The sequence below is a fragment of the Elephas maximus genome, chromosome 1 (genome assembly GCF_024166365.1).
Source record: "Elephas maximus indicus isolate mEleMax1 chromosome 1, mEleMax1 primary haplotype, whole genome shotgun sequence".
In the NCBI taxonomy this organism is placed as follows: Eukaryota; Metazoa; Chordata; class Mammalia; order Proboscidea; family Elephantidae; genus Elephas; species Elephas maximus.
This window is the reverse complement of record NC_064819.1, coordinates 84,317,382-84,389,470: the sequence shown is the minus strand read 5'-3', so window position 1 is coordinate 84,389,470 and position 72,089 is coordinate 84,317,382. Positions and strand designations below refer to the sequence as shown.

The 72,089-nt window shown below is 39.8% G+C and overlaps 3 non-coding genes across 3 annotated transcripts; 1 reads left to right on the top strand and 2 right to left on the bottom strand.

The window, feature by feature from the left end:
• Window positions 1-25,106: 25,106 nt before the first annotated feature.
• Window positions 25,107-25,178, bottom strand: TRNAA-UGC (transfer RNA alanine (anticodon UGC)). Its single transcript has one exon. It is a non-coding gene; the product is annotated as a tRNA-Ala (tRNA).
• A 16,489-nt stretch (window positions 25,179-41,667) lies between these two features.
• TRNAP-AGG (transfer RNA proline (anticodon AGG)) lies at window positions 41,668-41,739 on the top strand. Its single transcript has one exon. It is a non-coding gene; the product is annotated as a tRNA-Pro (tRNA).
• A 28,164-nt stretch (window positions 41,740-69,903) lies between these two features.
• Window positions 69,904-69,976, bottom strand: TRNAP-UGG (transfer RNA proline (anticodon UGG)). The gene has a single exon. It is a non-coding gene; the product is annotated as a tRNA-Pro (tRNA).
• Window positions 69,977-72,089: the final 2,113 nt, after the last annotated feature.

The following is a 72,089-nucleotide window of genomic DNA, read 5'->3' as shown; positions in this document are numbered from 1 at the left end:
GTTGACTAGCTAAAGAGAATGGAGGAAATGATGAAGTAAAAGAACTCAAGTGAAATCTAAACAGAAGTTTTCAAGGGGCAGCTCAGGAAGATAAAGCAAAGTATTACAATGAAATGTTCAAAGTCCTGGTGTTAGAAAACCAAAAGGGAAGAACACACTTGGCTTTTCTCAAGCTGAAAGAACTGAGGAAAAAATTCAAGTCTCAAGTTGTAATATTGAAGGGTTGTATGGGCAAAATATTGACTGATGCAGGAAGCATCAGAAGAAGATGGAAGGAATACATAGAGTAAGTATAGCAAAGAAAATTGTACAAATTTCAACCATTTCAGGAGGTAGCATGTGATCAAGAGCCAAGGAGATTGTAAGAACAAGTCTAAGCTGCTCTGAATATATTGAAAAAAAAAAAACACAGGGCGGAGCCAAGATGGCGGACTAGGCAGACGCTACCTTGGATCCCTCTTACAACAAAGACACGGAAAAACAAGTGAATCGATCACATACATAACAATCTACGAACCCTGAACAACGAACACAGATTTAGAGACGGAGAACGAACTAATACGGGGAAGCAGCGATTGTTTCCAGAGCCTGGAGCCAGCCTACCAGTCAGGTACGACACAAGCACAGAGAGCTGCTCCACCCCCCTGAACTAACCCTGGGAGGGGGACCAGCCGGTTCCACGGGCGGTGTGGGACGCAGCCGGTAGGAGAAGTCCCCGGGAGGCAGTGACTGGTCTTGGAGCAGAAAGAGCAGCGTCCCAGCCGGGGAACCATCCTGCAGGGATTTGGACTGGACGCAGGTACGCCATAAACACGGAGAGTTGCTCTACCCCCCTGAACTAACCCCGGGAAGGGGACTAGCCGGGTCGCGCGGGCGGTGTGGGACGCAGCCTGTAGGAGAAGTCCCTGGGAGGCAGCGACTGGCATTGGAGCGGGGAGAACAGCGTCCCAGCCGGGACACTCGGTCACGGCACAAGCACAGGGACCTGCTCCACCCATCTGAACTAACCCCGGGAGGAGGTCCAACTGGTTCTCGGGGACAGCACGGCCACGCGGCTGGAGGGACAAGAAGTCCCCGGGAGGCAGCGACTGATTTTGGAGTCGAGAGGGCATCGTCCCAGTAGGGGAGCCTTGACGCTGGGCGTGGGGCTGGAAGCGGAGGATCTGACCATGACTCCAGCGGGCCAGAGCCCCCGGGGGCAATCTCCACACAGCCAGCACACATAGGCGACGCGCCCCGCGGGAGTCTCAGATATAATAGTTATTCCAAGCAAGACAAGCAACTCTGGCTATATTCTGAGGTGCTACTCTCCTATCTCTCTGTTCCCTCCCCCACCCCCCCCCAGGCAGCTTCATTAACATCTGAATAGCCTGAGCCAGAGGGAGAACTCTGATAGGGATCTGACTGCATTTTTTCTTTAGCGGATGTTCTGGAAAAACTAGTTTCCCAGTGATGGCTCAGAGACAACAATCCATATCAAACCACTTAAAGAAGCAGACCATGACAGCTTCTCCAACCCCCCAAACAAATGAATCAAAATCTTTCCCAAATGAAGATACAATCTTGGAATTATCAGATACAGAATATAAAAAACTAATTTACAGAATGCTTAATGATATCACAAATGAAATTAGGATAACTGCAGAAAAAGCCAAGGAACACACTGATAAAACTGTTGAAGAACTCAAAAAGATTATTCAAGAACATAGTGGAAAAATTAATAAGTTGCAAGAATCCATAGAGAGACAACATGTAGAAATCCAAAAGATTAACAATAAAATTACAGAATTAGACAACGCACTAGGAAGTCAGAGGAGCAGACTCGAGCAATTAGAATGCAGACTGGGACATCTGGAGGACCAGGGAATCAACACCAACATAGCTGAAAAAAAATCAGATAAAAGAATTAAAAAAAATGAAGAAACCCTAAGAATTATGTGGGACTCTATCAAGAAGGATAACCTGCGGGTGATTGGAGTCCCAGAACAGGGAGGGGGGACAGAAAACACAGAGAAAATAGTTGAAGAACTCCTGACACAAAACTTCCCTGACATCAAGAAAGACGAAAGGATATCTATCCAAGATGCTCATCGAACCCCATTTAAGATTGATCCAAAAGAAAAACACCAAGACATATTATCATCAAACTCACCAAAACCAAAGATAAACAGAAAATTTTAAAAGCAGCCAGGGAGAAAAGAAAGGTTTCCTTCAAGGGAGAATCAATAAGAATATGTTCTGACTACTCAGCAGAAACCATGCAGGCAAGAAGGGAATGGGACGACATATACAGAACACTGAAGGAGAAAAACTGCCAGCCAAGGATCATATATCCAGCAAAACTCTCTCTCAAATATGAAGGCGAAATTAAGATATTCACAGACAAACACAAGTTTAGAGAATTTACAAAAACCAAACCAAAGCTACAAGAAATACTAAAGGATATTGTTTGGTCAGAGAACCAATAATATCAGATATCAGCACAACTCAAGGTCACAAAACAGAACGTCCTGATATCAACTCAAATAGGGAAATCACAAAAACAAACAAATTAAGATTAATTAAAAAAAATACACATAACAGGGAATCATGGAAGTCAATAGGTAAAAGATCACAATAATCAAAAAGAGGGACTAAATACAGGAGGCATTGAACTGCCATATGGAGAGTGATACAAGGCGATATAGAACGATACAAGTTAGGTATTTACTTAGAAAAATAGGGGTAAATAATAAGGTAACCACAAAAAGGTATAACAACTCTATAACTCAAGATAAAAACCAAGAAAAACGTAACGACTCAACTAACATAAAGTCAAGCACTATGAAAATGAGGATCTCACAATTTACTAAGAAAAACGCCTCAGCACAAAAAAGTATGTGGAAAAATGAAATTGTCAACAACACACATAGAAAGGCATCAAAATGACAGCACTAAAAACTTATTTATCTATAATTACCCTGAATGTAAATGGACTAAATGCACCAATAAAGAGACAGAGAGTCACGGACTGGATAAAGAAACACGATCCATCTATATGCTGCCTACAAGAGACACACCTTAGACTTAGAGACACAAACAAACTAAAACTCAAAGGATGGAAAAAAGTATATCAAGCAAACAATAAGCAAAAAAGAAGAGGAGTAGCAATATTAATTTCTGACAAAATAGACTTTAGACTTAAATCCACCACAAAGGATAAAGAAGGACACTATATAATGATAAAAGGGACAATTGATCAGGAAGACATAACCATATTAAATATTTATGCACCCAATGACAGGGCTGCAAGATACATAAATCAAATTTTAACAGAATTGAAAAGCGAGATAGATACCTCCACAATTATAGTAGGAGACTTCAACACACCACTTTCGGAGAAGGACAGGACATCCAGTAAGAAGCTCAACAGAGACACGGAAGATCTAATTACAACAATCAACCAACTTGACCTCATTGACTTATACAGAACTCTCCACCCAACTGCTGCAAAATATACTTTTTTTTCTAGCGCACATGGAACATTCTCTAGAATAGACCACATATTAGGTCATAAAACAAACCTTTGCAGAGTCCAAAACATCGAAATATTACAAAGCATCTTCTCAGACCACAAGGCAATAAAACTAGAGATCAATAACAGAAAAACTAGGGAAAAGAAATCAAATACTTGGAAAATGAACAATACCCTCCTGAAAAAAGACTGGGTTATAGAAGACATCAAGGAGGGAATAAGGAAATTCATAGAAAGCAACGAGAATGAAAATACTTCCTATCAAAACCTCTGGGACACAGCAAAAGCAGTGCCCAGAGGCCAATTTATATCAATAAATGCACACATACAAAAAGAAGAAAGAGCCAAAATCAGAGAACTGTCCCTACAACTTGAACAAATAGAAAGTGAGCAACAAAAGAATCCATAAGGCACCAGAAGAAAACAAATAATAAAAATGAGAGCTGAACTAAATGAATTAGAGAACAGAAAAACAATTGAAAGAATTAACAAAGCCAAAAGCTGGTTCTTTGAAAAAATTAACAAAATTGATAAACCATTGGCTAGACTGACTAAAGAAATACAGGAAAGGAAACAAATAACCCGAATAAGAAACGAGAAGGACCACATCACAACAGAACCAAATGAAATTAAAAGAATCATTTCAGATTACTACGAAAAATTGTACTCTAACAAATTTGAAAACCTAGAAGAAATGGATGAATTCCTGGAAAAACACTACCTACCTAAACTAACACATTCAGAAGTAGAACAACTAAATAGACCCATAACAAAAAAAGAGATTGAAACGGTAATCAAAAAACTCCCAACAAAAAAAAGCCCTGGCCGGGACGGCTTCACTGCAGAGTTCTACCAAACTTTCAGAGAAGAGTTAACACCACTACTTCTGAAGGTATTCCAAAGCATAGAAAATGATGGAATACTACCCAACTCATTCTATGAAGCCACCATCTCCCTGATACCAAAACCAGGTAAAGACATTACAAAAAAAGAAAATTATAGACCTATATCCCTCATGAACATTGATGCAAAAATCCTCAACAAAATTCTAGCCAATAGAATCCAACAACACATCAAAAAAATAATTCACCCTGATCAAGTGGGATTTATACCAGGTATGCAAGGCTGGTTTAATATCAGAAAAACCATTAATGTAATCCATCACATAAATAAAGCAAAAGACAAAAACCACATGATCTTATCAATTGATGCAGAAAAGGCATTTGACAAAGTCCAACACCCATTCATGATAAAAACTCTTACCAAAATAGGAATTGAAGGAAAATTCCTCAACATAATAAAGGGCATCTATGCAAAGCCAACAGCCAATATCACTCTAAATGGAGAGAACCTGAAAGCATTTCCCTTGAGAACGGGAACCAGACAAGGATGCCCTTTATCACCGCTCTTATTCAACATTGTGCTGGAAGTCCTAGCCAGGGCAATTAGGCTAGACAAAGAAATAAAAGGTATCCAGATTGGCAAGGAAGAAGTAAAGTTATCACTATTTGCAGATGACATGATTATATACACAGAAAACCCTAAGGAATCCTCCGGAAAACTACTGAAACTAATAGAAGAGTTTGGCAGAGTCTCAGGTTATAAAATAAACATACAAAAATCACTTGGATTCCTCTACATGAACAAAAAGAACACCAAAGAGGAAATAACCAAATCAATACCATTCACAGTAGCCCCCAAGAAGATAAGATACTTAGGAATAAATCTTACCAAGGATGTAAAAGACCTATACAAAGAAAACTACAAAGCTCTACTACAAGAAATTCAAAAGGACATACTTAAGTGGAAAAACATACCCTGCTCATGGATAGGAAGACTTAACATAGTAAAAATGTCTATTCTACCAAAAGCCATCTATACATTTAACGCACTTCCGATACAAATTCCAATGTCATATTTTAAGGGGATAGAGAAACAAATCACCAATTTCATATGGAAGGGAAAGAAGACCCGGATAAGCAAAGCACTACTGAAAAAGAAGAAGAAAGTGGGAGGCCTCACCTTACCTGACTTCAGAACCTATTATACAGCCACAGTAGTCAAAACAGCCTGGTATTGGTACAACAACAGACACATAGACCAATGGAACAGAATTGAGAACCCAGACATAGATCCATCCACGTATGAGCAGCTGATATTTGACAAAGGGCCAGTTTCAATTAACTGGGGAAAAGATAGCCTTTTTAACAAATGGTGCTGGCATAACTGGATATCCATTTGCAAAAAAATGAAACAGGACGCACACCTCACACCATGCACAAAAACTAACTCCAAGTGGATCAAAGACCTAAACATAAAGACTAAAACGATAAAGATCATGGAAGAAAAAATTGGGACAACCATAGGAGCCCTAATACAAGGCATAAACAGAATACAAAACATTACCAAAAATGATGAAGAGAAACCCGATAACTGGGAGCTCCTAAAAATCAAACACCTATGCTCATCTAAAGACTTCTCCAAAAGAGTAAAAAGACCACCTACAGATTGGGAAAGAATTTTCAGCTACGACATCTCCGACCAGCGCCTGATCTCTAAAATCTACATGATTCTGTCAAAACTCAACCACAAAAAGACAAACAACCCAATCAAGAAGTGGGCAAAGGATATGAACACACATTTCACTAAAGAAGATATTCAGGCAGCCAAGAGATACATGAGAAAATGCTCTCGATCATTAGCCATTAGAGAAATGCAAATTAAAACTACCACGAGATTCCATCTCACACCAGCAAGGCTGGCATTAATCCAAAAAACACAAAACAATAAATGTTGGAGAGGCTGCGGAGAGATTGGAACTCTCATACACTGCTTGTGGGAATGTCAAATGGTACAACCACTTTGGAAATCTATCTGGCTTTATCTTAAACAGTTAGAAATAGAACTACCATACAACCCAGAAATCCCACTCCTGGGAATATACCCTAGAGATACAAGAGCCTTCATACAAACAGATATATGCACACCCATGTTTATTGCAGCTCTGTTTACAATAGCAAAAAGTTGGAAGCAACCAAGGTGTCCGTCAACGGATGAATGGGTAAATAAATTGTGGTATATTCACACAATGGAATACTACGCATCGATAAAGAACAGTGACGAATCTCTGAAACATTTCATAACATGGAGGAACCTGGAAGGCATTATGCTGAGCGAAATTAGTCAGAGGCAAAAGGACAAATATTGTATAAGACCACTATTATAAGATCTTGAGAAATAGTAAACCTGAGAAGAACACATACTTTTGTGGTTACAGGGGGGGAGGGAGGGAGGGTGGGAGAGGGATTTTATTGATTAATCAGTAGATAAGAACTGCTTTAGGTGAAGGGAAAGACAACACTCAATACATGGAAGGTCAGCTCAATTGGACTGGACCAAAAGCAGTTTCCGGGATAAAATGAATGCTTCAAAGGTCAGCGGAGCAAGCGCGGGGGTCTGGGGAACATGGTTTGCGGGGACTTCTAAGTCAATTGGCAAAATAATTCTATTATGAAATCATTCTGCATCCCACTTTGAAATGTGGCTTCTGGGGTCTTAAATGCTAACAAGCGGCCATCTAAGATGCAGCAATTGGTCTCAACCCACCTGGAGCAAAGGAAAATGAAGAACACCAAGACCACACGACAACTAAGAGCCCAAGAGACAGAAAGGGCCACATGAACCAGAGACCTACATCATCCTGAGACCAGAAGAACTAGTTGGTGCCCGGCCACAATCGATGACTGCCCTGACAGGGAGCACAGCAGAGGACCCCTGAGGGAGCAGGAGATCAGTGGGATACAGACCCCAAATTCTCATAAAAAGACCAAACTTAATGGTCTGACTGAGACTGGAGGAATCCCGGCGGCCATGCTCCCCAGACCTTCTGTTGACACAGGACAGGAACCATCCCCGAAGGCAACTCATCAGACATGAAAGGGACTGGTCAGCGGGTGGGAGAGAGACGCTGATGAAGAATGAGCTAATTATATCAGGTGGACACTTGAGATTGTGTTGGCAACTCTTGTCTGGAGGGGGGATGGGAGGATAGAGAGAGAGGGAAGCTGGCAAAATTGTCAAGAAAGGAGAGACTGAAAGGGCTGACTCAAGAGGGGGAGAGCAAGTGGGAGTAGGGAGTGAGATGTATGTAAACTTATATGTGACAGACTGATTGGATTTGTAAACGTTCACTTGAAGCTTAATAAAAGTTATAAAAAAAAAAAATTGTTGGGGAAAAAAAAAAAAAAAAAAAACACGTCTCCAGAACTGACAGAATACCAATTGAGATATTTCAAAAAAAAAAAAAAAAGAAAAGCAGATGCAACCCTGAAAGCACTCACTCATCTCTGCCTGAAAATTTGGAAGACAGTTACCTGGTCCACCTCCTAGAAGTGATCCATATTTGTTCCCATTCCAAAGAAAGGTGATCCAATAGAATGCAGAAATTATTGAGCAATATCATTAATAGCACTCAAAAGTAAAATTTTGCTGAAGGTATTTCTAAAATGGTGGCAGCAGTACATCGACAGGGAACCACCAGAAATTTAAGTCAGATTCAAAATAGGACATGGAACAAAGGACATCATTGGTGATGTTAGATGGATCTCAGCTGAAAGCAGAGAATACCAGAAAAATGTTCCCCTGTGTTTTATTAACTATGCAAAGATATTTAACTGTGTGGATCATAACAAATTATGGATGGCATTGTGAAAAATGGGAATTCCAGAACATTCAACTGTGTTCATGGAGAACCTGTGCATAGACCAACAGACAGTTGTTTGAACAGAAGAAGGGGATACTGAGTGTTTTAAAATCAGAAGAAGTGTGTATGAAGGTTGTATTCTTTCACCATACTTATTCAATCTCTATGCTGAGCAAATAATACCAGAAACTGTACTATATGAAGAAACACTGAGCATAAGGATTGAAGAAAGACTCATTAACGACTTTCCATATGCAGATGACACAACTTTGCTTGCTGAAAGGGGAGGGGGGATCTGAAGCACTTCCTGATGAAAATCAAAGACCACAGCCTTCAGTATGGATTAAACCTCAATATAAGGAAATGACAAATCCTCACAGCTGGACCAATAAGAGAAGTCATGAAAAAGTGAGAAAATAATGAAGTTGTTAAGGATTTCATTTCACTTGGATCCACAATCAACGCCCATGGTAACAACAGTCAAGAAATCAAAAGACGCACTGTGTTGGGCAAATCTGCTGCAAAAGGCCTCTTTAAACTGTTAAAAAGCAATGATGTCACTTTGAGGAGGACTGAGGTGCACCTGACCCAAGCCATAGTATTTTCAATTACCTCATAAGTATGTGAAAGCTGGACAATGAGTAAGGAAGGCGGAGAAGAACTGATACCTTTGAAGTATGATGTTGGTGAAGAATTTTGAATATACTATAGACTGCCAGAAGAAAGAAGAAATCTGTCTTGGAAGAAATACAGGCAGAATGTTCCTTAGAAGCAAGGATGGCAAGATTTCATCTCACATATTTTGGGCATGTTTTCAGGAGGGACTTATCCCTGGAGCAGGATATCTAGCTTGGTAAAGCAGGTAGGCAAAAAAAGAAGGCCCCCAATGACATAGATTGCCACAGTGGCTGCAACAATGGGCTTAAACATTGTGAAGATAGTGTAAGTCTGGGAAGTGTTTCTTTCTGTTATAACTAGGGTTGCTATGAGTTGGAACTGATTGGACAGCACCTAACAAGAATAACAGCAAAGCATGTGTTTCCTTCCGAGTAGTTTTATCGGCCTATTTCCTGTCTATAGAATATTAGGAGTCTGCTACAGGAATTCAGGGGTACATGATTTATTAAGGGACTGCTCTTCAGGATGGGAGAAGGAAAGAAGCCAAACAATAATGTTCTCTTGGGTGAAGCCTAGAGTTAGCATGACCCATGTGACAGGGGTGCTGGGATGTAAATCCCATAGCACAGTTGTCCTTGAGTCAAGGGGTTTGAAATTTTGCACCTCCTATTCCCTCCAGTCAGTCATTGGCTGCTGCTGGAAATGGAGTGGTGGCATAATCTACCAGATGACTCCAAACCAAGGGCAATTTACTGGAGAAGGTAATACAGATAAACCATGGGGTGGTTGGGTCCAGTGGTTGTAAAAAGAAAATGGGAAAATAGTTTTTTGAAGTACCAAGATCATGTCCTGTTGTTATTTGGTGCTGTCAAATTGATTTTGACTCATAGTGACCCTATACAAAACAAAATGAAACGCTGCCCGGTCCTGTGCCATCCTCAGAATCGGTGTTATGCTTGAACCTGATATTGTAGCCACTGTGTCAATCCATCCTATTGAGGGTCTTCCTCTTTTTTAATGACCCTCTATTTTACCAAGACTGATGTCCTTCTCCAGGAACTGGTCCCTCCTGATAACACGTCTAAAGCATGTGAGACCGAATCTAGTCATCCTTCCTTCTAAGGAGCATTCTGGCTGTAGTTTTTCCAAGACAGATTTGTTCTTTCTTCTGGCAGTCCATGGTATAGTAAATATTCTTGGCCAACAGCATAATCAAAGTCCTCAATTCTTCTTCGATCTTCCTTATTCATTGTCCAGCTTTTGTATGCATAGGAAGTGACTGAAAACACCTCAGCTTGGGTCAGGTGCACCTTGGTCTTCAAGGTGACATTTTTGCTTTTTAACACTTTAAAGAATTTTTTTGTAGCAGTTTTGCCCAGTGCAATCCATCATTTGATTTCTTGATTGCTGCTTCCATCAGTGTTGATTGTGGGTCCAGGTAAAATGAAGTCCTTGACAACTTCAATAGTTTCTCCATTTATCATGATTTTGCTTATTGGTTCAATTTTGAGGATTTTTTGTTTTCTTTACATAGAGAGGTAATTCATACTGAAGGCTATAGTCTTTGATCTTCATCAGTAAGTACTTTAAAATCCTTTGGCTTTCAGCTAGCAAGGTTGTTTCATCTGCATATCTCAGGTTGTTAAGTAGTCTTCCTCCAATCCTGATGCCAAGTTTTCAGTGTGCTCAGTAATCACTTGTTACCCTTTCCAGTGTCATTCAAGAGCAAGACAGAAAAAGAAAGATTGAAAGAAGGGAGAAAGAACAGGCTGGATCATTTCAATGGAAATTTCTTTAGGTTGATAAGCAGTGTTTGGAGTATGGAACCACCCGTGTTTACCAAGAAGCAAAGCTTCTTCCTGTTTTACCTATTCCTCCCATGTCTTGCCCTTCTCCTACTCTACCAATCATTCACCATCTCTTGAAATTGGATCCCATTTTCAGACATGGATAGCAACTGAATCCATATAATTTTGGCTGAGTGCATAATATGGAATAAGTTAAGACAGTATTTGAAAACACAGGAACCTTGATAATATTTTTAGGAATGACTGAAATAGCCTTTACAGATAGAGGAAAGTGCTGAATTCAAAGACCATTGGACTGGAAGATCTAAAGATCCTGGATTTCAGCGGCTTTAGTTAGTTTTGCATAATTACTTTCTTATAAAACAGGTGCATTACAAGGCTTAGGATTCTAATGAAACTGAGTAGTACATCTATACAACACAGAACTATGTGGTTTTTGTTTGTTTTAAGTCTGTATCTATGTTTAGGAGCCCTGGTGGCTCAGTGATTAAGGTGGCAGCGCTTCCGGAAAAATTAAAACAACAGAAGCAAACTCACTGCTGCCGAGTCCGACTCATAGCTACCCCCTAGGGTTTCCAATACTGTCAACCTTTACAGAAGCAGAGTTCCGCATATTTCCTCCTGCGGAAGCCAATAACAGTTTCGGGCCACGGAGCTTTACAGTTAGCTGTCGATAGATTTAACCGCTGTGCCAGGCCTGGAAACCCTACCGAGTAAATCTTCCAAATCCTTATGAATCGGAACGGACTCGACAGCAAATGGTAGGTTTTGACACTTTTCACTTATTTTGGCAAATGCAATCAAGGTGTGTGCATACATATTTTTATCATCCCCTTCCTTATTTACTTGTTCCTTGGGTCGTTATGAGTCGGAACGGACTCGACAGCCAGGAGTATGGTTTGGTTTTGAGGTCTTACACGAAGTGCTAAGAGAAGTTTTGTGTATTTTATTTAAAATTAAAAAAAAAAGGAACTGAAATTCAGTGAGAAAACCTAGGAACTGTTGGAATAAATTCCATTATGCTACATGCTTTTGCACTTAATATCCATTTCTGCTTTGATATTACGTATTATGTGTGTGGGGGGGATGAGGGATGTTTTTAATCACAAGAAATGTGAGAAAGTTCTGTAGAAAAAGAATCAGTACACTGTACGAGGAAGGTTTCTGCGTGGCGCGGAAGGTTTGGGCTCGGTACCTATTGGTAATGGAAAGGTTGCCAGTCGGAATTCACTCAGCGGCACCGTGGAAGAAAAACCCTGGACATCTGCTTCCTTATGAATTATTGCTCGGTATCCACATGTCCCTATGAGTGGGAATGGATTTGACGGCACTGGGTTTGGTTTTGTTTTTTTTATGGAGATGTTACCGACTCAAGGTGACTCCATGTGTTGGCTGAAATCTTAACATACGCAGAAGGCCAGGCCTTTACTACCGCTGGAACTAACAATCTAGGTTAGCACTCTAGCGCATTTATGCCCCTTTGGCTCCATTAAAGGTGAAATCCAAGAAACCGCGCCCACTACCTTGGAGTCTATTCAGAGCTGTAACCTTTGCAGAAGTAGACTGCCAAGTCTTTCACCCGCAGAGCGCAGTGGTGGGTTCCAGCCAGAGATCTTTTTAGCTGTCAGCTGAGCGCTTAACCAGTGTACCACCAGGTTTCCCCATAAAGGCTGAAGCCTAGGAAACCCTACTGAGCAGCAGTTCTCTTCTGTTTACACGTGGGGTCTCCATGAGTCAAAATCAACCTTGATGGGAACAGGAACACCCGTCCAGAACAACAACGGAATTTCTTACCTTCCCCCATTCCAGTTTCGTGTTTTCCTTCTATCTCCCACAGTGAGAGCCCTGGTTTACAAGAACCTCAATATGTGTACTCATTTACTGAAGCCTAAAACTTACACGAAGTAATATCAGAATTACTATTAAAAACAAAAACAAAACTCAGCTAAGTAGAGTTTAATATTTGAGTTTTTTTTTCTAACAATGAGGATGAAACATTGTGTAAAACATTTTCTTGAATCAGTTCTCTCTTTTTTCTCATATATGGACATGTTATTACTTTGAAATGTTTTAGATGTGTTCCATTTGCATTCATATTTAGAGCATTCTCACACACACACTTGACTTAGTTTTATTTATTTATTTGCCTGTGAAACATTAATATGTTTCCAAGACTCAAAAGGATACAGAAAGTTACATGCAGACAAGTTACAAAAGAATGTTATATCCTGGGACTCAGCCAGGTGATGGGAAGAATGGAAGCAGGTTCCGGGCAGTCTGGTGGAAGACCACCGACCAGGAAAAATGTCTTTCTTTCTAGCACTAAGACATGCTTCTCTTGGTGTATCGGTGTCTGAGAGGGTGCAGTGTAGGGAGTTTGGAAACAGGAAAGCTGACCATGAGGTAATTTTATCTTAACAACAGTCCTCTAAGATTAGGCCAACAGTCATGCTGATTCCTCTGAAATATTGTTTTTACCCGGGGTATACCTCAGTGGAAGAGTGCGTGCTTAGCATGCAAGAGGTCCTGGGTCCGATCCCTAGTACCTCCATCCTTCTCTCCTGTCAAAGCCTAGTCATTCATCGTCTTAGTCTCAGAAAGTTGCTTCTTTCTTAATCTGACTCATTTTGTCCTTGGTGTTTCAATCTTTACTGACTTGTTGGGACATTGGTGCTCTCATAAAGTTCTTTGGTGTCATTCTTATTCATGCATTCTCTCCAAGCACTCTCATTACTCACTGGTACATGGGCCACCAGCTGCACATCCCAGAGACTAAGCAGACTGTTAAGACGATTTGGGGAAACATCGAGTGTCAAGAAGACAGAGAATTTGAAAGAAGCGAAACCTGTTCCAACGCTTGGGAAATACCATTGTTCCTTCTTTGGGATGGACAATAGAAAATTCTGAAATAATGTTAGGTGAAGAAGAATTCATTCCTGCCAAAGAGGAGAGCCATTTTCTCATCCTATTTTGTCTTCTGGCATGCTCTAAGATGTTGAGAAGTAGATGTTCAACCCAGATTTGAGCTGGAGATGCAAAGACTCAACACCCTGTCTTGCCTACCTCTCATTCATGGTCATGGATATGGAGCAGAAATAAGCCATCGAAGTGCATAGCAACTTCTTTGTCTACCTGACCTGAGTGAACTCAGTGTCTGGGTGTGGTTGGGGGAGTCCCATCTTTGAAGAAGCTACAAAACAGAAATGGAGTACAAATCCTAAACACTCAAGGGTCAAAAGAAGAGAGAACAGTCACATTAACCCAAAGACCTCAGGTAAGGTCTACATTGTTTCAGGACAGTTGCCACATCCTTGTTGAATGATCTTAGTTTCCTTATAAACATTTTCAATTGTTGAGCTGAGAATAAAAATAACCTTGATGAATCAATGTAAATTTGATCCTGCAGTCCAGAAGATGAACTAAAAGGCTTCTTTGTGTTTTTCCCTAAACCTGGAGAAAATCCTATAGAGAGACCTTGTAGAGGAAGGCTCAAAGGTGAAAAAAGGCTAGTTTGTCCATAGGAAAGCGGGGATCGGTTATGATAGTGGAGGTGAGAATCCAAGAGACTGGAAACCTTTCATACTGCATCATCCCCTTTTCTCTTCTTTCCAAAAGCTGCAACTATCCACCTTCTATGCTTCTGTCACAGGCCACCCCTAAGCCCATTTTGAGGTCAGCTACTTGACCTGCAAAGGACTCACCTACTTTGCTTCTGCACCTATACTAACCAAAAAAACCAAAAACAAACAAAAAAACTGACCTGATACCGTCAAGTGAATTCCGAGTTATAACGACCCTATCCATTGGCCTTCCTAAAACTGATAGATTTAAACTGCTGTCCTTACAGTTAGCAGCCAAACTATTAACCACCAACACCGGGTCCACATCTATATTTAAAAAAAAAAAAAAAAAGTTGCCTTTGAATCAATTCCAACTCATAGGGATCCTACAGGATAGATTAGAACTATCCCCAAAAGTTTCAATGGATTGGGTAATTGATTTGAACTACCGACCTTTTGGTTAGCAGACTGAAGGCTTAACCATTGCTCTACCAGGGATAGGACTGAGGAAAAGGTGCCTGAGTATGTAGTTATTATTGATTGTACAGAGTATCTGACTTTCTGTGGCTACAGTCCCCCTCTTTAGACTCCTTTTGAGCTAAGAGCAGTATGTGAAGTGTAGAGGAGCCAGATAGAATTCTTTAGGAAAAAGTTCATTTTCAGTAGATTTCATCTAAGTGTAGAAATACGTGGAACAAACAGACAAGAATTTGGTTTTTTTTACTCTTTGCATTTCAAGCAAAATCCAACAAATTTCATCAGTTGCAGTGGTGATTAATCTCAAAGCAGCTGGGTAATCTGATATTACTCTCAACTCTGCTCCTACCACATCCGTACACAGAAATTGGGAGATCTCTGTTGGTGCAATTTCCTCATTCATTCCAGAGAGGCCAATTCTGAAAGATGAGCTGTCACCCAGATGAACATTTTTATTAGTTCTCTATTGTCTTTATTTTCAGTCACACCAAGGCCTGTTTTCAGACTACAACACTCTAGCACATACACTAGGTGTCTTCTGGCTTCTCTAGCCTTCCTAACCTTGTTTCCCACATGGAAATTCAAATTACTTATACATATTTATTTTACTTCCCTGTTTAGCTGATTTGTTGGCAGAAAACTGCCCTGATATCATGAAAGATGAGAAGATATCTATTCAAGATGCTCATCAAACTCCATGTAAGGTAGATCTCAAAAGAAAGTTGCAAAGACATATTAAAATAAAACGTACCAAAACCAGAGATAGAGAATTTTAAGAGTGGCTAGGGATAAATGAAAACTCACCTAAAAACGGAGGGTCAATAAGAATAAGCTCAGACTGCTCTGCAGAAACCACGCAGGCACAAAGTCAAAGGGATAACTTATATAAAGTGTTGAAGGAAAAAAATTGTCAGCCAAGAATCAAAATTTGAGGGACAGCAAAACTGTCTCTCAAACATGAAGGAGAAATTAGGACATTTTTAGATAAACAGAAGTTTAGGGAATTTATAAAATCCAAACCAAAACTACAAGAACTACAAAAGGAGATCTCCGGTTAGAAAATCAATAATATCAGATAACGACCCAAGACTAGAACACAGGACAGAGTATCCAGTAGTCAACCCAGATAGGGAAATGAGAAAAATAAATCAGGATAAAAAAAATACACAAAACAGGGAAAAAATTATGTCATTTATTTTGAAGAAGACAACATTAAATCAATACACAGGGATTAAGAAATGCAGTCATAGATCTTTCATACGGAGAGGAAGTCAAGATGACATAAAGCAATAAAAATTAGGGTTAAACTAAGAAAAATAGGGGTAAATATTAAGGTAACCCCAAAGGAGACTAACAATCCTACTCATAAAAATAAAACACATAGAAAAAAATTAAGTCTTAGCCAAATCAAAATAACAACAAATAAGAGGAAAAGACAATATATAAAGGTAAACTACTTGGCACAAAAAATTAAGTGGGAAAAAGGAAATGTCAACAACACACAGAAAAAAAGACATCAAAATGACAGCACTAAACACATAAAAAAAAAAAAACACATACCTATCCATAATTATGCTGAATGTAAATGGAGTAAATGCACCAACAAAGAGACAAAAAAGTGACAGAATGGATGAAAAAACATGATCTGTCTATATATTGCCTACAAGAGACACACCTTAAACTTAACAGACACAAACAAAAACTCAAAGGATGGAAAAAATATATCAAGCAAACAACAGTCAAAAAAGAGCAGGAGTGCCAATATTAACTTCTGACAAAATAGACTTTAAAGTTAAATCCCCCACAAAGGATAAGGAAAACGAAAACCAAACCAAACCCACTACGGCTGAGATGATTCCAGCCCATAGCGGCCCTATAGAACAGAGAAGAACTGCCCCACAGAGTTTCCGAGGGGCTCCTGGTGGATTCAAACTGCCAACCTTTGGTTAGCAGCCATAGCTCTTAACCACTACACCACCAGGGTTTCCCAGGATAAGGAAGGACACTATATAATGATTAAATGGACAATATACCAGGAGGATAAAACCCTATTTCGTATTTATTCACCCAATGACAGAGCTTCAAGACATGTAAAACAAACTCTAACAGCATTGAAAATTGAGATAGACAGCTCCACAATAATAATAATAGTACAATAATAGTAGCACTGCTGGTGTCCTGTTTCTGCTGTCTCTGGTGCCACCATTTCTCTGCGCCTGCTTCTCATTGTCTCTTGCGCTGTCCACTGTTACTGCTCTCTCTCTCTCAATACACCACTTTCAGTGAAGGACAGAATATCCAGAAAATAGCTCAGTGAAGACATGGGAGAGCTAAACCCCACAATCAACCAACTTGACCTTATAGACATATACTGAACACTCCGCCCAACAGCAGAAACCCTGGTGGCATAGTGGTTAAGTGCTACAGCTACTAACCAAAGGTTTGGCAGTTCAGATCTGCCAGAAGCTCCTTGGAAACTCTATGGAGCAGTTCTACTCTGTCCTATAGGGTTGCTATGAGTTGAAATTGGCTCAATGGTACTAGGTTTGCCACCCAACAACATTCAAGTATACTTTCTTTTCCAGTGCACATGCAACATTCCTTAGAATAGACCACATATTAGGTCATAAAGCAAGCCTTGTCAGAATCCGAAACATCGAAATATTACAAAGCATTTTCTCTGACAATAAGGCCTTAAAAGTAGAAATCAATAAAAGAAAAAGCAGGGAAAAGAAATCAAACACTTGGAAACTGAACGATATCCTGCTTAAAAACCACTGAGTTGTAGAAGACATTAAGGATGAAATAAAGAAATTCATGGAGTCCAATGAGGATGAAAACACTTCCTATCAGAACCTTAGGGACACAGCAAAAGCAGAGTTCAGAGGTAAATTTACATCAATAAATGCACACATGCAAGAAGAAGAAAGGGTCAGAATCAAAGAATTGTCCCTACAACCTGAACAAATAGAAAGAGAGCAAAAAAAAAAGAAACCCTCAGGCACCAGAAGAAAGCAAGCAATAAAAATTACAGCAGAATTCAATGAAATAGAAAACAGAAAAACAATTGAAAGAGTTAACAAGACCAAAACTGGTTCTTTAAAAAAATTAACAAAACTTATAAGCCATTGGCCAAACTGAGAAAAGAAAAACAGGAGAGGAAGCACATAACCTGAATAAGAAATGAGATGGCAATATCACAGCAGAACTCAACTGAAATTAAAAGAATCATGTGAGATTACTGTGAAAAATTGTGCTTCAACAAATTTGAAAACCTAGAAAAAATGGATGAATTTCTAGAAACACACTATCTACTTAAACTAACACAAACAGAGGTAGAACAACTAAACAAACCCATAACAAAAGAACAGATTGAAAAGGTAAATAAGAAACACTCAGGGAAGAAAAAACCCTGGCCCTGATGGCGCCACTGCAGGTTTCTACCAAACTTTCAGAGAAGAGTTAACACTACTTCTACTGAAGGTATTTCAGAGCATACAAAAGGACGGAATACTGCCACACTCATTCTAGGAAGCCAGCATATCCCTGATACCAAAACCAGGTAAAAACACCACACACACACACACAAAAAAATTACAGACCTATATCCCTCATGAACTTAGATGCAAAAATCCTCAACAAAATTCTAGGCAATAGATTCAACAACATATCAAAAAAATAATTCACCATGACCAAGGGGGATTCATACCAGGTATGCAGCGATGGTTCAACATTAGAAAAACAATTAATGGGACCATCATATAAATAAAACAAAAGACAAAAACCACATGAACTTATGAATTGATGTGGAAAAGGCATTTGACAAAGTCCAACATGGGTTCATGATAAAAACTCTCAGCAAAAGAGGAATAGAGGGAAAATTCCTGAACATTATAAAGGGCATTTATTTCTACAAAGCCAACAGCCAACATCATCCTAAATGGAGAGAGTCTGAAAGCATTCCCCTTTGGATCAGGAAACAGACAAAGATGCCCTTTATCAACACTCTTATTCAACATTGTGCTGGAGATCCCAGCCAGAGCAATTAGGCTAGATAACGAAATAAAGGGAATCTAGATAGGTAAGGAAGTAGTGAAAGTATACCTATTTGCAGATGACATGGTCTTATACACAGAAAACCCTAAAGAATCCTCAAGAAAACTACTGAGACTAATAGAAGAGTTCAGCAGAGTATTAGGATACAAGATAAACATACAAAAATCAGTTGGATTTCTCTGCACCAACAAAAAGAACATTGAAGAGGAAATCACCAAATGGGTACCATTTACAGTAGCACCCAAGAAGATAAAATACTTAGAATAAATCTAACCAGAAATGTAAAAGACCTATAGAAAGAAAACTAGAAGACACTACTGCAAGAAATCAAAAGAGACCTACATAAGTGGAAAAACATGCGCTGCTCATGGATAGGAAGACTGAACATTGTAGAAATGTCTATACTGACAAAAGTGATGTATAAATGCGATGCAATTCTGATCCCAATTCCAACAGCATTTTTTAATGGGATGGAGAAACAAATCACCAACTTCATATGGAAGGGAAAGAGACTCCAGATAAGTAACGTGTTACTGAAAAAGAAGAACAAAGTGGGAGGCCTCCAACTACCTGATTTTAGAATCTATTACACCGCCACAGTAGTCAAAACAGTCTGGTAATGCTACAACAACAGATACCTAGACCGATGGAACGGAATTGAGAACCCAGACATAAATCCATCCACATAAGAGCAGCTGACATTTGACAAAGGCCCAAAGTCAGTTAAATGGGGAAAAGACAGTTTCCTTAACAAATGGTGCTGGCATAACTGGTTATCCATCTGCGAAAAAATGAAACAAGATGCATTCCCCACACCATCCACAAAAATGAACTCGAAATGGATCAGAGACTTAAATATAAAATCTGAAATGATAAAGATCTTGGAAGAAAAAATAGGGACTCTGCTAGGAGCCCTAATACATGGCATAAGCAGTATACAAATCATTACCAACAATGCAAGAACAGCAGAAGAGAAACTAGAACTGGGAGTTCCTGAAAATCAAACACCTATGCTCAACCCAAGACTTCACCAAAAGAGTAAAAAGATTACCTACAGACTGGGAAAAAGTTTTTAGCTATGACATTTCTGATCAGCGCCTTATCTCTAAAATCTACATGATACTGCAAAAACTCAACAACAAAAAGACAAGTAACCGAATCAAAAAATGTGCAAAGGATATGAACAGGCACTTCACTAAAGAAGACATTCAGGGAGTTAAGAGATACATGGGGAAATGCTCAAGATCATTAGCGATTAGAGAAATGCAAATCAAAACCACAATGAGATTGCATCTCACTCCAACAAGGCTGGCATTAATCCAGAAAACACAAAATAATAAATGTTGGAGAGATTGTGGAGAGGCTGGAACACTTATACACTGCTGATGGGAACCTAAAATGTTACAACCACTTTGGAAATAAATTTGGTGCTTCCTCAAAAAGCTAGAAATAGAACTACCATATGATCCAACAGTCACACTCCTTGGAATAGACCCTAGAGAAATAAGAGCGTGTACACGAACAGACATATGCACACCCATGTTCTTTTCAGCACTGTTTACCAAGAGATCAGATTGACTGTGAAGGAACGGAGGAAGCAGCTATTCTTTACATAGGCAACTGACAACATCAACGACAGTATTAATTCAGTGGAATATGACAGCAGTAAAAAATAACGACTTCCTATTCCTTTTGTGGATTGATCCATTTATCGTTAAGCTATCTCTGTCCCTGTTAATTTTTTGTTCTGAAGTTTTCATTATTTTTAATATAAATATAGCCACTTGTGTTTTCTCTTGATTGTTTGTATGATATATCTTTTTAAAAATTCTCTTTAATTTCTACCTAACTATATAGTTACATGGGGAAACCCTGGTTGTGTAGTGGCTAAGCGCTTTGGCTGCTAACCAAGAGGTCAGCAGTTCAAATCTGCCAGGCACTCCTTGGAAACTCCATGGGGTAGTTCTACTCTGTCCTATAGGTTCGCTATGAGTCGGAATCAACTTGATGGCAGCGGGTTTGGTTTTGGAATATAGTTACATATATGAAATAAGTTCCTTGTAGACAACTTATACAGGCAGTCCCCAGGTTATACACCTCTGACTTCAGGAGAACTCCTTTTGCCCTTTTGTGTTGGGTAAATTTGCTCTCACTTTGAAATGACTGAGTCAATCCTACTCCACCAAATTTTTCACCACAATCACATTTACATGCTGCATGTACAGCTTTTAAATCATTGAAAAGGCTTCTAGCCTTTTCTTGCACTAAAAGAAGCCTAAATAAGAACCATAGGCACTTGTTTTGACTTACCTACAAATTTTTTAAAACATTTTTATTGTGGTGTATGTGAAGGTTTACAAATCAAGTCAGTCTCTCATAAAAATTTATATACACCATGCTATATACTCTGGAAACCCTGGTGGCATAGTGGTAAGTACTACAGCTGCTACACCAAAGGGTAAGCAGTTCAAATCCTCCAGGTGCTCCTTGGAAACTCTATGGGGCAGTTCTACCCTGTCCTGTAGGGTTGCTATGAGTCGGAATCAACTCGGCACCGGGTTTTTTTTTTATATACTCCTAGTTTTTCTTCTCCTTAATGAGACAGCACACTCCTTCTTTCTCCCCTGTATTTCCATGCCCATTCTGTCAGCTTCTGTCCCCCTCTGCCTTCTTATCTCCCCTTCAGACAGGAGCTGCCCATATAGTCTCATGTGTCTACTTGATCCAGGAAGCTCACTCCTCACCAGTACCATTTTCTATCTTATACTCCAGTCCAATCCCTGTCTGAAGAGTTGGCTTTGGGAATGGTTCCTGTGTTGGGCTAACAGAAGGTCTGCAGACCATGATCTGTGGGGTCCTTCTAGTCTCAGCCAGACCATTAAGTCTGGTCTTTTTAGGAGAATTTGAGGTCTGCATCCCACTTCTCTCCTACTTCTTCAAGGATTCTCTGTTGTGTTCCCTGTTAGGGCAGTTATTGGTTGTAGCTGGGCAACATCTAGTTCTTCTGTTCTCAAGCTGATGTTTATCTACAGATTTGAATTAAAGACTTAAACACACAGTTAGGAATGGCTACCATTTCTTTTTCTGTTCTGGTTTTCTTCAGAGCTAAGAGCAGAAAGAGAGGAGTGAAGAAGCAAAGCTTCCAGAATAGGTACTAGGGTAAAATGAAGGGCTTTTATGTAAGAGAAATAATTGAGAGTAGAATAAAGATTGTGTGAACAGGGACTTGAACCCTGAACTCCCAGATTAAAAGTCTCCTACTCTACCAACTGAGCTACCCAGGCCTCTGTATATGGTATTTCTGACTACCTCCTTTAGGCTTTTATATGGCAGTTGCAATGTACTAGCTGCTCTTTCGTAATTCTGTGGTGGCCTTCTCTGTGCTACACTTTCTCTATGAGTCAGAATTGACTCGATGGTAGCAGGTTTGTTTTTTTGGTTATATGTGGCCAATTGGTTTCTTATTTCAAGTGTTCAGATAGTTTTCTTTGAATTCTCTTTGTTGGGAAGAATATTTTGTTTGAAAAAGGTGCTGTCATTCATCGGATCATTGGTCTTCCTTCTGTCTTTGCCTTGTATCTCTTTAGATTTTAATAACCAGAGTGGTGACCCCTAAACAAATCAGTGCCAGTTCATGATCATACAGCTAGACAAGGAGGACTTCATTACTTGCCAAATGTTGTGATTTTATCCCTTTGTTCTTAGTTCCCCACCTGCACCTATTTTTCTGAAAGCAACATGAATGCTACTCTTCTTCTTATCCCTCTGCATTGTCTTGTACCTCTTTCTGGCAGCTTTGGGAAACAGGAGAAAAGAAGTGGAGAGAATTCGAAGACCTACGAGAATGTACAATAACGATGCAGATGCAAAGAAGCCTGGGTTTAATATTCTACATTTCTCTGCTTGCCTTTCTTGATGATGCACCTTGCCTACCAATGTGAGCCACTCCTTCTCAGTTCCTTTCTCTCCTTCCTCTTCCTTCTTCACGTCTTTATGCACTGTTTCCTGCCTCATTCAAAGAAAAAAGGGTATTTATCTTGAGGAATTAATGTACATTTTTTATTACATACCTTCCAGAGTATGACCCAAGACAGTTCATTAGTCTTGACCTAAACCTGGGGAAAATAGTGTACAGGGAATCTGGAAACAAATGGGGTAGTTTTGTTGTGAAGGAATGACTAACCTCTCTGGGGAGGAAAGACAGAGTATTTCCTCTGGGAAAAGGGTATTGTTTACTTCTAAAAAAAAATCTCAGTACTTCCAAGAAACCAAGGCTATTTGAAAACTAAGAGAATTTGTAATTGCTCTACTTTAGTTATTTGTGGATTTCTCTTTTCTCCTAGTCTATGGCCTTATAAGGCATAGTTGGGGGTGGGTCACACATAAGTGCCTTAGATTCCTTTGTAGATCAATACCAAGACAATTCAGGGATGACTTTTAAGCAAAGTACCTCAGAGGTTAGCATTTCAATGAGAGAAGGACCCCTCCCAGCTATTTTGGCTCTCTTCTCCCACTTGAAGTAGCTTGGAAGTCACCCAATTGCACATCAGACCTCTAAACCTCTCACCAAGTGAGGTAAGGGACCCACTGTTTAGTTCTACCTCCGTGTCAGGTGATTCTTGTACTTGTTGATAGAGGATCAAGTTGTTAAAATCCATGTTACAAATGGATTAAAATACAATTTTTTCCTGGCTTTAAAAATAGGCATTTCTGAGAGGGGAAGCTCTTGTTTGAGCTTCCAGACCATTCTCCTTGGGGCATTGCCATCTTATCTTTGAGGCAGGAGAGGCCTGAACATGCTAACCTTTGGAGCTCCTTCTCCTCATGCTGTCATCTGCACCCCTTTATCGAAGAGTTTACTTTTCAGCTTGTGTTTCTCCACCCAAAGTATCATTATTATCAGTGACTTAGAGAAGAACACCCTGGAAGAAATCCATCACTCCTGATCATTGCAAAGTTTATTAATGCTATGTAATTGTTTTCAGTGGTTTCAGGTGCTACTTGATTCCTTTTTGAATGTCGTTCAATTTTCTTTCAATCTCAAAGTTAAGCATTTGAAAACAGAAACCACATGCTCCCCAGCAACACTTTCCTTTCAGATTTGGACTACTTTTTCAGTCCTGTGGCCCGAAGGATAAGGCCTCTGATCCCAGGTCAGATATTGAGGGTTGGAACCCCTTCTTAGTGCCTTACTTCTGGTTTGGCAAGAAGTAGAAGCTTCTTGAAATGGCTTCCAATTGAGAGTGTTTGTTACAGGAAACACAAGAACTGAGATGCATCTATCTATTTTTACCCTTCTCTGCTCTCTTTCTCCTCACCCCTCTACATAGTCCTTTGGATGCATCTCCCTCAAAATCTTTGGTGTGGTGTGAACTGAATACGTTATGTGACTTTATTTAAAGTTCTAAAGACAAGAAAGTGGGATTCTGTAGCCAAATATAAGAAATGTAGAAGGGAAGGAATTTTAATAGGCTCCTCGCCAATGCTCATATGTCATTTTAATTCAGCTAGGTGTGTGTGCAGTGTGGGATATTTTCTACAACATGGTGTTTGAAATCCTCCAATGAAAGTCATTTTACGATGAACAAGAATAACTGCTCTGCTAAAACCAGGAGTGGCACAAGAAACTTTTAAGACCTTAAAGCTAATCTACTCCCAAATTGAACTATTGTGGCCAGTGATACTGTCGGTCGCTAAAATTTGGATTATAGTTGCAATGTTCATGTTGAATATCTCTGTGTTTCTTGAGTGCTGTTGTTTGATTTGTCCAATGTCCTCTAATCACTCATCCCCCATTGACAGCTCTGTCAAAGTTTGCAATAGAGGGCCATTTTAACCCATTGGGACTGAGTCAATTCTGACTCCTAAAGTCCATATTGGGCAGAGAGAACTGCCCCATAGGGTTTCCAAGGAGAGGCTGAAGGACTGGAACTGTCCACCTTTTGGTTAGCAGACGAACTCTTAACCACGGTGCCACTAAGGGCCAGAAAATCAGCTGGAAACTTTCCTCTAGTCTGACTTTCAATGATTAAAAGCATTAAGGGGTTTTCGGAGGGCCATTTCCTTTGCTCCTTTCTCTCTGTCCTTGTTCTTTTACCTTGGTTATCCATGATATGCTAACTAAAACTGAATATTAATTGATTACATGTTCTGGTGAAAGTCTTCTTGCTTTGGGGCAAGGGCTGGTTCCTTCTCTGTCTCTTCCTTCTTGTCTTCCTTCTGCTGACATCCTGCCCAGGGAGATGTTAAGCCCCAACAAGTATAAATGGAAGAACACAAAAAGCAACTGTTTGGACCATTGTCTTTCTTTTCCTGTGAGCAGAACAAACATGATAAAGGAAATTAGAGGTTGAGGTTGCTAAATGGTGAAGTGGAGGTGCCAGGAATTGAACCAGGGACCTTGTACATGCAAAGCACATGCTCTACCACTGAGCTACACCCCCTGAAGACTGACTAGCTTGATGATGACTTTTCATAAAAGCATACTGATATTTTTCTGTGTGGTTCCTTCTTCGCATCCCCCCCAAAACAAAACAAAACATTGCCTAGAATAACACCAACCCACTAAAATAAATAAATGAAACCACAGGGTTAAATTCCACACTTTCTGGAATTAGTAATGTGGATACTGTCTAGTGGTGATAGATGGAGAAGGTTAACTGGATTGTTGTTTGAATAACCTTTTCTGGTCCTAGGATCTTTCCACTCCGGTAGTCCTCTCCAAGGTATACTTGCCAGCAGACTCTTTAAGTGAAAGTTACTTGCCTCCACCAGGAAAGTCCCACAAAAATCACATCTCTCTAATATCTATCACACTGATAATGACTCCAAATGGGTAGCTCCTTAGATCACTGGCAGCCGCAGACGTTAGTGGAAATGGTTAATTGAACTTCACTTCTACTTTTTTTCTGCTTGGGTCAGTGCCCTGCCACCATCCTTTCCAGCTGACTGTCATTGCTCCTGTCACTTCACACCTTCTGAGCTGGTCCATAGATCTGCTTCCACACTCCATCTCTATCCCTCGCTTGAGGATCATGTCCACAAATGATTTGAAAGGTGGGGAAACTTCAAAACTCCATCAGCTTTGCATGAAGTGACTTTTTTCTAGACTGGTAGAATCTACAGGTCAAATGCACAGTCAGGAACTGCATAGCAACAACAAAGCAAACCTGTCAAACTCCTTTCCCTCTGACAACCCAGTGACATAAATGTAAAGCTTCCTTCAGATACAGATGTTTGAAAGGAAAAAGTCAAAGAGCCCTGGAAGTCATCAAAATATGCCATTGGTGAATCTGAAAATACGAGGAGGTCCTGAATGATACTAAGCAGATGGGGTTGGACTGGCCAGGGAAGAACTTAAGCAAGGACTTTTCTTTCACTGGGATGCTTTCAGCTTAGCATGTATGGCGGATGGTCTGTACAGTGAGTCCAAAGCCTATTGATCCAAGATCATGTGGTATTGAGGAGCATATTGCAGGCAGATCTTTATTTAAAGACTTACAATACTGAATTAAAGTATTTACCGCTGTTAAAATTAAACAATTCCCCAGAAGCCTGCGCAATACTTCAAAACTTCTGGGCACTTTATCATTAAACATCCATCTGTAAACCAACCTCAGTAATCCCTCTAGAATGCCCCTTCTTGTTTTCCCAAGGATGTTTGCTCACTTTGGAGTATCATATGGTACATGCCTAACATAAAAAATTTTTTTTCCCAAAACCTGTATCTCTAGGATTTTGTGTGTTCCATGTGACTTATTCTTCTGCACTACTGTATCAACTGCACATTCTTTTTTTTACCACAAGATTGTAAAGGACATATAAGCAAAAAATGGCTTTGCAATAGGCCCAGCAATTTCTCTAGAACTTATTGCCCGTTTGCAAATATCTCTCCTTTCCTCTTTCACTCACTCAATAAATAGTCGAGCTCTTTAGTCTTGTAGTTTTTAATACCAGTGAAGGCAAAGAAGGTCAGAAGCAAGTAGTTCCAATTCTCTTTGTCTTAGAGAAAGTGAGTGCTGGAAGGTATTCACTGTCTGGTGACTTGGGGCATGAGGGTTACATCATTTTGACAGAAATTGAGGACCTGTATAATCCTGGGAATGGATCTGAGACTTTTAGACCCTTAGGACTCTCCCAAGTGAGCTAGGTCTGTCACACATTTACTTTCATTGTGGCTAATAATTTCCTCAGCTTTCTCTTTGGAAAGCTTTCCTAGAGAAATTTCATTTCCTATTTCCTTGCTCAGATGAATTTGGGAAACCACCTGCCAAGCCGTAGGGTGATTGATCCTAAATATTACTGCCAGCAGAGAAGGAGACAGTGAATCAGAGGGGGAAGGGATAGAGAGAATCAATGGGTATGTGCTCAGCCTTCTGTCTTTTAATTGACACAGTTCCAACTAAGAACACAAAGGGATCTGTCAACAGAGATCATTGACAGATTGTCCAAGGATATATTTACTTTTCTTTCAATGCTTCTATATATATACATATATTTGATCCTACAAACTGGAGCTCAAGTGAGCATGATCTTTCCACTTTCTCTTTTTCCTTCTAGACCTTGCTTGTTCTGATAGAACCACCTTGGGAGGTACAGTGGATTTGAAACAGTGGAGTTTCTTCCTGGCCAGCTATCAGATCTGCGAAGATATCATAGAAATATAGCTAATATTTCAAGGAGGATCTTCATGCTCTTTCAGTTGTGAGAGAGGTGTGGCTCAATGGGAGTGTGTCCATTCCTTGAGAGGGTTCAGAATCATGCACACTCATCTGCTTTTTACAATTTCCGTACTTCCATTCTTTTCTCCATTTGAAAACACATTTGGCGTATTCATGTGGAAATAAACACATTATTCGATGAACTGCTTTTAAATGTTTCCCCTTTCTACTCAGAAGCCAGAAGCTGGCCAGCACATTAATGTGCTCATTAATCCTCTGTTCCCCATTCCAGTGTCACCAAAGAGCAAGACAGAAAAAGAAGGACTGGAATGAAAGAGGAGAGAAAGAACAGGCTTGATCATTTCTTTTGGAATTTCCTTAGTTTTTTAAGCTGTATTTAAAGCATAGGAGAGCCTGAAGTTACCAAGGAGAGAAGCTTCTTCCTGTTTTATTTTCTATTCCTTCTAATCTTCTTCTACCAACCCATCCAAAGTCTCCAAAAATTGGATCACTTTGTTCAGACATGGGTGGCAACAGACCTCATGTAATTTTGGGTGTGTGAATAGATAATATTGACTGAAATTTGTATTTAAAAGTACACTAGTCTTCTACACAATACTTTGAGGTATAACTAAGGTCATGTGTCTAGCAGGCAATATACCTCAGTTAGGAGAGCAGCTACACTGAAGATCTGAAGGTCCCTGGTTTAATTCCGGGATTTGGCCGTTTTGTTTACCTATGCGTAATTATTGTCATCCATTTTTAAAATGACAATTGCAATCCAAGACCTTTGGATTGTAATACAACTAAGTGAAGCTAAATTTCTGCTTGCTGACCCTGAGTGTGGAACATAGCTCAGTGGGAGAGGGCATTCCTTCCAGGTATGAAGCGCCAGGTTCGATCCCAGTCACTTCCGCGGTTTTCCTCTGATCCAACACTATTAACAGTATTAACTAAGGAATGGAGCCCTGCGGTAGTTAAGTATTGGGCTATTAAAAGGCCACTGGCATATTCTAGGAAACACTATGGGCAATTCTATCGTGTCCTATAGTGTCACTATCAGTTGGAATCAACTCCACGGCAATCTTTTTTTTTTTCCTTGAAGGAATACAGATTTAGTTCTCCTAATATTTTCCATTCCATTCCTGCACACATAGAAAGTAAAAGCATAACCCGGTGAACTGCCTTGAATGCTCTTCCATTCATGGGCTGTGAGCCTCTACATCCCCTAAAGGTACTGTGGCAAAGGAAGGAAGACTTTCGGAAAGGGAAGAAAGGAAGAACCGGATATCAACGGAATCACTTAAGCCACCCAAATCAAAAGCATGCATGTTAACAGGTGGTTCATCTTGGCTCCCATCTGTTCTATTATTAAAGAGACAGAAAGACAGAAAAAGGGACGGGGGTGAGGAGCAGACAGTTTTCTTTAGTGCCTCGTGATTTCTGAGCCAAAGGACGGAGCAAAAGCAGAGGAGCCCATCTTAATGCCTTCAGATTCCTCTGCAGGTGCTGGGCCTAAAAACCAGAGGATGGTTGTAGATCCCGAGTCTTTTCAGGCGAGCGAGTGGCTTGCACTCTGGGCAAGGTCAGGAAGACTGTCAGGGAATTAGAAGCCTTCCTAATATGAAAGTAGAAGAATCAACACATTCCCAGTTGATATTCCATAGCATCAATTTTCCTGTATTTCCTTACTCCATTTTCCCTGTTATTTTAAATCTTTAAATAAAACATTTATTGGAAACCTCAGTTGACATCAAAAGGAGGCAGACCCATGTGAAGCAGCCCAAAAGGTTTTTCTATCAAAAAGGAAAATAGATACAGGTAGTTCCGACGTAAGTCCTATTTCAGTAAGAAAGCGCACCACTTACCACAACCCTTGTTTTTGTATTCTGTACATCCTATCGTTAATAATATGCCCTACAGACGAGGTTGCTTATGTTATCATTGTCATGCCAACCCTGGAAAATGAAGAACAAATTTATAAAAATATTGATAACAAAAGGCAACAATGATGAGAACTAAAAAACAAACAAAAAATGTATTCGACTTATATAAGAGTTGACTTGGGACACAGTCATTAGTTGAGGACCCACTACAAATAAAAGTGAATGGATCCTAGCTATGCTGAATGCTTCCTTTGTAAAGAACAGCCACTGCCTCTGTTTCTTCATGGTCAATCTTATCACATCTGGTTTGTATGACCAGTAAGCTTCTAGGAATTTCCACTCCACTGCTGTGCCTGTCAAATGCTTTTTGGTTCCAAAAATGTCTCTATAGGAGGTGGAGCCAAGATGGCGGAATAGACAGAGTCTTCTGGCCAGCCCTCTTTGCAAGGAAGACCCAAAAAACAAGTGAAAGCAGTATATTTGTGAGAAGCTGGGAGCCCTGAGCTTCAAAGGCAAGCTTAGAAAACAAACTGAGGGGAAGGGGGAGGAAGAGACTGCTCAGAAGCTGAGAGGAGTTACCGGACCTGAATCATGGGAAGCCCTCAGGCACCATTCCCGGAGCTGCGGTGGCGGGTTGGTACTAGCCTTTGGCTGCAGTTTCCTCAGGGAAAAGCAGCCAGCCACACAGCCTACTCACACCTCTGGAACCTCAAAAGAACGGCACTCCAGGCAAAAGGTAAGTACTTCCATATATTTTACCAACACCCTCTACCCCCATCGCCAAGCCGGCTCCAGCAGTGGAATCCCTGGGCCTGAGGTAGGCCGTGTTGAGCACATAGAGCCATCCTCCTGGCCTTAGGGAAGGAAAAAAATTGCAAGTGGGGGAAAAGATAATTTGCTAGCTCCGTTCACCGGGGGAGCTCAAGGTAGAAGCGGCTCCTGTCCAGGCATAAACTGTCCGTAGATCTTGAGCACCTTTCCCTTTTGCCTGGACTTGTATGGGCATATTTTGGGAAAATAGGCCCTTGTTGGCAAACTCCAGCCATTTCAGCTGTGCGGTGGAAAGGTGGGTGTTTGACGTTTGACATTGCTTTGCCTATTAAGCAAGGTCCTCACCTAAGCACATCAGGGACCTAAGGACTGGTCACTTCACTCAGGTCACCCAGCCATCTACGACAGGGGTCCAAAGAGGACTGGTACCTTGCAATCCTCTCAATCAAAACCTTTGGGTGCCCATGGTCCCTCTGCAAAACCCACCCACCTGCACGCTCCAGGGAACAGGGTTGCATCCTTCTCAGAGAGACTCGGGGGTCGGTTCTCAGCTCCCTGCCCTGTTCAGAGCGTGGCCCCCTGCTGCAATCAGATACCGCTATATAAGCCAATCACCCCTGCCCCTCTAAGACTGTAGGACAGAGCCTGTACCACACACTTGGTGATCAGCTACCTGGAAACCTGAGTTGAATTCATACAAAAAAACTGAATGGACTGCTAGACTTATATACCTGATAACAGCTCTAGCCAGCTGGGGACAGGCCATCAGAGCTCCAAAGGTGAAAATAATCAAGCTACCTCACTCAAGCAACCCAGGGAGGTATACCAAAACAAAACAAAGTAAGCAGCTACAACACTGTAAGCAAGCATAAACTAATACAATAACTTATAGATGGCTTGGAGACAACAGTCAATTTCAAGTCACATAAAGAAACAGGCCGTGATCACCTCAACAGGCTCTCAAAACAAAGAATCCAGGGATCTTCTAGATGAAAGTGCATTCCTGGAATTACCAGAGCCAGAATACAAAAGTTTAATATACAGAACCCTTCAAGACATCAAGGAAATGGGGCAATACACAGAACAAGCCAAGGAACACACGATAAAGCAATTGAAGAAATTAGAAATATTATTTAGGAACATAATGAAAAGTTTAATAAGCTAGACAAATCCATAGACAGACAGCAATCAGAAATTCAAAGATTAACAATAAAATTTTAGAATTAGACAACTCAATAGAAAGTCGGAGGAGCAGAACTGAGCAAGTAGAAGCTAGAATTTTTGAACTCGAAGATAAATCACTTGGCACTAATATATTTGAAGAAAATCAGATAAAAGAATTTTTAAAAAATGAAGAAAACTTAAGAATCATGTGGGACTCTGTCAAGAGAAATAACCTATGAGTGACTGGAGCACCAGGACATGGAGGGATAAAAAAATATAGAGACAATTGTTGAAGATTTGTTGGCAGAAAACCTCCCTGATATTGTGAAAGATGGAGATATCTATCCAAGATGCTCATCGAACTCCACATAAGGTCTATCTTAAAAGAAAGTCACCAAGACATATTATAATCAAACTTGCCAAAACCAAAGATGAAGAGAGAATTATAAGAGCAGCGAGGGATAAACAAAAAGCCACCTACACAGGAGAGCCAATAAGAATAAGCTTGGACTACATGGCAGAAACTATGCAGGCAAGAAGGCAATGGGATGACAGTTTTAAAAAATTGAAAAAAAAAAAAATTGCCTGCCAAGAATCATATATCCATCAAAACTGTGTCTTAAATATGAAGGTGAAATTAAGACATTTCCAGATAAACACAAGTTGAGGAAATCGGTAAAAACCAAACCAAAACAACAAGAAATACTAAATGGAGTACTTTGGTTAGAAAATCAATAATATCAGGTATCAACCGAAGACTAGAACTCTGGGCAGAGCAATCAGAAGTCAACCCAGACAGGGAAATCCAAAAAAAAAAAAAAAAGAAAACAAAGCAAAACTATTTAAAAAAAAAAAACTCAAAACAGGGTACCAGCAATGTTATTATATAAAAGAAGACAACATGTAAATAATAAAGAGGGACTAAGAAATGTAATCATACACCTTCCATATGGAGAGGAAGATAAGGCAATACAAAAAAATAAAAGTTAGTTTTAAATTTAGAAAAAGAGCGGTAAATAATAAGGTAGCCACAAAGGAGACAAACCCTCCTACTCATCAAAATAAAATACAAGAAAAAAACAGAGACTCAGCAGAAACAAAATCAACAACAACAAATATGAGGAAAGGACAATATATAAAGATACCCTACTCAGCACATTAAATTAAGTGGGAAAAAGAAACTGTCAACAACACAGAAAAAAAGACACCAAAGTGATAGCACTAACTTCATACCTATCCATAATTACACTGAATGTAAATGGACTGAATGCACCAATAGAGTGACAGAGAGTGGCAGAATGGATTAAAAAACAAGATCCGTCTAGATGCTGCCTACTAGAGACACACCTTAGGCTTAGAGACACAAACAAACTAAAACTCAAAGGATGGAAAAAAATATATCAAGCAAGCAACAGTCAAAAAAGAACAGGAGTGGCAATATTAATTTCTGACAAAATTGACTTTAAAATTAAATCCATCATAATGGATAAGGAAGGACACTATATAATGATTAAAGGGACAATATACCAAGATGATATAACCATATTAAATATTTATGCACCCAGTGACAGGGCTGCAAGATACATAAAACAAACTCTATCAGCATGGAAAACTGAGATAGACAGCTCCGCAATAATAGTAGGAGGCTTCATCACACCATTTTCGGTGAAGGACAGGACATCCAGAAAGAAGCTCAATAAAGACACGGAAGATCTAAATGCCACAATCAACCAACTTGACCGCATAGACATATACAGAACATTCCACCCAACAGCAACCAACTACACTTTCTTTTCCAGTACACATGGAACATTGTCTAGAACAGACCATGTATTAAGTCATAAAGCAGGCCTTTTCAGAATCCAAAGCAGTGAAATGTTACAAAGCATCTTCTCTGATCATAAGGCCATAAGAGTGGAAATCAGTAACAAGAAAAGCAGAGAAAAGAAATCAAACACTTGGAAACTAAACAATACCCTGCTCAAAAAAGACTGGATTATAGAAGACATTAAGGATGGTATAAAGAAATTCAGAGAATCCAATGAGAATGAAAACACTTTCTATCAGAACCTTTGGGACACAGCAAAAGTGTTGCTCAGAGGCCAATTTATATCAATAAATGCACACATCCAAAAAGAAGAAAGGGCCAAAATCAAAGGATTATCCCTACAACTTGTACAAGTAGAAAGAGAGCAACAAAAGAGACCCACAGGCACCAGAAGAAAACAAATAATAAAAATTAGAGCTGAACTAAGTGAAATAGAAAACAGAAAAACAATTGAAAGAATCAACAAGACCACAAGCTGGTTTTTTGAAAAACTCAACAAAATTGACAAACCACTGGCCAAACTGACAAAGGAAAAACAGGAGAGGAATCAAATAACCTGAAATGAGATGGGCCATATTACAACAGACCCAACTGAAATTAAAAGAATCAAATCACATTACTATGAAAAATTGTACTCTAACAAATTTGAAAACCTAGAAGAAATGGATGAATTCCTAGAAACACACTACTTACCTAAACTAACACAAACAGAAGTACAACAACTAAATAGACCCATAACAAAAGAAGAGATTGAAAAGGTAATTGAAATACTCCCAACAAAAAAAGCCCTGGTCTAGACGGCTTCACTGCAGAGTTCTACCAAATGTTCAGAGAAGAGTTACCACCACTACTACTAAAGGTATTTCAGAGCATAGAAAAGGACGGAATACTCCCAAACTCATTCTATGAAGCCACCATAACCCTGATACCAAAACCAGGTAGATGCCACAAGAAAAGAAAATTATAGACCTATATCCCTCATGAAGGTAGATTCAAAAATCCTCAACAAAATTCTAGCCAATAGAATTCAACAACATATCAAAAAGTATTTCACCATGACCAAGTGGGATTCATACCATGTATGCAGGGATGGTTCAACATTAGAAGAAGAATTGATGGAATACACCACATAAATAAAACTAAAGACAAGAATCACACGGTTTTATCAATTGATGCAGAAAAGGTATTTGACAAAGTTCAACACCCATTCATGATGAAAACTCTCAGCACAAGAGGAATAGAAGGAAAATTCCTCAACATAAGAAAGGGCTTTTATACAAAGCCAACAGCCAATATCACCCTAAATGGAGAGAGCCTGAAAGCATTCCCACTGAGATCGGAAACCAGACAAGGATGCCCTTTATCACCACTCTTATTCGACATTGTGTTGGAGGTCGTAGCAAGAGCAATTCAGCTAGATAAAGATATAAAGGGCATCCAGATTAGCAAGGAAGAAGTAAAAGTATCTCTATTGCAGATGACATGATCTTATACACAGAAAACCCTAATGAATCCTCAAGAAAACTACTGAAACTAATAGAAGAGTTCATCAAAGTATTGGGATACAAGATAAACATACAAAAATCAGTTGGGTTCCTCTACACCAACAAAAAGAACATCAAAGAGGAAATCACCAAATCAATGCCATTTACAGTAGCCCCCAAGAAGATAAAATATTTAGGAATAAATCTTACCAGAGATGTAAAAGACTTATACCAAGAAAACCGCAGTACACTTCTGCAAGAAACCAAAAGAGACTTACATAAGTGGAAGAACATACCTTGCTCATGGATAGGAAGACTTAACATTATAAAAATGTCTATTTTACCAAAAGTGGTCTATACATTTAATGCAATTCCGATCCAAATTCCAAGGACATTCTTTAATGAATGGAGAAACAAATCACCATCTTCGTATGGAAGGGAAAGAGGCCCCACATAAATAAGGCATTACTGAAAAAGAAGAACAAAGTGGGAGGCCTTACTTTACCTGATTATAGAACCCATTATACCGCCGCAGTAGTCAAAGCAGACTGGTACTTGTGCAACAAGAGATACATAGACCAGTGGAACAGAATTGAGAATCCAGACATGAATCCATTGACATATGAGCAGTTCATATTTGACAAAGGCCCCAAAACAGTTGAACGGGGGAAAAGACAGTCTTTTCAACAAATGGTGATAGCATAACTGGATATCCATCTGCAAAAAAATGCAAGAAGACCCATACCTCATTCCATGCACAAAAACTAACTCAAAATGGATCAAAGACCTAAATATAAAATCTAAAGTGATAAAGATCACGGAAGAAAAAATAGGGACAAGGTTAGGAGCCCTAATACATGGCACAAACAGTATACAAAACATTATTAAGAATGCGGAAGAAACAGTAGATAACTGGGAGCTCCTAAAAATCAAACACCTATGCTCATTGAAAGACTTCGCGAAAAGAGTGAAAAGATTGCCTACAGACTGGGAAAAAGTTTTTAGCTATGACATTTCTTATCAGCACCTGATCTCTACAATCTACATGATACTGCAAAAACTCAACTACAGAAAGACAAATAACCCAATTAAAAAATGGGCAAAAGATATGAAGAGACACTTCACTAAAGAAGACATTCAGGGAGCTAACAGATACATGACAAAATGTTCGCAATCACTAGTCATTAGAAAAATGCAGATCAAAACTATACTGAGATTTCATCTCACTCCAACAAGACTGGCATTAATCCAAAAAACAGAAAATAATAAATGTTGGAGAGGCTGTGGAGAGGTTGGAACACTTATAAACTGCTGGTGGGAATGTAAAATGGTACAACCACTTCAGAAATCAATTTGGCTCTTCCTTCAAAAGCTAGAAATAGAACTACCATACGATCCAGCAATCCCACTCCTCAGAATATATCCTAGAGAAATAAGAGCCTTTACATGAACAGATATATGCACAGTCATGTTTATTGCAGCACTGTTTCTAATAGCAAAAAGATGGAAGCAACCAAGGTGCCCATCAACAGATGAATGGATAAATAAATTATGGTATATTCACACAATGGAATACTATGCATCCATGAAGAATAGTGAGGAATCAGTGAGACATTTCATAACATGGGAGAACCTGGAAGGCATTATGCTGAGTGAAATTAGTCAGCTGCAAAAGGACAAATATTGTCTAAGACCACAATCATAAGAACTTGAGAATTAGTTTAAACAGAAGAAAACACTCTTTTGTGGTTACGAGAGGGGGAGGAGGGGAGGGTGGGAGGGGGGTATTCACTAGTTAGACAGTAGATAAGAAGTACTTTAGGTGAAGGGAAAGACAACACACAATACAGGAGAGGTCAGCACAAGTGGACTGGACCAAAAGCAAAGAAGTTTCCTGAATAAACCGAATGCTTCAAAGGCCAGCTTAGCAGGGGCGGGGGTTTGGGGACTGTGGCTTCAGTGGACATCTAAGTCAATTGGCATAACAAAATCTATTAACATTCTGCATCCAACTTTGGAGAGTGGCGTCTGGGGTCTTAAACACTAGCAAGCAGCCATCTAAGATGCATCAACTGGTCTCAACCTACCTGGATCAAAGGAGAATGAAGAAAACCAAGACATAAGACACAAGGTAATTACGAGTCCAAGAGACAGAAAGGGCCATGTGAACCACATACTACATCATCCTGAGATGAGAAGAACTAGATGGCACCCAGCTATAACCGGTGACTGCCCTGACAGGGAACACATCAAAGAACCCCTGAGGAAGCAGGAGAGCAATGGGATGCAGACCCCAAATTCTCATAAAAAGACCAGAATTAATGGTCTGACTGAGACTAGAAGGACCCCAGCGGCCATGGCCCCCAGAAGTTCTATGGGCCCAGGACAGGAACCATTCCTGAAGCCACCTCTTCAGATAGGGATTAGACTGGACAATGGATTGGAGAGGGATGCTGGCAAGGAGTGAGCTTCTTGGATCAGGTGGACACCTGAGACTATGTTAGTATCCCCTGTCTGGAGGGGAGATGAGAGACTAGAGGCAGTTAGAAGCTAATGAAATGGACGCGAAAAGACAGAGCGGAGGGAGACAGTGGACTGACTCATTAGGGGGAGAGTAATTGGGAGTATATACCAAGCTGTATATGTGTTTTTGTGTGAGAGACTGACTTGATTTTTAAACTTTCACTTAAAGCACAATAAAAATTATTAAAAAAAAAAAAAGACTTAAAATACTGAAATACGGTAATAAAAATTAAATAATTCCCGAAAGCCTGGACTGTGCTCCAAGACTTCTGGACATTTATATTATCCTTAAATATCCCCCTGTAAATCAACCTCATTCATCCCTCCAGAATGCTCCTTCTTGTTTTCCCAAGGACCTTGCTCACTTTGAAGAAAAGAATGGTAGATATCTAGCCTAAAAGTTTCTTTTTCACAAAACCTGTATTTATAGGATTTTGTGTATTCCCTGTGACTTGGTCTTCTGAACTACTGTGCCAAATGTACATTCTCTTTTATCACAAAATTGTAAACAGTGTATAAGGCAAAAAAAAAAAAAAAAAAGAGGCTTTGTGGTAATTGCAGCAGTTTCTCTAGAACTGACAGTGGTTTGCAAACATCTCTCACTCAATAAATAGTTGAGCTCTTTAGTCTTATTGTTTGTAACACTGAGGAAGGCAAAGAAGGTTGGAGGCACGCAGTTCCGACTCTCCTAGTCTTAGACCTTTAGAAAATTTACTTGAGAAAGTGAGTATTGGAGGGTATTTGTTGTCGGGTGACTTGGTGCAGGAAGGAGACATCATTTTGACATAAATTGAGGACGTTTCCAACCCTGGGAAAGGATCTGGTACTTTTAATGCTTTAGTCTAGCATTCTCCCAATTCATCCCTGTCTTTCACACCTTTACTTTCATGGGCGCTAATGATTTTCTCAACCTTCTATTTGGAAAGGATTCCTTGATAAATGTCCTTTCCTATTTCCTGGGTCAGAGGATTTTGGGAAAGATGTGCCTTCATGTATAGTGATTGATCCTAAATATTACTGCCAGCTGAGGCTGATGTGGGGAGTCAGACCGGGAATGGGTAGAAGGAATAAGTGGGTAGGTCCTCAGCCTTCTGTCTTTTAATTGACAGACGCCCAACTGAGAACACAAAAGGGTCTGTTATCGAAGATGCTTAATAGATTGTCCGAGGATGTCTTTAATTTCTCTCAATTCTTCTATTTTTTTTTGTTCCTCAGTAACCACAAAATAGAGCACAAGTGAGCCTGTTCCTTCTGGTCTTGCTTGTTCTGATGCAACCAGATTGGGAGGTCCAGTGGGATTTGAAACAGTGGAGCATTTCTCCGGCCAAGATTCAGATCTGCAAAGACTTCTTAGAAATGCGGGGTAATATTTCAAAGTGGATCTTCATGACCTTCGTGTAGTGAGACAGGTGTAGTTCAAAGGGAGTGTGTCCTTTCCTTGAGGAGGTTGGAAACCATACAACTCATCTGCTGTTTATAGTTCCCAACATTTCTGTTCTTTTCTCCTTTGGGAAACACGTTTTGTGAATTCATATGGAAATACACAAATTATTCAGTACATTGCCTTTAAATGTTTCCCCGTTTCTACTCTGAAGCAAGGCCAGCACCACATTAAGGTGCTCAGTAATCCTCTGTACCTCTTTCCAGTGTCATCGAAGAGCAAGACGGAAAACGAAGGACTGAAGGAGGAGAAAAAGAACAGACTCCTGCATTCATTTGGAATTCCATTAGTTTTCTGAGCAGCATTTGGAGCATGGAACAGCCAGAGGTTACCAGGTACAGAAGCTTCTTCCCGTTTTCACTATTTCTCTCCTTCCTCACCTGCCTCCTCTACAAACCCATCAAAGGTTCCCAATAATTGGATCGCATTTTTCAGACATAGGCGGCAACAGAGCCCGTATAATTTTGGGAGAGTGAGTAGATAATATTGAATGAGATTCAGTATTTAAAAATACACGAGCCTTGTAAGTGAAAAGGTAAAACAGAACTTTGAAAGGATTACTGAAAATCCTCTCCTCAAATAGCTGAAATAGCTTGGCTGGGAGAGTGTCAGCCTGAGGAATCTACAGTCCCTTGTTCAATCCTGAGTTTTGGCAGTTTTGTTGACCTTTGCATAATTATTACCATCCCTTTTCTTATATAACAATTGCATCCCAGCTTGGAGATTGTAATAGAAGTAAGAGTGGTAAATCCATGCAGCCGAGAATTTTTTTTTAATATACATACATGTATGTATTCCTATATATGTCACTATCTACATGTATATATTCCTATATATGTCATTATACTAGTTACTGATTTTAGCAAATTCAACCAGGTTGTATACATATATATTTTTATCATCCTCTCCTTTATTTCCATATTGATATGCTATCCCATGAAGTGTTGAATATTTTATTTAAAATTAAAAGGAAAAACTCCAGGAGCCCTGGTGGCACAATGGTTACCAGCTAGGCTGCTAACCTAAAGGTCTCTGGTTCAATCTATCTAGCTGCTCTGCAGGAGGAGGACCTGGAGAACTGCTCCTGTAAATATTGCAGCCTAGAAAACCCTATGGGATGGTTCTACTACGGAAATTGTGGGGTAAGAAATTCTAATATACTACATGATGGTGCACTTATAAAGTGGTTGGCTACTAACAGAAAGATCAGTAGTTTGAACCCACCAGTTGCTCACAGGGAGAGAGACATGGCAGTCAGGTTCCATAATGATTACAGCTGCGGAGACTCTATAGGGGCAAGTGTATCCTGTATTATAGGGGAAACCCTAGGACGCAGTTCTACCCTGTCCTACAGAGTCCCTGTGATTCGGGATCGACTTACAAGAAATGCTTTTTGGTTGTACTTATGATTCTTTTCTGCTTTCATGTTATGTATGGGGAGGTGGGGGAGAAGGGATGGTTTTAATTGCAAGAAATGTTTAAAGTCCTGTAGAAAAAGAATCACCATACTGTATGAGTGTACAAATGTGGGTGTGGTGTATGCAAGAAAAATTTTGTAATAAAAAAACTTAGGTTTGAATCCTGGGTCCACTGCATTATTAAACTGCTAGAAGAAGGAAATTTGTTGAACATCTTTGAATTTTTAAACAATTTTAAGAGCATCTTGAATTTTCTTGCTGATAACAGCCCTACAGCCTTACACCCCTGTTTCAAATTTCCAAATTATTTTTGTTTGAGGAAAGAACAAAAATAAACATTTCTATATGAAAATTTCTGCTGAACATTTAAGAAGGAAACTAGAATTCTGAAGAATGAAAGCAAATGGCAGTGAAGTCATCAAGACTCATGTATAAATATTCCATATTTCCCACTCTAACATCAACCTGTTTCTTGGCATTCTTTATCAGGGTAACAGGTAATGTGCTTCTTTTTCTTCTTCTTCTACTTTTCAGTGTTTTGCTTACACAGTCGGTATCTGTTTTCCACTGGAAACTACTGGGACACTGTCAGGAGAAAATAACCTACAGTGTTCCAACCTCAGAAACTACATCAAGCTGCAAAAGGAAAATTGGTACAAAGTGAGAAGCAACATGAGGATAGGGACGTTGACTGTACAGAGATTGGGGAGCAGATACTTTATCCATTAGGTCATACAGCCCATCTCAGCTCAGACGACTGCATTTTATTTAAGAAATACTTGATTGGACAGAGTATCATAGAGTGTTTTATTGCCTAAATAAGCAAGGATTCTTTTACATTGTATTGAGGTGGGAGACGCAGGGCAATTACCGAAATGTAGTTAGCCTTCATTCATTATCTTAAAAATGAGGCCAATGACTGCTATGTAAAAATGGATGCTCTAAAGATTGAAGGAGATCATGCATGTGACCAGATTTCCATGTCCATGTGAGATATGAAACATAAATGTGGGTAGGTCCTACTCTGTCCTCTCTGCCTAGTGGTTCTCCCAGGACAACACCTACTCAGGTACCATCTTCTCTAGCCAGTGCTGTCTAACAGAAATATAATGCAAGCCATAAATGAGGGACACTTATGCAATTTCCAGTTTTCCAGGAGCCACATTAAACGACTAAAAATAAGCATATGAATCTAATTTCAACAATATACTTTATTGAACTGATGTATCCAAAACATTATCAAGCAATCGATTAAAAATTAATGACTTCTGGTTTCCAGTCTGGCATGTAAAGAACTTGGAAATCATCTCTCCCATCCTCAAGACAAGAAAAAAGTGGCAAAATTAACAGCTCTTTATGGATATTTTTATGGATACATCAGAGAATTGAGATCAAACCAACAACTTGAAAATGAGAAACAAACAGGCTGATACAGAGAATCGCTGCTTACTAGGTGTCGAAATGGTCACTGCAGCTGGTACCAGAGTTAGAATTGTTTATTGCTGGAGACGGAGAGTAGACTCGCTTAAGAGAGAAAAACTCCTGGAGGCCCAGCTTTAGGGGGCGCCTCAGACTTTTGTGAGTTTTACCTTGAGTTGCATCACCACATTCTCACTGACCTTCAAAGAAACATCTCCTGGTTCTTCCTGCAAAGGGAGCGGGAAAAGTTAGGACTTTAAAATAGTGCTCTGTTCTTCACAATGGCCTGTCCTCAAGGGAAAATACTTTATCAGAGCCTTACCGATATGAAACGAAGTGGCTCGTTGGTCTAGGGGTATGATTCTCGCTTAGGGTGCGAGAGGTCCCGGGTTCAAATCCCGGACGAGCCCCTTTTGGAACGCTGGTGGCGTAGTGATGAAGTGTTACAACTGCTAACCAAGAAGTCGGCAGTTGGAATTCTCCAGGCGCTCCTTGGAAACCATCGGGAGGTTCTACTCTGTCCAGTAGGGTCGCTATGAGTCGGAATCGACTGGACGGCAGTGGGTTTTGTTTGGTTTTTGGGTTTATAGCGCCACTATGAGTCGGAATTCACTCGACCGCAACTTTTTTTTTCTTTTGAAGGCATACAGATTTAGTTGCAGTATTTTCCATACCACTCGGGCACACATAGAAAGTAAAAACATAACTCGTCCATTCACAAGCTGTGTGAGACTGTACATCCCCTAAGGAGAATGTCATAACGGAAGGAAGATTTTCGGAAAGGGGAGAAATGAAGAACCGGATCCCAACGGAATCACTTGAAACACCCGAAATAAAAGCATGCACGTTAACAGGTGGTTCACCGCGGCTCCCAGTTGTACTATTATTAAAGAGACCGAAAGGCAGAAAAGGGGCTGGGAGAAGGGTCCCGCGGGCAGTTTCCTCTCCTGCATTGTGTTTTCTGGGCCAAAGGACGGAGCAAAAGCAGAGAAGCCCATCACATGCCCACCGATTTCTTACCGGTGCTCGCTCTAAAAATTAGAGATGGACTGCTGTAGATCCCGAGTCTTTTTAGGCGAGCTAGTGGCTTGGACGTTGGGTAAGGTAACGAAGACTGTCAGCGAGCTTTGCTAAAAAGAAAGTAGAGGAAATAACTAGAATCAACACATCCCCAAATGATATTTCATAATATCAATTTTCTTGTATTTCTCACGCACTCCATTTTCCTCCTTATTTTTAATCTTTCAATAAAACATTACTGGAAACCTCAGTTAACATCAGAAGGAGGCAGGCCCATGTGAAGAAGCAGCGAAAGTTTTCTTCTGTCAAAAAGGAAAATGGATCCAGGTAGTTTAGGACTTAAGCTGTATTTGAGCTGAAAGGAACCGCACTTACCACCGCCTTTTTTTTTTTACCTTGTCGTTAGTAATATGTCCTATGTACAAGGTTGCTTATATTATATTCTCATGCAAACCCCGGAAAAGAAAGAACAAATTTATAAAAATTTTGAAAATAAAAGGCAAAAATAACGAAAACAAACAAACAAAAAAAGATAATCGACTTACATAAGAATTGACTTGGGACACCGTCCTTAGTGGGGGACTACTACAAACAAAAGCTGAGTGGATCACAAGTATGCTGAATGCTTTCCTTGTAAAGAGCAGCCACTGCCTCTGTTCCTTCAGGGTCAATCTTATCACATCTGCTTTATGTGACCAGCAAACCTCTATGAATTTCCAGTCCACTGCTAGTAACTTTCTAATGTTTTATGGTTTCAAATCTGTCTCTAGGTCTGTATGTATTCCTGTTGAGTCAAAGCGTCTTTAGGAAGACACAGAATTTGACGGTTGCTCACAGCACTCCCATCTTTGATATCCTTCTCAATTTTCCTTTCTAAGAAAATATCCATAGGAGGTACTCAGGAGAGAGACAGCCTGGCTTCCAAGTCTGACTGGCCTCTGGTTGGTTGTGTTCCTGGGGTCAATTATTGGTTTTAGGGTGAATTTTATCAACGGAGGTAATGTAGTCATTTCATGTGTTAGCTCTTTTCTTCCTGTTATCCACTTGCTCTCTACAGGCACTTTGAGAAAACAGTAGGAAAAAGTGAGAGCTGCATGTGGGGAGAGTAATACTGGCTTCATAAAATGAATTAGAAGTATTCCCTCCTTTTCTATTTTCTGGAAATGATTGTGCATAGTTTGTGTTAACTCTTTAAATATTTGTTGGAATATTCTAATTAATTTTTCTGGTCCTGGTGACATTTTTTTGGGTGGAGGAGTTTTAAAATTACTAAATCAAATATCCTTAATACAATACTATTGAAAATACATATTCACACTGCGTAAGTAGTGGCAGTTTGAGATTTTTGAGGAATTGGTCCATTTCCATTAAGTTGTGAAATTTATGTGTTGCATTGTTTATAGTGTTGCCTTATTATTCTTTTGTGTGTACAGCCTATAATGATATCCCTGTTTGATTTCTGATTCTGATACTTTGTGTTTTCCTCCTTTTTTTTTTGGTTAGTTTGTTTTTGTCAGTCTTGCTAGAGGTTTCTTAATTACATTCATCTTTTCAAAGGACCAACTTATTCTTTCATTGATTTTCTCCATTTTATTTATTTTCAATTTAATTTATTTCTGTTCTTGTTTTTAGTGTTTCCTTCCTTCTGCTTGACTTGTTTATTTTGCTCTTCTCTCTCTGTCTCTGTAAAGATTACAGCGGTGGAGACTCTAAAGGGGCATTGTACCCTATCTTATAGGGAAAACCCTATGAGGCAGTTCTGTCCTCAAGGGAAACTATTTTATCACAGCCTAACCAACAAGGATTTTGACCAACAAGGATTTTATCAGGTAGAAGACGGAATCTATCCAACCACAGCCCACTCCAGCCTGTCACATGGAGCATGCAGCAAGGGCAATATCCAATTAAGTCCCCTCTAGCCTTGGAGGGTGGGGGAGAGTTCTCTAAATGAAAAGGCTAAGCAATACTTTGAAGGTATATCTAAAAATCATGCTCAAAGCAGCAGAAATAGCTCAGTTGAGAGAACCTTAGCCTGAAGATCTAAAGGTCCCTTGCAATCCCGGGTTTCAGCAGATTTGTTTTCGGGTACATAATTATCCTTTTTTTTTTTTTAATGTAAGAATTTTATTCCAAGTCTTTGGGATTGTACTAGAACTGAAGTGTAGAACACCTTTAACAAAAGCCTCCCCAGCGGGGGGATGTAGCTCAGTGGTAGAGCACATGCTTTGCATACAGGAGGTGCATGGTTCGATCCCTGGCATCTTCAGAATTTTTCTCTGTCCCAACACTATTTAAACCCACTGTTTAAGGTATGGAGCCCTGGGGTAGTACAGTAGTTAAGAAGTTGGCTGCTAAGCAGAATGCCACTGTCAGCCTCTTGGAAACACTATGACGGCAATTCTGTCATTACCCTGTGGTGTCACTATGAGTCGGAATCCACTCGACCGCAAACTCTTTTTTCCGAAGGCATACGGATTTAGTTCTCCTGGTATTTTCCATGCCATTCCTGAACACATAGAAAGCAAAAACAACCCTGTGGCTTGCCTTGAATACTCCTCCATTCACAAGCTATAAGCCTGTACATCCCTAAGGTGACTGTGACAAAGGAAGGAAGACTTTCAGAAAGGGGAGAAATGAAGAACCGGATTCCAACGGAATCACTCGAATCAAAAAGGTGCACATTAAGAGGTGGTTCTTGGCTCCCATTTGTACTGTTTTTAAAGAGACAGAAAGACAGAAAAAGGGGTGGTGGAAGGTCCCCGCGGACAGTTCTCTTTAGTGTCTTGTGTTTTCTGGGCCAATGGACCGAGTGGAAGCAGTAAAGCCCATCATATGCCCACCAATTTCTCTACTGGTGCTCGGGCAAGACAGAGAATGGACAGCTGCCTATTCAGAGTCTTTTTAGAGAAGTGACTGACTTGGATATTGGACAAGGGAAGGAAGCTTGTAAGGAACTTAGGAGCCTTCCTAAAACGGAAATAGAAGAAATAGGTAGAATCAACGCATTCCCAATTGATATTCCATAATACCAGTTTTCCTATATTTCCTCACTCCATTTTCCTCCTTATTTAAGTCTTTAATTAAAAACATTTACTGGAAACCTCGGTTAACATCAAAAGGAGGTAGGCATGTGTGAAGAAGCAGGGAAAGGTTTTTCTGTTGTTGTAGGGGGCAAAACATCACAAAGTTTAGTAAAGCAAAAAGAAAGCAGTATTCAGCATATATTCAAAAAGACAAAAGTTGAGAAGCAGAACAACATGCTGCCAGAGCTAATGTCTGCCTAAGTCCAAGGAAATATTACAGAGTAAGCAAGAATGGGAAGACGGACAAGCACGATTCCCAGCCGTGTCTGCCCTAGTCCAGAGAATATTACAGAATAAACAAGAATGGGAAAATGGGCAAGCATGCTGCCACAGCCCTGTCTGTCCAAAGCCTAAGGAGGGTTACACAGTCATCAGCATATATTAACATTACAAATGGCTGAAACCATTGAAAGTTTCACCTTTTCACAGTAGAAACTGTCATCCTACATTTTGAATTATATTTCTTGATGATGGCTGGTACAGGTTTCAGTAATGGCAGTCAGGAGGGTCTTCATTGATGCAACAAATTTCTATTCACTATATGTTAACAGAAAAAGATAAGAGTGGAAAGTGCTCTGTGTTCCGGCTTACGTGAAAGTTTCCCTAAAAGATATTTTCCAAGATTATTCTATATATTGTCTTTATCTCAGGGTCCAATTGATGTGTCCTTGTGAGCTCCTGTGAGCCCAACTCCAGCTGGGTCACATTCTCTATGTTCAAGGGCAGGGAATAATGATTCCAATATTATTTCCTAAATCATTCCCTCCTTTTGGTGGGAGATTGGAGCTAACACATCAATGATCAATACCTGGACTTAGTCGAGCTCCTAGATGGCGGCCATGGCAGGTTCTTTAAACTCATAGTGCTGGTTTTCCACCAGATACCATCTGGTTCTTCACCAGGATCCTAAAAGCGATGTTCTCATCAATCGATCTTCTCATCAATCGCATTGCCAAAGTGAGCAAACTCAATGTACCTCGACATTTTAGCCTGAGGCCTTCTTTTGCCTTTTAGGTGTGTAAGGCAATAGAAGATAAGCGTTATTATGCCTAATACTTTTAGGATGTAGACTAAGAATATTACTTGTAGTAGTGCAAATAAAACTGGTGTTTGTAAGGGTGTTACAGTATGCAACCAAATAGCTTGCTTTCCAATTCTATTTGTATATCCTGTTCCTCTCTTGTGTTATTTATCTAAATGCAACAAGAGGTATTTGCTACAGCACATATTACACTTTCTTGGACCAATAAAAAAAAATCTAAGTCTATTTTGTTATCTCATGCCACCTTGGCTTAATGAGGCCAGAGATCACTGTTTTGCTTCCATCCCACTAACAATTTTGCCTGTTATTTGCCCCATAGTGATTGATAAATTTCTTAAAGATTTCTCCAGTTCAAATACACCATAAATAGGAATTAAATTTACCAACCATACCCTAAGTATTGGACCAATGGGCTTTCTTCTGACTCTCATTTTACAAAGGATAACAAATTAACATTAACTTTCTAGTATTTACTTTGAATATCTAAAGATAATCCTAAAGTTCCCAAAGTGCATTGCCCACACATTCACCAGGAATCTAAATAAGAGATTGCCCATGTAAATTCACTATTAGCTAGAAAGGAATCATCTAAATTAGTATAGCTGGATCCACCACACAAAAATATATATCTATAAAGGGCACTCAAAGTTTGTCTAGAGAAAACAGAAGGTATAGAAAAATTTACATGTGACAAACAGGTTTCTATTAAAGAATATATGGTTAGCAAGATAATAGAGGGTGGAATTCTCCTTTGGAGGTCTCCAGTTAATCTGTCTAAAATGTACTCAGTGTTTTCCCTGAGGGCAAGCTGCCTCTCCTTGGTTTACCTATTAACAGTCATGGGTCACTTACTAAGAAGCAGAAATGGAGTCTAAGACAAAATGGAGCCATGAGGTCGACCTCCTCTGAGATTCTGATTTCTTTAAGTTACACAATTTTCTGTATAGCAAGAGGGTAAGAGTTTGATTACAAGCATTAGACAGGTATTTCATACAACATTGTCTTGAAGACTGATTAAACTGATTACTGATTTACCCTAAGCATAACTCTATTTACTGATCTTTGGAGTCAGCTTCTCAAAACAAACTGAATTCTTCAAAAAGAAAGCACAACGCCCAGAGCAAAATGGTCTTGCTAGTTTATCTGGACAATTGTTTGACTCAATGTGGTTTCAGGAATCAGTTTCTTTTTTTTCTCAAGGCTTCAGGTTTAAGAAGGACACCCAAAGGCGATGGCCTATATAGGTTGCCCCAACCTCTATGAACGCAAGAAATCTGGATTCCAGGAGAATTATATACAGTCTTTCATGGTTCCCTCCTTTGGATCATGATGTTGTTATAGAAGCTTTGATCAAAAATATTCAATAAATGGTAGTTGGGCGCTCTCTGGTTTTTAAGATCCCAGGTACTATACAGCAAATCAGGAGGTAGAACAGAAACACTAACACTAGGCCAATTGTCTGAAATAATCAGTGAAGGAAACCATGACCCTAAGATCTTTGATCCACAGAAACAAATCTCATGAGGTGTTCATTTATGCACAAGCAGCATCAGTAACTAGTTTTCTTGTGCCTCTGTAGCAACCACATTCTGCAAAACCTATGATTGTGTTGTAATATAAATACAGCAACATTTGTCTATTAAGGCACAAACTCCCTTGAGAGAGCTAATAGAAAATCTAACGCTATTCTAATTTGTAAAATCATAGGTCAAATTTCAGACACTTTTCTGGTTATGATATTTACAACTCTGCTAAGTTTACCAACAGGAACTTCTAATTCAAGAGTTAAAATAACTAAACTCATTAGGTAGAAAATTTAGGAGAAAAGAGGAAAATGGTTTCTTAGATGTAGAAAGTAGGACTGTAAAGTATTATTTCCAGAAAGAAAGGCCTTAAAACATCAGAAATATTCTCACATAAAACCCATAGTATCGTTTCGTTTACTCAGTCTTATGTTGTTAATTTCCGTTGCAAGTGACTCTAGATCGACCACAGTCTGTAAAATCATCAGCTTCTTAGAGTTCTGGAAATCTTGACTGAGTCTAGTTACAGTCTTTTTTACAAGTTCAGTATAATCCATCTTTTTTGTTGAGATGTTCTGGTCAAATATTTTCAGAAAATCAGCAAAGTAAAAACTTATCTGCAGATGAGAAAATATGACCATGATTAATTTATAAACATAACTCTTGATAGTGAAAGACCTGATAGAAATTAATTACAAGCATAGTGTAAAGGCCAAAGCAGTTAAAAAAGCTTCAGATAAAAATTTTTTCTAAATACACCCATTAACTGTATTTTTAAAGAACTTCAGGTGTAACACATAATAATCTTGAGACATAAAACCATATAGTCAGGTTATACTAAGAATATACCAAGATTATCAAGTCTGTAAATACCTGAATAGTAATATTCAGGAATAAATAGTAATAAAAAATAACTTGAAAGGTAAATGATTTGAATTCTCCAGTAAAACGCTTGACTTTGAGGATGTTAGATTTAAAAAACAAAGTTTGAAATGAAGAAATAATAAAATTATGACATAATATTATTCATTTGGTGTCTAAGATTAGACAAAAACACAAGAGGAAATACTAAGATATAAATTTTCACCCAAAGAGAAAGAATCGGCACGTCTCTTGATTTTAACAACATGTTCTATGCAATTTATAACATCTTAAATAAACCTTTTTAGCACTTTTCCCTTATAAAAATTTTGTGGCTTTCCATGAAGTTTCAAACTTGTCAGGAGTTTATCATAAGTTACTATGAAATAATAATTTAGTTATTTACCCAAAGATCTCAAAATAAAAACCTTAGCTTTTTTTTTTTTTCCCTAAAGCCACGTAGCTTGTTTTCTGACTCAGAAATCTTCTTCTAGTTAGAGACAGAACCTTTGTTTTAGAGCCAGATTACACTAATAAGTTAACTCTTTAACTCAGAAATCAAGGAAAATTTTATTTTAACAGCAAGAAAACTAATTCTTTGTTTAATATGCTATAAAAGCTCCTAAAACCTCATAAATTAAACCATTAAACTTTAGACAGACAGATAAAACTTTTGACCATATGAAATAAATTTCTTTTTAATAAACTTCTTCAAGGTTGTCTTTGTTGTGTATCTCTTATAGTATATCCCTTAAAATGGCAAAAATAAACTCACTTATTAGCTGACCCAAATATACACACACACACAAATATATATACATCCTTTCTCTTGTGGTATAAAAAGCAAAAGTATATAAGCTTAAGTGAGGACAGTATCTATTAATTCAACATCACTAAGTTACCTAAAAGGTCTTAGAAATTATTTTAAGCCTGTACATCATAAAACATAACTAGTTGAAATAAAGTTTCTTTAAATATTCCAAGTTTTCATTTGACTTTTACAATTTTTCATATTTTCCCAATCTAATTTAATCAACTGGCTTTGTTCCCAGGCCATTTAAGGTGTGTTTCATTGTGATTTCTATTTGACCTTGGTGGCTGAGGGCTAGGGGCAGAGGAGAGAATCATCTCAATTCATTTACCTATGTTTAAGTCGACCTACACATTTTGAAAGGCAAAAGTAACTAATTTCCTTCACTTTTGCTGTTCTGGAACTGTTACTTTTACTTTGAGACAAAACTATCCTTCTTCTTTAACTAAAACACATTTCATATAACATCTAGCTTAAATTACTTAGAAAGATTTTGCTCCTAAGACTGACATACACAACATAAAGGTCTTGGTGTACTTTTCAAACAGACCAGTTTATATCAAAGTTTCTCTAAGTAACTACTAAAAGCCTCAATCATAAGATGGACACATGATGCAGGTTTTCTGAACAAGGAAGGAATTGAGGTTCGAAGACAGCCTTAAAAAAAACCAATAATTCTTAGCTATAACCTCTAATCTGATACAAGACAGAAACTTAGACACAACACTCTAGACCAGAAGCAAACTCTTAGAACAAAAGGAGACAGAAAAATCACATGAACTCACTGAACAATACCACACAAAACAAGGATATGGGGATCCTAGTTTCTAAAAGTATATGCAGTAATTTTTGGTAAGATCGACGCAATTCAACGGAGAAAACAGGTTCTAGATAAAACCTATTAACTTGCCAGAGCTTCAGATGGAGGAATATTAGAACTTTGGACAAAACCTGAGCATCAAGCATAAGTTCTCTAAAGAGGAAAGAAAAGACAACACAAACGAAAGGTCATTTTCCCAAAATGATCACTGAAATTCCAAATTACTTCTGGTATACTCACTTTATAGCATTTTCAGTATGAACCCCAAACCAGTGTTTCAGTAGCTGTGGGGAAATTACAAGCTCATTTATCCAAGATATTAAGCTCTAGGGTCCAAGCTTTTGGTTTCCTTTTTTGGATTTTAGTTCATTCTGCTGGCTAGAAACCTATTCTCTAATTTTAAACCTTGAATACACTAGTTCTTCCAATTGGAAAGTACTTTGAAGCTACTGATGATTTTAATTTTAACATTGTGATTTTTTAATTGAGAAACGATCTCATAAAAAAGGTACAGAACTACCACTTTTCCCTCCAAATTTCATAACAGAGGTCAGGAGCTGCCACCTCCCCTTGAGAATTTGGCAAAACAGGTCAGGAGCTCCCACCTCCCCATGGAGATCTGGCAAAACAGATCACTATTTTCCAGGTTTTCTGAGTCACAAAAAGGCCCAAACGTTGTGGCTTATGGTGATCCAGAGCTACCTCTTTAATGTTTCAAACACCCGAATCCGGACCTAAATTGCAGTTTACCTAAAGAGTTACCAAGTACCACTCTTAGCCAAATGATCAAGCAAAAACCTAAGAAAGATTCTCCTTAATCAACCAACCGGTTTTCTAAACAAATATGCTGAACAAAGCTTAAGAAAACATGAGATCGAGAACAAAAAAGAAGCAAAGGCTCATTTTCCAAGAGCAGTCATTCTGTCAGTGCGGAAGGGAAGTCGAGTGGGCACATGTGGGTCCAGAAAATAGGACCTCTCTTTTTGTTGGCTTCTACTCCACAGTCCATGTGTCCTCGAGTTCGACTGGATTGTAGCTCCAGAAACTCTTGACGACTACGCCATTAACTGTTGCAGGGAAAAAACATCACAAGGTTTAGTAAAGCAAAAAGAAAGTTTTATTCGGCATATAATCAAAAAGACAAAAGTTGAGAAGTGGACAAGAATGCTGCCAGAGCTAATGTCTGCCCAAGTCCAAGGAAATACTTTTTTTTTTCAAGCAAGAATGCGAAAACAGACCAGCACGTTTCGCAGCCACGTCTGCACAAGCCCAGAGAGTATTACAGAATAAACAAGAATGGGAAAACAGACAAGCATGCTGCCACAGACATGTCTGTCGGAGTCCAAGGAAGGTTACAGAGTCATCAGTATATATTAACATTACAAATGGCCAAAACCATTGAAAGCTTCACCTTTTCACAGATTGGCTAGAAACTGTCATCCTACATTTTGAATTGTATTTCTTGACAATGATTGGTACAGGTTTCAGTAACGACAGTCTTCATTGGTCCAACAAATTTCTATTCACTGTACGTTGACAGAAAAAGATAAGAGTGGAAAGTTTTGTGTTCTGGCTTTTGTGAAGGTTCCCTAAAAGATATTTTCCAAGACTTTCTATCTATTGTCTATCTCAGGGCCCAATTGATGTGTCCTTGTGAGTCCTGTGAGCTCCTGTGAGCCCATCTCCAGCTGGGTCACACTCTCTACTCTCAAGGAGAGGGAACAATGATTCCAGTAGTATTTCCTAAATCACTGTCAAAATGGAAAATAGATCCAGGTCCTTTAAGACTTAGGTCTTATTTGAGCTACAATGAACCACAATGACCACCCCCATTTTGTACATGTTATCGTTAATAATATGTCCTAAATACAATGTTGCTTATGTTATCTTTCTCAGGCGAACCCCACAAAATAAATAAAGATCAAATTTACAAAAATATTGACAATAAAAGGCAACAGTAATGTAAACTAAAAAAAAAAAGAGAGATATTAAAATTACTTAAGAATTGACTTGGGACATCATCGTTAGTAGGGGACTGCTGAGACAGATAGGGTTAACCGTACTGGCAGCTGAACAAAAGAGGTGCTAAAAGATTATCATCTAGACGTTGGGTAAACAGGAACCCACCCTGTCAACATGAGATAAGATTGAAACAACCCATGATTTTCTATCTCCTAAGTGTTTTTCTAGTCTCCTCAACTTTTCCAGGCTCCGCATGCATAGAAAAGCCAAGCGTTCTGTTTAACCTCCATCAGCCCTCCAAAGATGGCGATGTAGCGCTGAACATCAAGTGGACTTGCGCTATATCCCATTATAAGGGATGCCAAGGGCTGTCAAGCGGACTCCATCTTGAATATCAGCGGGTTCCATCATAGATTCCAGATGCCTGAGCAACCCAATGAGCATACATCGCCATTCTGAGAAGTACCCGCCCCTTGAAAGAAGCCCACTAAATATGCATTACTCTCTTGTCTCCACAAACCCATATAAGCCCTAATCTTGCTTTCCTGTTCAAGTCAGTCTTTGGGAGAGGCCTAGATCCCCACTGACTCCTTTTGCTTGACTCAAGCAAAAGAAAGCTTGCTGAAGCTAAAGTTTGTATTTGTGTGTATTCTTACTCGGGAAAATAGAAGGATCCTTTGTGTCAGATTGGCAATTGGTAACACAGCTACAAGTAAAAGGTGAATGGATCACAGGTGGTGGCATAATGGTTAAGAGCTGTGGCTGCAAACCAAAAGGTGGGCAGTTTGAATCCACCAGGAGCTCCTTGGAAACCCTATAGAGCAGTTCTACTCTGTCCTACAGGGTCCCTAGGAGTCGGAATCAAATCCTTGCCAGCAAACTTTCTTGTTTATGTTTTTTGGATCGCGGGTATGCTGTATGCTTCCTTCACAGAAAGATACGCTGCCTCTGTTCCTTCATGGTCAATCTGATCACATCAGCCTTGTAGGACCAGGAAAATTCTAGGGGTTTCTGGTCCACTGATTGCACCTTTTGAAGATTTCTAATGCTTCATGGTTTCAAAACTATCTCTAACATTGTTCATATTTCCTTGAATCAAAGGTCTTTGGGAAGACAGAATTAGATGTTTGTCCCAGCCTTCGAATCTGACCCTCTATCAAGCTGTGATGCCTTTACTTTTCCATTTTCTTCTCCAACACAAATACCCATAGCAGGTACTCAGGGGAGAGACGATCTGGCTTGTAACTCTAACTGGCTCCATGTTGGCTGTGTTTCTGAAGTCAAATATTTATGTTTTAGATTACATTCTATGGACAGATGCAATGCTGTTATTCCATGTATTTGCTTTTTTTTTTTTTTTTTTTTTCTGTTATCCACATGTTCTCTCTAGGCCCTTTAAGCAAACAGTAGTATGTTTGCCACAGTCAATACTGCACAGGGGAGTAAGGAATGGGGAGAAATTAGGGTGCTGTGAGTAGAATCCCAAATTCAAGGCCTAACCTTAGATCCACTGAATCTGTGGTTCAAGCCCTCCAAGTATACTGATGCTAAAACTTGAGAAGTACTACTCTACATTTGAGAAGGAAATGCTAAGGGCCAGGTGTGTGCTGAGGAGTAAGAGTGACTCCTGGGGTGTGCTGTCCATTCTCAAGCCATAGTTGTATTTGCCTTACATGGAGAGTTTCTCATCTTTTGAACACCTCCAATAGTTAAGGTGACTTTGGAGGTCACACAATACATAGCTTATTTTTTCTGAATGAATTCACAAAGAAGCAAAGTGATGCTCTCTAGTGAAAATGAGACAGATAGGGTTTACTGTGTCAGTGGCTGAACAAAGCAGCTGTTAAAAGATTACCACCTAGAAGTTGGGTAAACAGGAACCTGTCTTGTCAACATGAGATAAGATTGAAACAAGCCATGAATTACTATCTCCATCTTAGCATTTTTTTCTAGTCCTCTCCTCCTTTATAGACTCCACTTGAGAAGAACAAAGTGTGACCACTGTTTGGCCTTCCTTAGCACTCCAAAGATGGCAATCAAGTGCCCTTGTGGTATGTCCCATAATAAGTCATGTCAAGGGCTGCACAGAGGACTCCATTTTGAATATCAGGGGATTCTATCTTGGATTCCAGATGCTCCTGCAACCTAATTAGCATACACTGCCATTCTGAGAAATACCTGCCCCTTGAAAGAAGCCCACTTAATATTCATTAGTCTATTGTCTCCACCAAACCCCTAAAAGCCCTAGCCTTGCTTCCCTTTTTCAGCCAGTCTTTTGGAAAGGCTTATATCCTTGCTAACTCCTTTTGCTTGACTCAAGCAAAATAAAGCTTGCTGAGGTTAAAGTTTGTCTTTTGTGTGTATTCTTACTTGGGAAAAGAGAAGGACCCTTTGTGTCAGATTGGTGACTGGTAACAAAAATACCTGCAGTTCGGTCAAGCTATTTGGGTGTCTATTATAGACTAAACTGTGTCCTCCTAAAATATGTGTCATAAATCCCAACCTCTATGCCTGTGGTTACAATCACATTTGGAAATGGGTAGTTTTTGTTGTGTTCATGAGGAAGGATTAGCGTTGGGTGCCTTGAGTCAATCATTTACTAGATATAAAAGGGGCAATTCAGCCAGCAAAGATGGGAGAAGATACACACCATGCCACATGGAGATCTGCAACGAACCAGGAAACAAAGGCTGAAGAGAAAAGGAATTTCCCCCAGAGCTGACAAGAGGCAGCCATCCTCTAGAGCTAGGGTCCTGAATTTGAACTTATAGCCTCTGTTTATTAATACTGTTCACGTCCGGTATTGCTGTTATAGCAGTACTAGGTAAGTAAGACAGCGCAGTGGCCCTCAACTCAAAATCCAAGAGAAAAGAGACTGCAAGTTTCAAAACAGAGACTGTACTCTTTATAAAAAATTTTTATTGTGCTTTAAGTGAAAGTTTACAAGTCAAGTCAGTCTCTCACACAAAAACTTATATACACCTTGCTACGTATGCCCAATTGCTCTCTCCCTAATGTGACAGCCTGCTCCCTCCCTCCACTCTCTCTTTGTGTGTCCATTTCCTGAGACTGTAATGGTGATCTTTGTCCTCACAGAAAGATTTGGAACCCTGGACCCGGCTGCCTCTCCAGACACAACCATGTGATTAGGCCAATCTTCTGGTCTTGGACCAAGTTGTTAAGCCTATAACATGAGGGAATTGTGATTTAAAATCTTCTTGGCATTAGGTAGGCTTATGGTCTGAAAGACACTGCTTTGTGGCTAATAGACCATTCCTCTTCCTCCCTGGAGGAAATCATGCCACTACCCACTTTCTTCATTGCCCTCCCATATGCATTCTTCTTTCCTAAGCCACTGCTTTATTTCTGTTTGACTCTTGTAAGGGACTCTTGTTTTATGGCAACCTTGGCTTTCCTGATTCTTCACTCTTCCAAGAACCAGATGTAAGCAGTATAGAAGTCCACTGTAAAAGTATAGGTGATCTGTGTTCTAGGGTAAAAACACCACAAGTTTAGTAAAGCAAAAAGAATGTTTTATTTGCCATATATTCAAAGAGACAAAAGTAGGAAATGGACAAGCATGCCGCCAGATCCATGTGTATCCAACTCCAAGGAATATTATAGAATAGACAAAAGCAGAAAAATGGACAAAATGTGCTGCCACAGACATGTCTGTTCGAGTCCAAGGAATGTTCCACAATGACCAGTGCATATTAACATTACCAAATGGGAAAACCAAAAATTCACCCACACTTTAAAATGATTGAACCCACCCTACTCCAACAAATTCTTCATGACAATCTCTTTTGCATGCTGTGCGCACAGCTTTTAAATCATTGAAAAGACTTCCAGTCTTTTTTCACTAAAGGAAAGCTAAATAAGACCCATATGCAACCTGTTTTGACTTACCTACAAATTCGACTTACAGACACCGTCAAGAAGCGATCTATTTCATAACCTGGGATGGCCTCTAGTCGTATTTTACAATCCACTTCCCAATTTCTGTATTTTAATTGGTGTATTTAGACCTTTTACATTCAATGTAATTGTTGATTCTTCTAGAGCTTGCGGTTGGCATTTTGTTTTCTGTTTGTACTTTCTCTTTCTTTTTTACTTCTTTTTTACTGTCTCTTTACAGATGACTTGAACTTTTTAAAACTCCATGTTAATTTATAGATTTTTGAGTGTATCTCTTTGCATAGATGTTTTTTAGTGGTAAAACAACAGATATGTACATCTATATGTATGTATGTATATATAAATTACAGTGTGTCATCATATTACCCATTCAAATTAAGTGTAGCAACCTGTCTTAGGCTGGGTTCTCTGGAGAAGCAAGACCAGTCAAGCATGTAAACATACATATATATAGGAGAGAGAGGTAGTCATACCAAGGAAATAGCTCATGGGGTTGTGGAGGCTGGAATGTCCAAAGTCTCCGGGTCAGTGTGGAGACTTCTCTCAATTCATGTAGCCATGGGCTGGCAAACCCAAGATTGGCAGGTCAGACAGTAGGGCTCTTGCTCACAGGCTTTGAAGACTGACATATCCAAAGATCAGTAGGCAAGATGACGGGTAAGCTGCTAGCTCAAGTTTGAAGAAAGAGAAGTCAGAGGAACAGAAGCCAGCTGCAGGTTCCAGAACAAGCAAAAGCTTAAGATCCTTGCCAAAGAGTCCACCTATACCGGATGCAGACCACACCCTCAAGGAAATCCTTTTTCAACTGATTGGCTACTCACAGCAGATCCCAACATGGAGGTGATCACATATCAAATCTCATCATGGAAGTGATCACAACATCATACAACTGCCAAACTACATCATAACTGCCAAACCACTGAGAATCATGGTCCAGCTGAGTTGACACAAATCTTAATGATCACACAACCTTACCTCCTTTTTTTTTTTTGGGTGGTGGTTTAATCTTCTGCATCTCTATGCTTGCTTTTCTTAATGATGCAACATGTCTACCATGAGTGAGTCACTCCTACTTTTCATTTTCTTTCTAATCCCTCTTCTCTTCCTTCTTCTTCTTCTCTTCCTTTTTTATGACTTATTCACTGTTTACTGCTCACATCCAAAGGAATAGGATAGTTCTCTTGATGAAGTATGTACATTAGGATATTCATCCATAATGCGATCTAAGATAGTTTGTGACTTTGACCTAAACCTGGAAAAATGCTATACAGGTAATCCAGGAACAAAAGGGAAGTTTTGGGATGAAGGAAAGACTAAGCTGTCTAGGGAGGAAAGATGCCACAGGGCATGGGATAAGACTATTGTTTATTTCTCCCAATTAATTCAGCACTTCCAAGAAATTGAGAATATGTGAAAACAGAGAATATGTAATTGCTTTTCTTTAGGAATTTCTGAATATGTAATGCAAATTCTTTAGGAATTTCTGAATATGTAATACATAATACCTTATGAATATGTAATACATAGTTGGTGGTGGGTCACACAAAATCACCCCGGATGGGTTTGTATTCAATCCACAAGGAAGTTAGAGAAAAATTCTAAGGAAAATACCTGGGAGGTTAGCGTTTTGATGACACAAGTGTCCCTCCAAGCTATGTTGGCTCTCTTCTCCCTACTTGAAGTAGCTTGGAAACCTCCAAACTTCACCTAAAGACATCAGGAGCACTCTCACATGGAGATTTGGGACCCACAACCCTGGCTCACCTGCATATTAAGTGATTCTTCTCCTTCTTGGTAGAGAGTCAACTTGTTAATACCTATGTTATGAATGGATTCTAATAAAAGATTTTCCTGATGTTAAAAGCTGGCATTTCTGACAAGGGGAGCTCCTCTTTGAGCTTTCAAACTTTGCTCCCTGGAGCAGTACCATGTCATCTTTGAGGCAGAAAATGTGTGAATGAACCAACATATGGTGTTCCCTCTCGTGCTGCAATCTGCTCTCCTTTATTGGAGATTTAGTTCTTGGCTCATATTTCTCTACCCAGATGCATCATTATTATCAGTGACTTAGACCAGTGAGCCCTCGAAGAAATATGTCACTTCTGAGTATCTCACAATCTCACAGTTTATTAATTCTAAGTAATTATGTTCAGAGCTTTCAGGTGATATTTGATTTCTTTTTTGAATGTTGTTAAATTTTTTTCAATTGCAAAGTTAATAATTTGAAAACAGAAACTGAATGCTTCCTAGCAACTCTTTCACTTTCAGATTTTGATTACTTTTTAGTGTATTGGCCTGATGGATAGGCCTCTGAATCCAGATCAGAAGATAGAAGTTTCCAGTCCATACTTGGTCCCTTGTTTATTGTTGGGCAAGAAGTGGAAGCTTCTTGAATTGACTTCCAGTGGTTGGCTCTAGAGATGTTCCTGGAGGGGAGGGGTGGAGTTTGGGTTGTGTCTTCTGGCATAGATCAATAAACAAACCAAAAACTGAAACCAAACACTTAGTCATTGAGGTTGAGTTGATTCCATAAAGATTAAACCTGTTGTGGTCCAGTGCGTTCCCACTCACAGTGATTCTATAGGGCAGAGTAGAATTGCCCCATAGGGTTTCTAAGGCTGTAAATCTTTATGGAAGCCAACTGCCCCATCTTTCTCCATTGGAATGGCTGGTGGGTTGCACCACAAAGCGCCTAAGCACTACACCACCAAGGTTCCTCAAAGATCAGCAGTTAACATTAAAGAAAACTAAAAATGGGCAAAATCTCAAGAAGACCTTGAGCAAACCTATGTCCCAATAATTGTCATCATACTAGATTTGGTCAATAGTTTGCATCATGTCAGTGACAGCAAACCACTAGAAGTATTGTATAAAGAGTTGTTATCGACATTATAGTGACCCTGGTTTTCCTGGTTCACAGTCTTCCTCTAGGACTGGTAGATGATGGCCAAGAAAAAGATGTGAGCAATAAAATAGCCCACTGTAAATGATGGAATAAGCTTCTCTGGAGAATTCTAGGTTTCAAATGGCCTATAATGAAAAGTTAGAAATGTGGTTATTCAGCCTAAAACTGCCTTTGAAGTCTGGACCCTCACAGAGTCTGCGGCACATCAACTGTGCTAACCTAGCTCAGGGATTCAACTTTTCCTGACAATTACTGTCAAATATTCCATGGTGAAAACCCTGGTGGTTTAGTGGTTAAGAGCTTTGGCTGCTAACCAAAAGGTCAACAGTTCAAATCCATCAGGCTCTTCTTGGAAGTTCTGTGTGGCAGTTCTACTTTGTCCTATAAGGTGGCTATGAGTCGGAATCAACTCAAGGACAAAGGGTTTGGCTTTTTGGTTTTATTCTCTAAGTATTCTTTCTGTTATTTGCCTTGCTTTGTAAGCATAATGCACTAATATTTGATAAACTCAAGGCAAAATCTTCAGGCAGATCCCCCTTCTACATTCAACATTGCTCCCTACCACCACCAATGGAATTTCTTTCTGTTCTCTTAGAAGTCCCCAAGATCAGAGTTTCTGTGCTGCAAACAAAAACAATCTCATGTATGCCCTCCAAAGTGTGAAGTTTGTCTGTCCTGCGATGGCAAGACAGTCTCTGAACTCTCATAGCCAGAGTTGTGCATGAAACGAGCTGGTGTTTTCTGCAGAACAAATGATCTAAGTCCATTTTCCTTAGAGAGAGCCTTCTTACTACTTGTGAATTTCAAGGAAGCACAAGAGAGATGGAAAGCTCAGAAATGATCTATCTCCTTGATGGTCCAGAATCCTTTGCAACCACAGAGACCCAGGTACAAGCCCTCTTCCACCCACTTCTTTTCTTCTTCCTTTTTTTTAACCTGTGCATCAACCTTCTATGTTTCTTCCCAGCATCTGCAGCCCCTCTTTATCAGTGGACATAGCACTCTGCCCCTCCTAGCCATCTTTCCCCTCCCACTTTCTTTGTGTCTACTGCTCCTCTTCCTGGGTGAAGCCTCCCCAGGCTCCTTATTCCCCATTCAAATTTCTATGCCAGTGGTTCTAAATGTATCTGATGGTAAAAATTACCTGGGAACAATTCTAAAGTATATTAATTTATGACCCCATCATATTGCAATGCAATCAGGAACGGGGAAGTGGACCAAGGAATCCATATTTTTATAAAGTTCTCAGGCTATTATTCCCAAGCTTTGGTGCCACTGAAATACACCCTATATAGCATGTATGACCCTTATGTCTTTGTGTTTATTATATTACCTTTTAATATCTTTTTGCCCCTGACTTCACAGTTCTAAATTCTAGTAGTCCAAATTCAGGGTGTCAAAAAACTTATTGCCATGAAGTCAATTGTGACTCATAGATGACTCATAAGAACCGTATAGGACAGAGTAGAACTGCCCCATAGGATTTCCAAGGCTGTAAACCTTACAGAGGGAACCCTGGTGGCACAGTGGCTGCTTGTTGGAATGGAACAGGAGCTCAGCTAGAGAAAGATGTGGAAGTTTGCTTCCATAAAAGCTTACAGCCTTCGAAACTCTGTGGGGCAGTTCTAGTCTGTCCTATAGGGTCACTGTGAGTCAGAATCCACTTGACTCCAACAGGGGGGGTGATTCATCTTTATGGAAGTAGAGTGACACATCTTTCTCCCCACAGTGGCTGATGGCTTCCAACCACCTAACTCCTGGTTAGCAGCTGAGCACTTATCCACTGTAACAGTAGGGTTATGTTTTTATGGAGGCTGTAGGGGAAGATCCTTTTTTGTTTCTTCCAGGTTGTGGTGAATCCAGGTGGCCCTTGGATTGCACCTGCAGTAGAACTCCCTAGCCGTCTTTCCTCTATCTGTGTCTCTATCTTGACCCCTCTTTTATAAGAATACCACTCAAATAGGATTTGGGCTCACACTAACCCAAAATGATATTATATCAAGTTAGCTGATAACGTGTTCAAGAAGCTATTTCCAAACAAGGTCACATTCTCAGATATTGGGAGTTAGAGCTTCAAGGTATCTTTCTGAGGGGGACACAACTGAATCCATTACAAAGCTGTGTGTATATACCATAGATTATTCAAATAGCTTCCAATTAATGGACATGTGGCTTATTTTTAGGCTTTTTCTATTATACAATTTAAAAAGATTAGCTACTATCATATTTCATTTTGTATTTTTACCCATGTTTATTTGGAATTGATTGCTAACAAAAGGCTTGCTGAATGGGAGGATAAATGCAAATAATATTTTGCTAGCTGCAGCTGTGTATGTTTGGAATCTGTGCATATCACGTAGTAGAAACTCCATGAAGATATGTTGCAGAAAAAGAACTGGAATAATTTAATGGAAACATTTCCATGAAAAGTTACTTAGGGCATATCACTTTTGTTTTGGGAGTGAGAATTCTGCAGCCACAACTGCTTTTGATCAGTACAATCAGAACTTAGAGTACAGTAAGTGGGGTAGAGAATTTAGGGGTAGGGAGGATAGAAAGGAGATTCGTTTCCCATGGAGAGGAAAAAAAGCAAGCTCCCACTAGGACTCGAACCCGTTATCTATTATTTACGAGACTTTTAACCAACCAAGCTATAGGGCTTTTACAAACGTGATGCTTAATGCTGTTTTTTTTTTCTTTTTTCTAATGAGGCGAAATATTCTTGCTGCAAAATCTACACGATCCAGAGCAGTTTTTGGTGAGAATGTGGACAAACAACAAGCAGACGTTTTGCTTATTCACATGTGCTGTAGAACTAATAACGCATTCAGAGTTTCGAGCCGCTTGAGTGTCAGCGCCAATAATGCAATTAGTCCAAGGGTAACCCTCAGCAAGTGTCGAGACAGCCCAATCGTTCCAAATGGGATGCACTTTTCTAAAAACAAACTTCGCCGTTACGTGGCTCATCTTTTATAACTTAGATTCTTCGTTTGGGCACCCTAATGAGGGTCTCTAACAAAGGAATTTCACGGAGTCTCTCCCTGACAAGGGATCGTCACTTGCACTCACAGCAAGCAGTGATTTGGAGGGGACGGAACGGACGAGACGAGAAGGCTGGGAGGATTGAATTCAGCTGCTGAGTCTCCCTCAAAACCATACCTACCCAGTGCCGTCGTAAAACCATAAAAAAAAAAACGAAAACAAACCATAGCTCCTTAAAATCCCGGAATGCCAAAAGGAAGCGCTATAATGACTCTAATCAGAAAACCAGAGGTGTAGAGCCTCTTGGGGGAAGGGGCAGGGGAAGAGAGGCCGGCTGGCCACACTGGTTTCCTGGATCCAGGTAAAATTCTCCTGAAGTTAAGAGTCTTTGGGCTCCAGGGAAACCCCGCTGTGCCCTACTCACTCCAGGCTGGTTTCAAGCGCAGTAGGTCATCCGCTCTCAAACAATGTAACTTCTTCTGGTCTCTAACCCGGCCCTTGCACCCTGCGGTAACCCCCGCCTCTGCCCGCGGTTGCATCCCCGGGACGCTCAGAAGGCGGGGTTGGATAGCTGTGAATAAGACAGCAGCCGTGCTCCCCGGAGAACGTCCGGCATGGGACTGCAGAAGAGCGGTGGAAGTCGAGGTGAAGCTACAGAGCCCCTGGCCCCTAGGATACGCCGGGACTGAAACGCCTGAGGGGATCAGCAGGGTAGGCCGACAGGAGAGGGGAGATCCAAGAACCTCGGCCAGATCGCTTTGGTGGGGTGAGAGCTGGCGGGATGTGTCCTCTCAGGGTTTGGGGACGACACCAAGGAATTGGTCGTTTGCAAACTGACGCCGGCTCTGGGATCTGGGAAATAAGACCGTCCACACATGCAGCAAAAACTGGGAGATCTATTTCCACAACAAGGAAGCTCTCTTACAAACGCATACATTTACGCACAACACACAGAACCATGACTCGATTTCCAGGTGGGTGATGCGGGAGCTCCTCTGTTCCCTGGTTGCGAACATAAGGAATAACTTCCCGATGCCCACCCCTGACTCCCAGATGCAGCTGAGGAGAGGCTTCACCTCCGCCTGGTCACAATAAACTCACACGATTTGCGTATTCGTATGGAAATAAACATTAACTGTTTTCCCATTTCTACTCCAAAGCAAGAAGCCTTTCACCATGCTAATTTGCTCAGTAATCCTCTGCTCCCCTTTCCAGTGCCATTGAAAAGCAAGACAGGAAAAGATGGACTGAAAGAGGAGACAAAGAACGAACGGGCTCCGTCACTTCATTTGGAATTTCCTTAGTTTTCTGAGTAGTGTTTGAAGTGTGAGACAGCCTGAGGTTACCAAGCGGAGAAGTGTCTTACTGTTTTACTTGCCCTTCTTCGCACTCCTCCTCTACTAACCCATCAACGGTCTCCAAAAACTGGATCACATTTTTCAGGCACGGATGACAACAGACCTCATGTAATTTCAGATTTGTCCGTAGATAATAGTGAAGAGGATTTGTACTTATAAAAGTAGGAGTCGTATATACACTACTTCCGTGAATAAGGAAAATGGCACCCCCAGGCAGCGGGAATAGCTCAGTGGGGAGAGCCTTAGACTGAAGATCTAAAGGTCCCTGGAGCAATCTCCGGTTTTAGCAGTTTCGTTTCCCTTTGCATAATTATGACCATAGCTTTTTTAATATAACAGTTGCATTCCAAGGCTTTAGGAGTGTAGTAGAACTAAGTGTAAATAAAGTTTAGCAAAAACTTCTCCGGAAGGAGGGCGTAGCTTACTGGTAGAACGTGTGCTTTGCATGTGAGAGGTGTAGAGATCCATCTCCAGCACCTTCAGAGTTTTCCTCTATTTCAACACGGTTTAAACTCATTCTTTAAGGAATTGAGCCCTGGGGTCGTCCAGGAGTTGAGAACTCCGCCACCAAGCAAAAAGCCACAGGCAGATTCTCGGAAACACTATGGAGCAGTTCTATCCTGTCTTACACTGTCACTATGCGTCGGAATCCACTCCATGGCAACCGTTTTATACTGTCCCCCCCCGAAGGAATGCAGATGTAGTTCTCCTAATATTTTCAATACCATTCCTGCACACATACAAAGTAAGAACATAACCCGGTGGATTCCTCCAATGCTCTTCCATTCACTGGCTGTGAGCCTCTACATCTTTTAAGGAGACTGTGACGAGGGAAGGAAGATGTTAATCAAGGGGCGAAATGAAGAGCGTGATCCCAAAGGAATCACTTGCAACATCTTGACGCAAAAGCCTGCACATTAACTGGTGGTCCACCCTGGCTCTCATTTGTAGTGTTATTAAAAAGACAGAAAGGCAGAAAAAGAGATGGGGAAAGGCTTCTGCAGACAGTTTTCTTTAGTGCATTGTGTTTTCTGGGGCAAAGGATGGAGCAAAAGCAGAAAAGCCTATCTTAATGCCCACCGATTTCTCTACGGGAGCTCGGCCCAAAATTCAGCAATGGACGACCGTAGGTCCCGAGTCTTTTTAGATGAGCGCTTGACTAGGACTCTGGGCAAGGTAACGCAGTCAGGGAATTAGAAGCTTTCCTAATACGAAAGGAGAAGAAATAACTAGAATCAACACATCCTCAGCCGATATTCCATAATATCAATTTTCCTTTACTACTTCACTAACTCCATTTTCCTCCTTAATTTAAGTCTTTAAATAAAATATTTACTGGAAATCTGAGTTAACAACAAAAGGAGGTAGACCCATGTGAAGAAGCAGGGAAAAGCTTTTCTGTCAAAATGGAAAATAGATACAGGCAGTATCCGACTTGCCACATATTTGAGTTACAATGAACCGCACTTACCATCCTCATTTTTTGTACATCTTGTCGTTCTTAATATGCCCTACATACAATGTTGTTTATGTTATTATTCTCATGCCAACCATGCAAAATAAAGGATAAACTTATAAATATATTGACAATTAAAGGCAACATTAATGAAAACTAAGAAAAGCAAAAAAAAAAAAAGAAATTCAACTCACATAAGAATTGACTTAGGACACTACCGTTACTGGGGCACTACTACAAATAATTTTGGTGATGTGGCACGACTCAAAATCAGAAAAAACAGCGGCAAATATCCATTAATAATCAGAACCTGGAATGTACGAAGTATGAATCTAGCAAAATGGGAACTTGTCAAAAATGAAATTGAAAGAATAAACATTGATATCCTATGCATTAGTGAGCTGAAACGGACTGATATTGGCCATTTTGAATCAGACAATCATATAGTCTCCTATGCTGGGATGACAACTTGAAGAGGAATGGTGTTGCATTCATCATCAAAAAGAACATTTTAAGATCTGTCTGGAAGTACAATGCTGTCAATGATAGGATACTATCCATACGCCTACAAGGAAGACCAGTTAATATGAGTATTATTCAAATTTATGCAGCAAACACTAGGGCCAAAGATGAAGAAATAGAAGATTTTTATCAGCTGCTACAGTCTGAAATTGATCGAACATGCAATCAAGATGCACTGATAATTACTGGCAATTGGAATTTGAAAGTTGGAAACAAAGAAGAAGGATCAGTAGTTGGAACATATGGCCCTGGTGATAGAAACAATGCCACAAAGCAAACGATAGATTTTGCAAGACCAACAAATTCTTCATTGCAAATACCTTCTTTCACCAACATAAATGGCGACTATACACATGGACTTTGCTGAATGGGACACACAGATATGAAACTGACTACATCTGTGGAAAGAGATGATGGAAAAGCTCAATGTCATCAGTCAGAACAAGGCCAGGGGCCAAGAACCATCAATTGCTCATATGCAAGTTCAAGCTGAAGCTGAAGAAAATCAGAACAAGTCCACAAGAGCCAAAATATGACCTTGAGTATATCCCACCCGAATTTAGAGATCATCTGAAGAATAGATTTGACACATTGAACACTGGTGACCAAAGACTGGATGAGTTGTGGAATGAGATCAAGGATATCATACATGAAGAAAGCAAGAGGTCATTGAAAAGACAGGAAAGAAAGAAAGAAAAGAGCAAGATGGATGTCAGAGGAGACTCTGAAACTTGCTCTTGAATGTCGAGCAGCTAAAGCAAAAGCAAGAATTGATGAAATAAAACAACTGAACAGAAGATTTCAAAGGGCAGCTCAAGAAGACAAAGTAAAGTATTATAATGACATGTGCAAAGAGCTGGAGATGGAAAACCAAAAGGGAAGAACACGCTCGGCATTTCTCAAGCTGAAAGAACTGAAGAAAAAATTGAAGCCTCAAGTTGCAATAATGAAGGATTCTATGGGGAAAATATTAAATGAAGCAGGAAGCATCAAAAGACGATAGAAGGAATACACAGAGTCATTTTACCACAAAGAATTAGTCGATGTTCAACCATTTCAAGGGGTAGCATATAATCAGGAACCAATGGTACTGAAGGAAGATGTCCAAGCTGTTTTGAAGGCATTGGCGAAAAACAAGGCTCCAGGAGTTGATGAAATATCAATTGAGATGTTTCAACAAACAGGTGCAGCGCTGGAAGTGCTCACTCATCTATGCCAAGAAATATGGAAGACAGCTTCCTGGCCAACTGACTGGAAGAGATCCATATTTATGCCTATTCCCAAGAAAGGTGATCCAACTGAATGTGGAAATTATAGAACACTATCCTTAATATCAGGCACAAGCAAAATTTTGCTGAAGATCATTCAAAACCGGCTGCAGCAGTATACCGACAAGGAATAGCCAGAAACCCAGGCTGGTTTCAGAAGAGGATGTGGAACCAGGGATATCATTGCTGATGTCAGATGGATCCTGGCTGAAAGCAGAGAATACCAGAAGGATGTTTACCTGTGTTTTATCGACTATGCAAAGGCATTTGACTGTGTGGATCGTAACAAATTACGGTTAACATTGAGAAGAATGGGAATTCCAGAACACTTAATTGTGCTCATGAGCAACCTTTACATAGATCAAGGGGCAGTTGTTCGGGCAGAACAAGGGGATATTGATTGGTTTAAAGTCAGGAAAGGTATGCATCAGGGTTTTATCTTTTCACCATACCTATTCAATCTGTATGCAAGCAAATAATATGAGAAGCTGAACTATATGAAGAAGAATGGGGCATCAGGATTGGAGGAAAACTCATTAACAACCTGCATTATGCAGATGACAGGACCTTGCTTGCTGAAAGTGAAGAGGACTTGAAGCACTTATTAATGAAGATCAAAGACCACAGCCTTCAGTTTGGATTGCACCTCAACATAAAACAAAAATCCTCACAACTGGACCAATTGGCAACATCATGATAAATGGAAAAAAAGATTGAAGTTGTCAAGGATTTCATTTTACTTGGATCCACAGTCAACAGCCACGGAAGCAGCAGTCAAGAAATCAAAAGACACATTACGTTGGGTAATTCTTTTCCAAAGGACCTCTTTAAAGTGTTGAAAAGCAAAGATGTCACCTTGAAGACTAAGGTGCACCTGATTTGTTCCATGGTATTTTCAGTCGCCTCATATGCATGTGAAAGCTGGACAATGAAGAAGGAAGACCAAAGAAGAATTGATGCCTTTGAATTGTGGTGTTGGTGAAGATTATTGAATATACCATGGACTGCCAGAAGCAAGAATAAATCTGTCTTGGAAGAAGTACAACCAGCATGCTCCTTAGAAGCAAGGATGGAGAGACTGCGTCTTACATACTTTAGACATGTTGTCAGGAGGGATCAGTCTTTGGAGAAGGGCACCATGCTTGGCAAAGTACAGGATCATTGGAAAAGAGGAAGACCCTCGACAAGGTGGATTGACACAGTGGCTGCAACAATGGGTTCAAGCATAACAACGATTGTAAGGACGGGGCAGGACATGGCAGTGTTTCGTTTTGTTGTGTATAGGGTCGCTATGAGTCAGAACCGACTGGACGGCACCTAACAGCAACAACAACAACAACAACAAAACAACAACAACAACTACAGATAAAAGGTGACTGGATCACAGGTATGATGAAAGCTTCCTTTGTAAAGAACAGTCTCTGTCTCTGTTCCTTCATGGTCAATCTTATCACATCTGCTTCTTATGACCAGTAAACTTCTAGGAATTTCCATTCCACTGCTGCTAAATTCTAATGCTTTATGGTTTGAAAAATGTCTCTATCTCTGTATGTATTCCTGTTGAATCAAAGTATCTTTGGGAAGACACAGAATTTGATGTTTGCTCCCAGCGCTCCCAGCTGGGATGTCATTACTTCTCAATTTTCTTCTCTGATGTAAATATCCATAGCAGGTAGTCAGGAGAGAGATTGTCTGGATTCCAAGTCTGATTAACCTCAGGCTGGTTGTATTCTTGGGGTCAATTATTTATTTGTTTTAGAACCCATTTTATCAACAGAGGTAATGTGGTCATTTCATGTGTTAGCTCTTTTTCCTGTTATCCACTTGTTCTCTCCAGGCTCTTTAAGAATACGGTAGGAAAAATTGAAAGGGTCATGTGGGGACAGTAATACTGGCTTCATAAAATGAGCTAGGAAGCATTCCCTCCCCTTCTATTTTCTGGAAATGATTGTGTATATAAAAAAAAATAGTCTGGGTTAATTTTTAAATATTTGTTGGAATATTCTAATTAATCTTTCTGGACCTGGTGATTTTTTGGGGTGCAGGGAGGGGTAGAGGACTTTTAAAATTAGAAGATTAAATATCCTCGATACAATGCTATTCAAAATACATATTCATTTTGGGTAACTGGTGGCCATTTGAGTTTTGTGAGCAATTGGTCCGTTTCAATTAAGTTGTCAAATTTATGTGTGTAGCATAAATTAGACTATTTCCTTATTATTCATTTGTTGTCTGCAGAGCCTGTATTGATATCCCTTGTTTCATTCCTGATTCTGACACTTTGTGTTTTCCTTCCTTTTTTTTTTTTTTTTTGGTTTGTTTGTTTTTGTCAATCTAGAGGTTTGTTAATTTTATTCCTCTTTTCGAAGAACCTACTTATTCTTTCACTGCTTTTCTCCATTTTGTTTACTTTCAATTTATTTCTGCTCTTATTTTTAGTATTTCTTTACTTCTACTTGATTTGAGTTTACTTTGCTCTTCTCTCTCTTTTTTTTAGGTTCTTCAAGTGAGAGTTAAGGCTAATCTCCTCTGGAACTGAACCATGTGGCCGCTGGTAGAGTCGGTCGCTCGAATGTGGATATTCTACTTAATGTTGGTGTTAAGTGCCTCCGCGTTTCTTGATCGCTGTAGTTTGGGTTGTCCAAGATCGTCTAATCACGCATCCACCACTGACTGCTTTGTTAAGGATCCTAAGAAAGAGCCATTTTAACCCACTGCGATTGAGTCAATTCCGACTCCTAACGTCCCTACAGGACAGAGCAGAACTGCGCTATAGGGTTTCCAAAGAGAGGCTGGTGGACTCAAACTGTTAATCTTGTGGTTAGCAGCTGAGTTCTTAATCACTGTCCGCGAAACCAAAAAACCAAACCCATTGCCGTCGAGTCGCTTCGGACTCAGAGTGACTCTACTGGACAGAGTAGAACTGCCACTTAGGGCTTCCAAGGAACACCTGGTAGATTTGAACTGCTGATCATTTGGTTAGCAGCCTTGGCTCTTAAGCCCTAGACCACCAGGGTTTCCAATAATGAATGGAAGCAAACAGGGGCTCGTCCGGGGTTTGAACCCGGGACCTCTACACACCCAAAGCGAGAATCATACCACTAGACCAACGAGCCGCCACCCTAGGTTATCATAACGGGCCCGAGAAAGAGCTTTAATTTAAGGTTTCCTCCAGTCTGACTTCGCAGGTACGACTGCTTAGATAATTAAAAGAACTAAAAAATTTTCGTTGGGCCATTTAGTTTTCTCCTTTTTCTCCGTCCTTCTTTTTCTACCCTGATATTCCATGATAAAAAAATGATATGCTACCTAAAACCCAGTATTTATCTACTAGTTGTTCTGGCAAAATCCTTCTTGCTTTGGGGTAAGGACTGGTTCTTTTTCTTTCCCTTCCTTATTGTCTTTCTTTTGCTGACGCCCTGCCCTGGCATATACTAAGCCCCAGGAAGCAGAAATGGGAGAACGCTAAAAGCAATCAGTTGGACCATCGGCTTCCTTTTCTTGTGAGAAGAGCAAACATAATAAAAGAGATGAGAGGATGAGGGTTGCTATAAAGTGAAGAGAAGGTGCCAGGGATTGAAGCAGAAAACCCATGAGTGCGAAGCACGCTCTCTACGACTGAGCTACACCACCTGATGGCTGACTAGCTTGGTGATGACTTGTTTTCATAAAAGCAAACTGATATTTTTTCTGTGGGGCTTCTCCCTCACCCCCCCCCCCGAAAAAAAGCAAAAACAAAAACTCTAAGAGTTGCCTAGAAAGAGGCCATTGGGTTAAAAGCCACCCTTTCTGAAACGATTCATGTGGATACTGTCCAGCGCTGTCACAATGAGAAGGTTAACTGGATTGTAGTCTGAATAACCGTTTCTGGTTCTAGGATCTTCCCACTCTGGTAGTCGACTCCAAGGTACACTAGCCAACAGATACTTTAAATGAAAGTTACTTGCCTTCACCAGGAAAGTCCCCGGAGGATCACACCTCTCCAACATATATCACACGGAAAATGACTCCAAATTGAGGTCTTCTAAGACCACCAGCAGCCACCAGCTTTAGTGGAACTGGTTAATTGAACTTCTCTTCTAGTTGGATCAGTGCCCTGCCAACATTCCTTTTCCAACTGACTCTCATTGCTTCTGTCAAGTCACACCTTCTGAGCTTGTCCCCTTAGCTCTGGGTTCAGAACTCCGTCTCCATCCCTCACTTTACAATCATTCCCACAAAACATTTCAGAGGTGGGAGAAACTTCAAAACTCCATCAGTTTTAAATGAACTAACTTTTTTTCCAGACTGGAGGAATCTACAGGTAAAAGCGAAGTCCGGATGGCAGAGCAGCGACGGTACAAAGCTGTCGGACTCTTTTCCCCTGAGAACCCACTGACATAATGGTAAAGCTTGCTGAGGATATAGACGTTTGAAAGAATACAGTCAAAGAGCCCTGGAAATCATCAAAATGTGCCATCAGTGAACTGGAAAATAAGAGGAAGTCCTGGATAATACAAAACAGAAAGGGTTGAGTTGCTGAGGAAAGAGCTGAAGTTAGATCTGTTCTCTCACTGGGATGCTTTCAGCTTAGTTGTGTATGGCCGATGATCTCTACTTTGAGTCCAAAGCCTCTTTATCCAAGATCCTCCATATGATATTGAGGAAAGTGTTCCAGGCAGGTCTTTATTTAAAGACTTAAAATACTGCAATACTGGTAATAAAGATCAAACAACTCCCCAGAAGCCTGGACTGTGCTCCAAGACGTCTAGACATTTTATTATTAAATATCCCCCTGTAAATTAACCTCATTATTCAATCCAGAATGCTCCTTCTTGTTTTCCCAAGGACCTTGCCCACTTTGAAATAAAAAATGGTACATGTCTAGCCTAAAAGTTTCTTTTCTGCAAAACCAGTATCTCTAGGATTTTGTGTATTTCATGTGATTTCTTCTGAACAACTGTACCAATTGTACGTCCTTTCTTTTATCACAAAATTTTAAACAGTATATAAGCAAAAAAAAAAAAAAAAGGCTTTGTGATAATAGCAGCTGTTTCTCTAGAAATGACAGCCCATTTGCAAACATCTCTCCCTCCCTCAATAAATAGTTGAGCTCTTTAGTCTTATTGTTTTAACACTGGGGAAGTCAAAAAAAGGTTGGAGGCTCGTGGCTCAGTTCCGACTCTCCTTGGCTTAGAGCTTTAGAAAATTTACTTGAGAAAGTGAGTATTGGAAGGTATCTGTTGTTGG